Source organism: Lathyrus oleraceus, chromosome 4 (assembly GCF_024323335.1).
Source record: "Lathyrus oleraceus cultivar Zhongwan6 chromosome 4, CAAS_Psat_ZW6_1.0, whole genome shotgun sequence".
NCBI classification, from domain to species: domain Eukaryota; kingdom Viridiplantae; phylum Streptophyta; class Magnoliopsida; order Fabales; family Fabaceae; genus Lathyrus; species Lathyrus oleraceus.
In genome coordinates this window covers 182541445-182592806 of record NC_066582.1, presented here as the reverse complement: position 1 = coordinate 182592806, position 51362 = coordinate 182541445, and the positions used below count along the sequence as shown (strand labels likewise).

General features: G+C 35.2%; 1 protein-coding gene across 1 annotated transcript; it reads left to right on the top strand.

The window, feature by feature from the left end:
• Positions 1 to 36428: 36428 nt before the first annotated feature.
• Positions 36429 to 37963, top strand: LOC127074424 (protein IRX15-LIKE). Its single transcript, XM_051015740.1, has one exon. It carries the CDS (start codon positions 36717 to 36719, stop codon positions 37650 to 37652), a length of 936 nt encoding a protein of 311 aa, XP_050871697.1. The 5' UTR covers positions 36429 to 36716; the 3' UTR covers positions 37653 to 37963.
• Positions 37964 to 51362: the final 13399 nt, after the last annotated feature.

The window sequence follows — 51362 nt, the reverse complement described above, 5'->3', positions numbered from 1 at the left end:
TCTACTTTTTTCTCACCTGAACCCTCCTCATTATCACTATCCTTAGGATTTTCGGTAAATCTTTCACTGGTAGTTGTTACCATATCTGTATGTTTCTCAGGGAAAGGTCCTAGAGGTGTCTGCGCAAGTAGGGAGATTTGAGTCTCCAATGCCTCGTTGTGAGTGACGAGGGACTCAACCATAATGTTCAGTTGCGTAAGGGTTTCATTGGTATATAGACTTTGTTTTCTAAATTCTTCATTCTGAAGAGTTTGTGTAGCCACAAAGCGTTCCATCATAGATTCTATCCTTGAGTGAGTTTGTGTCTCAATGAAATCCTCCATTAATATTTCCAGGTTGGATTTATAGGAATCTTGCGATTCCTCAAAATACTGGGAGTGATAATCGTAGAGAAAGTTTGGGTGATACATAGTAATAGAGAGAAAGAAAAAAAAATTTAAAAAAATAGCCTTAGTCTCTACAGCGTAACAGAAGAGTTACGATATCGACTAAATAAAGTCCCCGGCAACGGCGCCAAAAACTTGATCGCGACTTTATGAGTCGAATTTGGGGTACAAACTGCAAGTGCACAGTTTTATCGCGTAGTTTTAAAAGATATCGATCCCACAGGGACTTATGAATCGATATACCGTTATCTAAGGTTACTTCGTAAAGCTAAGGCAGGTAATACTTTGATTGTTTGGGGAAAAGCTAAAACTAAAAAAAAAAAAATCTAAATTAAATATCAAATAAACGGATATCGGTATGTAGTTCGTCGTAATTAGGGAATCAATTCTTTTTTGGTTTCTTGGTTTTAAAATAAATCTTTTCAGTTGACGCTATTGATTAAAAGTCTTATCTCAAACTCTCGCTCTGTTGAATAAACTATGATTTTATATTAACGTAGCTGTCACTTATAGTTAAGTCAAAAACCACTTTTTGAAAACAATAGGATCCGTAGAAACTCTTTTTAAGAAAACGCTAATCGTTTAAACACCCTTGTCTCAAACTCTCGCTCTGTTGACTTAGGTTATATAATTAAATTCAAATGCTTAACTTTCGTCCTCACATTCAATCTTTAAAAATACTTTTTGGAAAAGATTAGAATTTAATTAACTCTAAAAATTGCTCTCGCCCTGATTTAGAATTAATGCTCAATTTACTATGTCCAGTTAAAAACTCAAACTCTCGTTCTATTGAATTTAACTTCTTTATGTCTTTTACTCTCGTACAAAAACTTTGTTATTAAACCTGTAAATTGGGACCATAAAAAGAATGACTTTATTTTTAAACGTAATTTAACCAACTTAGTTTTGATTCCTTTATTCCGCTTACTTTACATACCGATATCTAAATTAATTAGCCGGACATGTTAAACAGGCTTAAACAATTATTACGCTTAATTAAAGCCATATCAGGCAAACAATATAGATAAACAACAGTGCAGAGCATATATAAATTAAAACAATAAATTAAAGAACCTTTAAAATTAATAGAAATCTTGATTGTTCTCTAACTTCGATGCTTGAACACTCCACCACAGACCGGTTGGATTTGTTCTTCACAATCTTCTATCAGACAGTAAAATAAAGGCGAAGGAATAAAATACTATGATCTAACGTAAGGTTAGATCTAGTTAAAGTTACACAATAGTTTCCGGTGTAGAAACTATTGTGAGAAAATTAATTGAATGCCTAAAAAATTAAACTAACAAAGGAAATAAATTGCTGAAGAAAAATATGGAATGCTGAAAAAAATATAATGCTGTAAAAATAATGGCAACAGAAACAAGGTTACTGAAAAAGAAAAAAAATGCTAAAAGCTAGAAAGCTGAAAACTAAATTGCAGAGCGTAAAAAATGTAAAAGTAGGCCGTCCCAATTTCTCCCATTTGGGTCCTTTACATAGTGTCCATTTGGTCTTGGTGGTTGAGAAAATCAAGGAAGACTTGGTTTTGAATGAGGGATCTATGGAGAAAAGTTTGTTGGAGCAAAATTTGGCACGTTTGGCTAACTGCTTCAAAGCGTACTTCGTGGATGCGTCAAAGCCAAAAATATAGGAGCGGGGTGTGACGTCCGTCACACCATGTGTTACGCTCGTAACACAAAGTAGCAAGGCGTGACGGTCATCACACCTTGTGTGGCGCTCGTCACACTTCAGCGCCCCTGGCTTGTGATTTGGGCTGGGCTTTTGTGGACTTTGCTTTTCGTTATCTTTTTGCAACCCTTTTCTTCCTTTTTCACTTATGCTTCAAATAAATTACCTGAAACAAATAAAGGAAAAATACCAAGTAATATCGAATAATATATAATAAATCGAAACAAATAATAATATAATTTAATTAAATCGAGTCCAAAAATGTGATATAATTTCATGTCATCAAACTCCCCCATACTTAGACCTTTGCTTGTCCTCAAGCAAGATACAGTATAGAAATCGTTTTTAAAAATTTGGCCAGATGAAATTTCAAAACACACATCAATTCGTACTAGGTTGCATGTAAACCTTGTTTAGAAGTAACTTGAGTTTAATCTTGACATCAATAACCACCGTCACAACCTCAGATAACCCCACCTTATGCAAACCTGTTCGAGTAATGTCATTATAGCTATCCTAGTTCCTTTACCCTTATTTCACCCGTTTTCATTCTAGCGAAATCACATTAAGCCCTTTATCTTTTCGCGCACATAGTGGAGTAACCGGTTAGTGATTCTGATCCCCTTTTAGCTAGAAGTTCTGGTACATAAGTCGGATAACTTCGTTATTCAGTCCATTGCAAATTGCGGGGGATCGGACCGTAGTCCGCCCTACCAAGTTCAGCACCAGATACCTGCTGATCCAACTCATAATGGATCTTTCATATTATGCTTTTGTATGATCTGCAACCTTTGGATTAAATGATCTGGTAAGGATCACCTAACTTAATTAGTGCATTTCTTGATATATATATATATATATATATTTTATGTTACTTTGGGAATCATTCACTTATATTCATCGGCTCTCCACGTAGTTTGCTATTAAGATGGTGTTGACTTCTCGTAAAAACTACTCGGGATTACTATAAAACTAAAAGTTCAAGGGATTGGTATAATAGGTACTTATCCTGATCTAACATGTTGAGGTTCTTAGAGCGTTGTTATGGTAATAATTTTTGTCTTGATTTCACTCAAGTTTTATAAAATAAGCGACCTTTATACTTATTGGGTGTGTTAAATTTTTGTTATGGCTCAAGAAAATTGAGGGGAATAGATAATAAGAATTTTTCACACTAGGGACTTGACTTAAAATAAATATATATTATAATAATTTTTTTTTATTTTTTTTTTCATAATAAGAAAGGGAAATAACAATGAAAGGGAAAATAACATACTTGAAAAGGGAAGGTTGAAAGAACAAGGTTTTCCCCCACACACTTAAATGAAACATTGTCCCCAATGTTTCAAAGAAAATGAATAGAAAAATGAAAGAAAAAGTCAATGCTGCCTTCCGCCTCGTGTTTTGAGACTTGGTGATCGTTGACGTACTCCTAAGTCGTCAAACCTGCTAAACAACTCAGTGAACCGCTGGTCGGTTATTGCATTCCTTGCTTCTTGTTGTTGTTGCATCTGGCGCATCAGTTGCATCACTTCGACATTCTGCGCCTGCATGGTATCAATGGCGTCCATGATATCCTCATTAGTTGCTGGCCTCCTTCTGCGACGACGTCCGGAGGATGGAGGTGGATCAATAGGGTGTTCATCTAAGTCATAAAGTCAGCTATTGTGGTTGTGAACACTCGTTCTCTCATGGTTAGGCAAGGTAAATAGTCGGGCCACTAAGGTGTTATTCTCTTCCTTACCAAATAAGGTGTGGGCTAGTATTTTATGAAAATATCGGATAGCAGGGTTATGGATCTTTTGTGAGTGCATCTCATTCGGGTTTGGGTTGGGTTCTCCGGATATGCAACCCCAGAAGTCATCGAGATCAATGTCATCAATAAGGTCCTCCTGGCGGGTATTAAAGACGAAAGGGCCGCTAGGGAATCCTAAGAGGTCAGGAAGGTCTCGACGGGTGTAGGTGAAGTCCATGCTAAATAACCTAAAGGATATTAACCCTTTGTTAAGTCCGTAACCATGTTCAGGGATGTATACAAGGGAAATCAGGAATTCTAAGGTTAGCTCACGGTACGTGACAAATCGTCTCTTAATGGATGCGTTCTCCTACCCAAGCTGGTTAAACATAAACAGGAATGATATCTCAGATGCCTAATTTATCCATGGTCGGTCCATAATATATGGTCAGTGCCATATCCTTCTAGGCTAGATAATCATACCGCCTTCTCTGAACACTGCCTCTGAAAATGGTATCTACTGGTTGCATGATGAAAGTCAGTAGCTCGATGAATTCAAGTAGATACTGGCATTAAGTCAGTAATGGTTATTAAAGAAAAAAAATACGGATTGACTTTATGAAAGGGAAGAAAGAAAAAAAAATGGATAGAGAGAAAAATTGACATTAATAGAACTGGAAATATTCGCTATGTTTTACGTCGATAGCGCGGCGACTTAGGAGTGTAAGTACTCATGGTGGTTCTTTCGAGGATGAATCCTCGGTCAAACTTTTAATTATCCTTGATTTCCATGGCCACTTATCAATCCATCTCTCATAACCGTCACTTTTTCTTCTTTTTCTTCTGCGAGGTAGTTTATCCTTCTGAACTTGTGGTGGTGGTTCTGGCTCTATTCTGAAAGCTAGCTTTTCAGGTTTAGGCTCAATTTTTGAAAACACCACCTCAAAGTCTGGTTTGCCCCTTTTTATACTAATTAGTTCCCTAATTTCATGGGCTTCAAATTCTCTCTTCTTGTTCAGGGTGGCAAATAAAGGTGCATTGGTGTGGATATTTTCTGATAGATCCTTATTTCTTTCGGATTTAGGGTCTACCTTAACTTCCACAAACCTTCGCGGGAAAGGAATTGGTGATATATAGGGAGGAGGGACAACACATAGCTCTTCCTTATCTACCTTTTTGACAACCTCCCTTTCGGGTGGTGTTTGTGGAACTTTCTCAATCTCTATTTTTTTCTCACCTGAACCCTCCTCATTATCACTATCCTTAGGATTTTCGGTAAATCTTTCACTGGTAGTTGTTACCATATCTGTATGTTTCTCAGGGAAAGGTCCTAGAGGTGTCTGCGCAAGTAGGGAGATTTGAGTCTCCAATGCCTCGTTGTGAGTGACGAGGGACTCAACCATAATGTTCAGTTGCGTAAGGGTTTCATTGGTATATAGACTTTGTTTTCTAAATTCTTCATTCTGAAGAGTTTGTGTAGCCACAAAGCGTTCCATCATAGATTCTATCCTTGAGTGAGTTTGTGTCTCAATGAAATCCTCCATTAATATTTCCAGGTTGGATTTATAGGAATCTTGCGATTCCTCAAAATACTGGGAGTGATAATCGTAGAGAAAGTTTGGGTGATACATAGTAATAGAGAGAAAGAAAAAAAAAATAAAAAAAAATTGCCTTAGTCTCTACAGCGTAACAGAAGAGTTACGATATCGACTAAATAAAGTCCCCGGCAACAGCGCCAAAAACTTGATCGCGACTTTATGAGTCGAATTTGGGGTACAAACTGCAAGTGCACAGTTTTATCGCGTAGTTTTAAAAGATATCGATCCCACAGGGACTTATGAATCGATATACCGTTATCTAAGGTTACTTCGTAAAGCTAAGGCAGGTAATACTTTGATTGTTTGGGGAAAAGCTAAAACTAAAAAAAAATCTAAATTAAATATCAAATAAACGGATATCGGTATGTAGTTCGTCGTAATTAGGGAATCAATTCTTTGTTGGTTTCTTGGTTTTAAAATAAATCTTTTCAGTTGACGCTATTGATTAAAAGTCTTATCTCAAACTCTCGCTCTGTTGAATAAACTATGATTTTATATTAACGTAGCTGTCACTTATAGTTAAGTCAAAAACCACTTTTTGAAAACAATAGGATCCGTAGAAACTCTTTTTAAGAAAACGCTAATCGTTTAAACACCCTTGTCTCAAACTCTCGCTCTGTTGACTTAGGTTATATAATTAAATTCAAATGCTTAACTCTCGTCCTCACATTCAATCTTTAAAAATACTTTTTGGAAAAGATTAGAATTTAATTAACTCTAAAAATTGCTCTCGCCCTGATTTAGAATTAATGCTCAATTTACTATGTCCAGTTAAAAACTCAAACTCTCGTTCTATTGAATTTAACTTCTTTATGTCTTTTACTCTCGTACAAAAACTTTGTTATTAAACCTGTAAATTGGGACCATAAAAAGAGTGACTTTATTTTTAAACGTAATTTAACCAACTTAGTTTTGATTCCTTTATTCCGCTTACTTTACATACCGATATCTAAATTAATTAGCCGGACATGTTAAACAGGCTTAAACAATTATTACGCTTAATTAAAGCCATATCAGGCAAACAATATAGATAAACAACAGTGCAGAGCATATATAAATTAAAACAATAAATTAAAGAACCTGTAAAATTAATAGAAATCTTGATTGTTCTCTAACTTCGATGCTTGAACACTCCACCACAGACCGGTTGGATTTGTTCTTCACAATCTTTGATCAGACAGTAAAATAAAGGCGAAGGAATAAAATACTATGATCTAACGTAAGGTTAGATCTAGTTAAAGTTACACAATAGTTTCCGGTGTAGAAACTATTGTGAGAAAATTAATTGAATGCCTAAAAAATTAAACTAACAAAGGAAATAAATTGCTGAAGAAAAATATGGAATGCTGAAAAAAATATAATGCTGTAAAAATAATGGCAACAGAAACAAGGTTGCTGAAAAAGAAAAAAAATGCTAAAAGCTAGAAAGCTGAAAACTAAATTGCAGAGCGTAAAGAATGTAAAAGTAGGCCGTCCCAATTTCTCCCATTTGGGTCCTTTATATAGTATCCATTTGGTCTTGGTGGTTGAGAAAATCAAGGAAGACTTGGTTTTGAATGAGGGATCTGTGGAGAAAAGTTTGTTGGAGCAAAATTTGGCACGTTTGGCTAACTGCTTCAAAGCGTACTTCGTGGATGCGTCAAAGCCAAAAATATAGGAGCGGGGTGTGACGTCCGTCACACCATGTGTTACGCTCGTAACACAAAGTAGCAAGGCGTGACGGTCGTCACACCTTGTGTGGCGCTCGTCACACTTCAGCGCCCCTGGCTTGTGATTTGGGCTGGGCTTTTGTGGACTTTGCTTTTCGTTATCTTTTTGCACCCCTTTTCTTCCTTTTTCACTTATGCTTCAAATAAATTACCTGAAACAAATAAAGGAAAAATACCAAGTAATATCGAATAATATAAAATAAATCGAAACAAATAATAATTTAATTTAATTAAATCGAGTCCAAAAATGTGATATAATTTCATGTCATCAATTAGCTGCCAAATCCAAGTGGAATTGGGCCCTCCATGCGCCTGTACAGGCCCATGCATGGAGGCCCTTTCCATTCATGCAACACTTTGATCATGCATTTCAGCCATGCTTTTGCTATAAATACAATGCTCATGCCTCTCATTTCAGCAACCTAAAGGCGCCCTAAATGCTGCACGACTGATCCCTCAACCACACTGAAAAGGAACTCACCAATTTTCTCTCAATTTTTCAGATCTAGAATTCAATTTCATTGATTGTTTTTTAGATCTAAAGTTCCTTAGCCTTTCTCACTTTGATCCCTAGGGTATACTGCAAGTATACATAGCAAGAAATTATGCTCTCAAACTCTGCAAATCAGAGGTTTACTTCAAAGTTTATTTTCTTCGAATCTGCTCATATACTGATTGTTTCTTGTCATTGTTGTGTGATCTGAAGTCCTCTTCATAGAGGCAGTTGATTTGAGCTTTGAATTTTCAAATTCTAGCAAGTTCAGTTGAACACCATAGAAATTCCATCTCTTATTTCTCTCAATGTAGAAACCTAGAGTGGATTTGGTTGGTACAGGGGTGATGTACATCACCCCAGCTTTCGATTGGTACCTATATCGTGGCATTTGGTACACATTTATTTCTCTGCAAATTTGAGCTTCACCGGAAGCTGGCCGGAGAAGACGGTGGCGCAGGTCACCGTCCAATCTCTAGATTGAATCTGAACCATCCATTTGCTTTTCCAGATTTAATCTCGTCCACTCAATGTTATGACTTATTTATTGGCCATGTGTGATTCAGTTGACTCGTGTGTATGGTGAGCGCGCGCTTCCTGGCCACGTGATGATCCATGTCAGTTAATGAGATCACATCAGACGCTCCACGCTTTTTCACATTTTTTTAAATTCTGATTTTATTTTCTTTTATTCCTTTTAATTCCATTTCATTTTAAAAATTCATATCTCCTTCAATATTGGTCCAAAAAATGTGAGACCAATTGCATTTTTCTTCTTTTAATTTCTAGTTTCTAAAAATGATTTTTAATATTTTTTATTTTATCATTTGATATATTTTAGAAATTTTCTCCTTTCTGGTTATTTTTAATTCATTTAAAATAGTTTTTGATATTCAAAAAATACAAAAATATTTTTCCAACCTCTTTGAATGATGATAGATCTATGAAAAATATTCTCATCAATTTATTAATTGATTTGAGATTTATTTGAGATTTTAATTCAATTAGGTTATTTTTTATGCATTTTAATTGATTAAAAATAGTTTCTGACTTCTAAAAATGCTGAAATTTTTTGTCAAACTTTGTTTGACCTTGTTGAACTTAGGATAATTCACTTGGACTTTTCAAAGTTGATTTGCAGTGAGTTTGAAGTTTGACCTTTCTTTTATTATTTTAATTCAAGTATTATTTTAATTTTGAAAAATCCCAAAAATATTTTATTTGTTTCTTGACATCTAATCTTCATCTTACTTTTGTTTACTATTGTTTGACCTTGATCTTCTCTATCTTTGGTCAATGCTTGTTGATTATCTCATTCCATTTCCATTAATGTACTTTAATATTCATCTTCTTCTTCTTCTTCTTCTTCTTCTTTTTCTTTTTTTGATCAATGAGTTAAAGATTGGTGGTTAGCCTTGATGCATGGGAGGTTTAACCTTCCTTGATTCAAATCTAATTCATCTTGATCATGGATTAAGTGAATGGCTTTGCATTAAGGATAGGTTGCTTCCTAATAAAGCAAAGAACCTAAATCAATACAAGATAATTTCTCATCTTCTTTTTGGCATGGCAAGTTGTAGGAGTTTGATTCACTAATCAAAATCTCTAACTTGTGTTGTTGCCTACATTATTATTGACCGACCTCAGATAGTTGTGACTTCTACATATGTCCAATTATGATTGCTTAACATAGCGCTAAATTGCCTTATGGCACACTAATTCTAACACTAACCATTAACCATTAACATTTAATTCTTGCACTTTACATTTATGCAATTTATTATTCTTGTACATATTATTCATTTGCTTTTGCCCTTTGCTCATTTTAGCACATGTTTATGTTAATGCAATTTTCCCTTTGCTCACTTGAGCACATAATTGTGTATATATTATTGTGCTTGTGTTTTTGTTTTGATTGTTGTGGACCAAATGCAAAAGTGGATAAAATGGACTTAGATTCTAGGACATACCCTATGCAAAATGGAGTAAAAAAGGCCTTAATGTTGAAGATGGATTAGAAGGACCAAACCTCTAAACTCACTCTTGTCCATTCTTGATTTACTTCATGGAACTTTTTGATGTGTGTGCTTTTGTGCTAGGGAATCCTATTTGAGCCAAATTGAAGAACCATTGTCATGTGCTTCAAAAGAAGAGAGATACAAGAGCCATTGGGGATCTTCTAAGAGCTTTGCTTGAATTGATTAATTGCTTGAGTATACATATATTTGCTTGTATATTCCAAAGGATGGGAGCTACTTGGATCATCAATATGATCTCAAGAGAGGAACTCCATTTGTGGTCTTGTTTCTTATCCGTCATCTCTTGTATGATTAGGACTTTAGCCATTCTTCTTCTTCCCTCCATTCTAACCCAAGCCAAAACTTTTGTGCAAACATTTAACACTTGCTTTCAAACATTAGAAACCTAAGCATTATGCTTTTGATTTTCAAACTATCTTTTCATAACACTTATTTTGAATTGAATCTTTAAGTTAACTTTGACCACATTTTGTAAATAATTTTCATTGGTAAATATAACTCATTCAAATACTTCTTGTGGTTTCAATGGCCACTTCTTACAAAAAATTTTCATAACCTTTAGCTATTAGGTTTGAGTTATCCTTGAGGTAGATATAATACTCACCTATATCCTTAGTGATGGACAATGAGTCTTCCATGCTTATTATAGGGTTAACCCCTCACTAGCATGTTGAAGTTATCCTCATATGGTGGATTTGTGGTTTTTGGGTTGAGTTTTCTCCCTTGGATAACAAAAGACCTTAAGGCTTTTGGACCAATCAATTCACCAATTTTGTTCTGAGATTTTTACCCCGAACTACGAGGTTTTGATCCTAATCTTTTTTAAGATGGTACGTAGGCAATGGGTTTATCCATCCAAACACAAAATTGTAAGTAACTTGTATATTCTTTTTTCATCTCCCCAATCATTTATGCACAAACAAAAATTTTCACAAAAATGCCAACCTTACAACAAGTGTGAAAAGGGCTCCCTGGGAGTACCTAGGATGTTTTGGGTGCTTAAAACCTTCCCATTGCATAATCAATCCCCTTACCCCGATCTCTGACATTTTTACTAGTTTTTGATTCGACAAAACTATTAGGTTTTTTTTCGCTTTCTAACCATTCCTTTGGATAAATAGAAGTGCGGTGGCGACTCGACTTGTATGGTTTACTTTTGATTTAGTCCATAAATCTAAAGGTAATGAATACCCCGTTACACTAGTGTTGTTATTGTTGCGAGGCTAGTAAGCCTGTTGTTGTTGACGATGTTGTTGTTGTGGTTGTTGTTGAACTTCTCTGAAAGCAGGTGCTATATGAGCCACCTGGTGTTGGTTGACAGTTGGACGGACTTCTCTCCTCTTCACAGAGGGCCTTCTTTTGACTTGGGAAGAAACAGCATGATTCTCCCCTTCTTTCTTCCTGGCAAATCCTCCATATTTCTTTGTTGAGAAACAATCATCACGAGATAAACGTCCTTCACGGACCCCTTCTTCTAGCCCCATCCCCATATTCACCATTCCGGTGAAGTCCGAGGGAGCACTACCGATCATGTGCTCGTAGTAGAAAGATCTCAAAGTCTTCAAGAAGATCTTGGTCATCTCCTTCTCCTCCAAGGGTGGCACTATCTGAGCTGCCAACTCTCGCCACCTCTGGGCGTATTCCTTGAAGGTCTCCTTAGCCTTTTGGGAAATTGTCCTCAACTGGTCCCTATTTGGAGCCATGTCCACATTATATTTGTACTTCTTCACAAAGGCCTCGCCTAGATCGTTGAAAGTGCGGATGCTTGCATTCTCCAACCCCATATACCACCAGGACGCAGCACCTATCAGGCTATCCTAAAAGTAGTGAATCAGCAGTTGATCGTTGTCTGTCTGGGTCGACATCTTGCGAGCATACATCATAAGATGGCTGAGTGGACATGTATTTCCCTTGTACTTCTCAAAGTTAGGCACTTTGAATTTAACAGGGATTTTAACGTTGGGCACCAAGCACAACTCAACATCACTCTTCCCAGAGAGGTCCTTACCCCTTAAAGTCTTTAGTTCCTTGCGCAACTCAAGGAATTGATCTTTCATCTCATCCATTTTCTCATATACGTCTGGGCCCTCAGATGGCTCAGAATGATAAATGGTGTCTTCTACTTGAGGTAAGGTGTGCACAATGGGAGGTGGCACAGACAGGACCGGGCTAGATGACGGCATAGAAGCAAGAGTAGGGGCAAAACCCTCTGGCATGAAGTTAGATGGCATTCCCCAAGGGAATCCAGCTAGCATAGTAGGAGCGAGGTGGGCTGTGGCAGCAGGCACTGTTGAAGTAGCCACTTCAGAAATAACCGTCCTCGCGGGAGGATTTGCAGGAGTTGGTGAAGCTTGACTTTGCGCGGCAAGGATTGACTCCATCATGGCAGTTAGCCTAGCAATCTCTTCCTTCAGGTCCCTGCTCTCTTGTTCGAGGTGTTGCATGATCTTCTGATGATTTGCTTGGGTGTTATACCGGTGCGTCAGCTTGTCTTCAAAATAAATGAAGAGCAAAGAGTTAGACCACTGATCAAGAGCTCGGAACAAAACCTGCTTATGCATATGATGCATGCAACGCTTGTGCATATGATTTGTTTTTTTTATCAGAGGAACTTTATAGAGATTTATTTGTAAATATTTTAAAATATTGAACATATATGGAATACTTATAGCAATATTATTTGGAAACTTTTTACACCAAAGAAGTAGTACAGTCTCGGTAACCAAATACAATACAAGAGAAAAGGAGAATAAACATCCTATGGAGCCCTAGAAGCAATCGTCCAAAGCCTTCGAGATCGGAAGATAAGTTGCACGAAGCCTCTTCACCTCTCTCTCATAAGTTGCTTCCATGTTGGCCTTCTCCTTGGCAAGCTGATCATACTTCCTCTTCCAAAACCTAGATGAGTGAGGAAGAAGAGAAGTAACCACATCATCAGGCTCATCAATAACCTGATGCTCTAGAAACTCTATCATTGCATCCTTATCTTTGAGCTGCAGAATGAGCTCCTCACGTTCACGAACCCAAGCACGCGAACGGTCTTTGTGTCTCAACTCCTCTACTCCTTGATTAGGGAGGGTTGAAGGCCCAACCATAACCATAGGGGTAGGTCTCGGATACTCGTAAGGCATGTGGTACTCAAGAGCTCTCCTCCTTACCCAAGAGGTGTAAGGTTCCAAAGCAATGCATTTCTTCAGACCAAGCTCATTCCTCCATTTCCTATGAACCTTGCGCCAGGCGCGGACCATCCTATCCTTAAATTTTTGTGGGATCTTTACCCTCTTGAAAGAATAATCCTTCCAACGAAATATTGTTAGGTTTATCCTTTAAGGGGAACCCAAGCTGACGGCGAGCCAAAGCAGGGTTGTAGTTAATTCCACCACATGTACCAAGAAGAGGTACATTGGAGAACTCACCACAAGAATCAATAATCTGAACTCCATCATGAACAAGATTATACCAAGAGATATCATCATTAGTGAGAGACATAAGTCTCATGGACCACCGTAGACATCCCTTGTTCTCCTTGAAGGAAAGAGTCTGAGGTAAGTGCGAAATAAACCACTTGTACAACAGAGGCAAACAACACATAATGGAACCACCACCCTTTCCATTCCTCATATGCAAAGAGAAATAAGTGTCACCCAACAGAGTCGGAACAGGATTAAGAGAAAAGAAAATCCTAATAGCGTTCATATCCACGAAGTTGTCGATGTTGGGAAATAACACTAGCCCATAGATGAGGAGTACAAATATGGCTTCAAAAGCTTCCTTAATCATGGCCTTCCCAAAGAAAGTGGCTTTGATAATCAGAAAATCAGATGGGAGACCTTGAATTCCATCTTTGGTAGTCATATTGGCAACAATGTCAGATACATCCACATGAAGCATATCAGCAATCTCTTGAGAAGACGATATCTTCTCCAAGCCACTGAACGACAACTGGTCCAAGATAGGTATACCCATATGATAGGCATACTCCTTTAATGTAGGCAAAAGCTGGAAATCCGGAAAAGTGAAGCACCGATACAAAGGATCGTAGAACTGCACCAACACACTCATCAGGCCTTCATCCACCTTGGTAGAAAGAATAGCTAGGAGCTTCCCATGGCGAGCTTTGAACTCCAAAGGCTCTAATACATAAGATGCCAAACTCCTTAACTCTTTCAAGTCGGGTTGTCTGAAACTGTACTTCTTCGTATTCCTTCTTTGCTTATCCATGTCTGAAAATTTGCAAATAGACCTCTTAAGTTCCTTGAAAAATCTTTATTGTTGATGACATGGATGCGAATGAATGCATGGATGAAACAAACACACTCAAGGATCAAGCAAGTCACACCACACAAAGGTCACGAGATGGCTCAAGTCATCATCAATATCAATCATCCATTTTGGTGGATTATGGTTTACACCTTATCAACACCCAAGTTCCATTGATATTAAGGATATACGAGAACGGATCAACCGCGAATCAAGGGTTTGTTGTAAGTCACGAGCATGGAGTCTCGGTTAAGAACCATCCAATGGGAGTGTACTATGGTTAAACCTGACAATCATGTTCTAAAAAGGTTCCCATAGTCATCATCCCATCTTTCGGATATTATCGGATAAAACAACTACTCGTCCTCCAAAAATATTCTCAAGAGAGACTCTTATGAGTGTAGTATCGCGTAACAATCGCCTCAAGTCTTACACTTGAACGACTTTTGCACTACATCCTAAAATAGGCCAAGATGGGCTAGGTATCTAAGGTCCTTGGCTTCTATGGTTTATATTGGAAAGAGTAATGCCTAACCACGACTACTCGTGTGACATTATTGATCCCAATAAGACCCCCACCAAGTGAATGGGCTTGCAAGTTAACTTGTTAAGGAATAACTCCACACAAGTCAACAAGACTATGCCATTCTCATATCATAAGTGCACTCGAGTTTGGGTATAGAACTCATCTCACAAGAGACCACCAAGCATACAAGCAATTAATATATCAAGCAATTCATACATTACAAACAATACATTCATCCCAAATTTGCACAAAAAATATGTCACAAATAAATATAAACATACAACACACATAAGCAAAAAGTAGGTTAAACCCACTAGGAAATACTATTATGTCCCTAGCAGAGTCGCCACTTTTCTGTAGCGGGGTTTTCCTTACCTTTAGGTTTATTGACTAAACCAAAAGTCAACATACAATTCGAGTCGCCACCGCACTTTTATTTGTCCAAAGGAAAGGCTAAAAAGCGAACAAAAGCCAAGTAAGAAGTTTTTCAAATAAAAAACTAATAAAAATGTCAGAGATCTAGGTAAGGGGGTTGGTTATGAAATGAGAAGGTTTTACGCACCCAAAACATCCTTAGTACTCTAAGGGAACCCTTTTTGCAAATATGTGTTGTAGGTTGGTATTTGTGAAAAGATTTGTACAGAAGATTGGGGGGATGAGAAAAGAATAGATTATATTTACAAATTTTGTTGTTTGAATGGATGAACCCATTATCTACGTACCATCACAAAGGAGGATCAAAACCTCGCAGTTCGGGGTAAAAATCTCAAAGAATGGTGAATTGATTTGATCAAAATCCTTAAGGTCTTTTGTTATCAAAGGGAGAAAACTCAACCTAAACCAACAATCCACCATGTGAGGAAGGCTTCAACATGCTAGTGAGGGATTAACCCTATAATAAGCATGGAAGGCTTATAATCCAACCACTAAGGATGAGGTGAGATTTACATCAACCACTATGATAACTCAAACCTATGACTAATGTTTTTAAAAAGTTTTAATAATGTGGTCATTGGAACCACAAAACAACTTGAAATGAGTTATATTTACAAGTTAGATTTATTTACAAAAATGAAGTCAAAGTTGGATTAAGATTTATTCACAATGAGTATTTATGGAAAGAGTTTTGAAAAGTCAAAGGCTTAAGGCCTAGGTTTCTAATTTGAAACAAAGTCAAAGTTTGAAGAAAAAGATTTTTGGCTTGGTTAGAGTGAGGAGAAGAAGAAAAGGGCTAGTCCTAAAGCATACAAAGATAAGAGGGGAAAATATAAACCCTTGGAGTTCCTTTTCTTGAAGTCATAGAGATGACTCAAGATGCTCCTTTCCTTTGGACTTAGCACACAAACAAGAAATCAAACAATTTGAATTCAAGCTCCCGAGATCTCCATTTGGCTTGTCTCTTAACTTGGCTACTCATGACAATGGTCCTCTTTTCACAACCTCAAGGTGGGATCCCTATCACACAAAAGCAAACATCAAAAAGTTCACAACACAATAAGGGGAATGGACAAAGAATAAGTTTGGGTGAGAAGTCCTTTGAGATCAACTTTGAATTTTAGCATTCTAAAGGCATGAGGCCTAGTTGCTCTACAACAAATTTAGCATTCTAAAGGCACGAGGCCTAGTTTCTCTTTAACTCCTTTAAGTATAGGTAAGTCCTAATTCTAAGTCCTTTCTCCTTTTGTATTTGGTTCACACAAAACAAACACAAAGCAAACACAAGATATCAATATATTTATATACAATAATGGGCTCAAATGAGCAAAAGAAAAATGACATAAACATAAAATATGTGCTCAAGTGAGCAAAGGGAAAATCAATATGAATAATGAGCAAGAAATAAATGGCATTAAAAGTAAATGGCAAGAAATTAAATGCTCAAATTAAAGTTAGTAATTAGTGGAGTTATGTTAGCTTGTCATAAGACAATGTAGCGCTATGTTAAGCAATCGTAAGTGGACTAATGTAGTAGTCACACCTATCTGAGGCTGGTCAATAAAAATATAGGCAAAGAAACACAAGTTAGAGATCATGACTAGTAAGTCAAGCTCCATAAACTTTCCATGCCAAACAAAAGGGGAAGGGCCTTGTATGGACTTTAGGTTATATGCTTGACCAAGAAGCAACCTATCTTGGACACAAAGCAACTCACTTGATCATGGATCAAGTTGAGTTTGGTTTGGATCAAAGAAGGTTAAACCTCTCATTTGTCAAGACCAACCATAAGAGATTAACTCATTGGCCATTGATGGAAAGAAAGGGATGAAGATGAGAGGGAGGGGAAAATAAGACCACAATCAAATCCAATTGATCAAATGTGAATCAAATCAACATCAACCAATACCAAACAGAAAAGGAATGAAGACAACAAGTCAACAAGTCAACAATAATTTTTTGGTGTTTTTTTGAATTAAAATAAAATGCAAATAAAAAATAAATGAATAAGGTCAAACCTCATATTCAATTCAAATCAACTTCAACAAGTCCAATTAAATTCTCATAGGTTCAACATGGTCAAACAAGCTTTGACTAATTTTCTCACCAATTTTGAAATCATAAAGTATTTAAAAACAATTAAAAACTCTAAAAAATAACACAATATGAACTAAAATCTCAAATAAATCTCAAATCAAATAAGAAATCGATGAGATTATTTTTCATTGACTTATCATGATCCATAGATGCTATGAAAATATTTTTGGATTTTTCAAAAGTCAGAAAGTATTTTAAAATGAATTAAAACTATTAAAAACCAAATAATTCACAAAAAATATTAAATGAAGTCACAAAAATAATTAAAAATCAAAATATGAAACTAGATTTTTCAAGAAAATTTTTGGAATTGGTCTCATATTTTTATGACTTCAAATAATTTTTTTATGAATTTTTGAAAATCAAATGAATTAACTGAAAATAAAAGAAAATGAATTAAATGGAAAAAACCATAGTCGCGTGATGCACCTCATTAGTTGACGTGGCATGGATTAATGGCTCAGATATGAGGGCGCATGGTGTGACCAATTCAACGCGCTGCATATGGCATTAAATGAAGTATACATAATGGATGCACACGATTAAAACGTTCAACCCAGATCCAAGGGTAGTGAAGGTGCACACGTGGTGATGGTGGTGGAAACCACCATCTTCTCCGGTGGACCAACCAATTTCGGCCACTAGTTGTAGAGATTTGTTTTAACAAAAATAGAAAATAAGGACATGGAAATGAAGCTTGTGTGATGGAGATCATCACTATATCCATGGATCTTCCTCACTCTTCCTATATTGAGATAAATGTGAAGTGGAAGATCATGGTGTACCAACTGTAAGTGCACGAAATGGAAAATTGAAACCACCATCTGCTTGCCTCAAGTATGAGGACTTCAGAAAAACCACACAAACAAGAGAATGCTACATTGAATTGCAAGTTCTAGATCCAAAAAGTTTGAATGTATACCTCTGAATTGAAGCACTTCAGGCCACGAAACCTTCAAGATCTTGGCTCCTCTTTGCTCTAGGGATGTAGTGGAAGTGAAAGGCTAAGGAATTAAGCTTTGAAGATTAGCTAATGATGTTGAACTTCAAGCTCGAAAGTGAGAAAAAATTCTAGAAAATTCCTTTGGTATGGCTGTGGTTTCAATGCTGCAGCAATTCAGATCTCCAAACGGTTGATGAATGAACAAGAGGGAAGCTCTATTTATAGCTGAAAGTCTCAAATGATCACACTTCTCATGTGTGCATGGCAAACTGAAATTGGATGCATGGGACTGTACAGGCGCGTGTGAGGCCCAATGATGGCTGCCAAAATCATGTTGAGTTCATATGGAATGGATTTGGACGTGTACATGAAATGGAATCAACTTGCATACCAAGTTATAACATGAAATGCCAAAATGCACATAAATGAAGAGGTCTTCGAAACTCCCAAATGGTAAGTCCAAAAAAGTAATGTGAGTAATGGTTGGAAAGCCCTTGAAATAAGGAAAAAAAGTCATGTTGGGCAAAAATTCATTTGGCATTTGGAAATTGATGAAAACTGGCTATTAAAATTCAGGTACAAAACACATTCAAAGTACTTTGAAAACATTTACCAAAAGCAAGCTCAATCAAGCCCTTATGTTTTCATGATGCAAGATTCAAATGGAAAACCCTCCAACATCAAAGATGTAGATATTTTCAAGTTTATCAATTTAGACTCAGAGTTTGCATCATTTGGATTTTCTATGACAAAGTTATGGTCATTTGAAGTTGGGTACTTTTTCAAATTCAATGAATTAAGTCCAAGATGACCTATAATGTTTTGCATTGTCACATGTATTTATTTTAGGATTATGAAATTTTGTCCAACATAAAATTTGAATTAGACATCTCAATATTTCCAATTCATTTAGTATCACCTCAAAATCATAAAAATTAAGGAAGTTATGCCCTTGGTAAGTTGACCCAAAATTAGGGCTTCAGTCAAAATGACCTATAATGTTTTGAAATGAATGATGACCTTAAAAGTTTCAAATGGATTATAGATGAACATGAAAGTTGTTCATATGGTTCTTAAGAACATGTTTTCTCTTGGGTTAATCTTCATTTGACAAACACATCAAAGTTTATATCACAATGGTGCTTAGCTTAGTCAGATGACTTGACTGGTCAACTTTTCAAGGCCAAACTTCCAATCTTGATGAATAAATGATTGAGGATTCTCAAATAGGCTCATATATACATAAAATGATGAATGAAAGAACTTCCCTTGATTAAATTTGATCATAGGTTGAGGTTGCTTCATGAGCAAGGCATAGTCAAAGCACAGTGATTTAAGGGTTTCCTTGGGAAACAATCCTCAAGCCCTTTGGGTTATCTTGATAAAATTGGAAAATTGAGATACTTGGGAGACATATATGATGATTAGTAGATTTGTGGACCATTTTCATGTTTTTCCTCATCTTCATCTAGCCATTTCATTGAGCTTAGGAGCCTCCTAGGAGCATTGGAGCACATGATCTCTTGAGCTTCAAAACAAAAAGAGTTAGTGACATATTTTTGTGCTTTTGGTTAGTAAGCAATAAGAAAAGCAATAATATAAAATACAAGCATGCTTGGTGGTCTCTGTAAGACCCCAATTTTGTCCCTAAGATCCCTCATGGCATCATAACATTGCATTTGGCATTGCCTCAAGGATCATAAGCATCTTGGTTCCCCTTGCCTTTGGGAGGGACCTCTTGTGAGTGGTTTGAGATCACCAGGCATGCTTGAATTGTATATCATTGCTTTTCTTATTTTGTTTACTAACCAAAAGCACAAAAATATGTCACTAACATCTTTTGTTTGTAGCTTGAGCAATCACAAGGTCTAAAGCTTCAAGGAGATCATTGGTACAAAGACATGGTCAAGAAGAGATGATAGAAAGCATGGTAATGGTTCCCAAAGCTCTCATCCATCAAATATGCCTCCCTAGCACCTCAATTCATCATTTTGGTCATATCAAGTCAAAAGGTTTGAGGTCTTGTTCTTCAAGGAAACCCTAATTCATCTGTGCACCACAATGCCTTGCTCTTGAAGCAACCTCAGCCCATGATCAAACACAATCAAGGGAAGTTCTTTAATTCATCATTTCATGCATATTTGAACTTATTTGAGTATCCTCAATCATCAATTCATCAAGATATGAGGCATGGACTTGAGAAGTTGATCAGTCAATTCATCTGACTATTTTGAAATGCACTAAGACCTAACGTTTTATGCGTTGGTCAAATTGAGATAGTTCCAATAGCAAAAATGTTCTTAAAGACAATATGAACAACTTTCATGTTCATCAAAAATTGATTTGAAGCTTGGAAGGCCATCTGTCATTCCTATACATTATAGGTCATTTTGACTAAAACCCTAATTTTGGGTCAACTTCCCAAGGACATAACTCATTCATTTTTTTATGATTTTGAGGTGGGATCAAATGCATTGGAAATCTTAAGATGTCTACTTCAAATGTTATGTTGGACAAAATTTCAAAATCTCTAAGGAAATACATGTGATAATGCAAGACATTATAGGTCCTTTTTGACCAAAGGCATTAAAAGTCAAAAAAGTCCAACTTCAAGTGCCCATAACTCTTTCATCAAAAATCTAAATGATGCAAAATGTAAGTCCATTTTGATTGTCTTGAAAAGATCAACAACTTTGATGTTGGAGGTTTTTTCATTTGAGGCTTGCATCATCAAAACAGAAGGGCTTGAACATTGGCCAAATTTGGAAACCTTGCATTGACATTTTTTGCACATCACACTTTAAACTCAAATTTCATAAATTTCCACACTTCAAATGAGTTTTTGTCCAACATAACATTTGTTCCTTACACAAAGACCTTTCCAACCATTACCCACATGCCTATGTGTGGATGTTCTAAATAGTATTTTCGAAGAGGTGAACGTTTAGGTTCAATTGTGGAATTCATGTTGAAATCTTGTTGCACAAGCCAATTCAGAGCAAATTACACGTCCAAACATTTGGCATTTGAGTTCAGCTTGCAATTGGCATTGTTTTTGGGCCTTGAGCATGATCATGCAAGCCCATGCAAGTGGTATCCAAACTCATGCACACGGATCATTTCATCATTCCCTTGCCTTTCCCTCTATAAATAGAGACCCTATGTCATTCAAATTTCACACCTGATTCAACTTGAATTGCTGCAAAAATCAAAACTCAACCTCTCACCAAAGAAGCAATTTCATTTTCTTCAAATTTTTCAGATCCAAAATTCAACTTCATCTGGTTGAATTCTTGGATCTCAAGCTTCTAAACCTTCATCATTCATCTCATTGATCTTCTGTTTTGGCAATGCAAGCAAAGAATCGAGCTCAAGTTCCCAGAATTCAAGCTTACTCTTCAACTGGTATTTTCTTCGAATCTCATCATCCATTGACATATTTGCTTGGATCTAGTGTTTTCTGAAGTCCTCATTTGAGAGGCAAGCTAGTGGTAGCTTCAATTCGTTTTTCCTTGATCTGCATTTTCCATACCTGAATCTTCCACCTCAGATTTCTCAACCTATAGGAATCTTGAGTGTGATTCAAGGTTATATGGGTGATGTACATCACCCCAGCTTCATTTTGGTATAAGGATCGTGTACTTTGGTTGCCTTTTGAATCTCTGCAATTTTGGCCGGAAAATCCAAGCTCACCGGAGAAGACGGTGGCTCCGGTGGCTTCATCATTGCCAGATCGATCCCTGGCCGTGTGATCTCTTTTCCAGATCTAATCCGGATCCTTCATTGTTATGACTTTTTATTGGTTTCCATGTGATTGCATTGACCGTGGACTACAATAGGCGCGCGCCTCTGGATGCTTGGATCTTCCAGCTCAATTAATGAGCTCAGATCCAAGGGCTCTCGTTTTTTGCCATTTTCTATTTTCTGATTTTATTTTCTTTAATTCCAATTATTTTCAAAAATTCATAACTCTCTCATTTTTAATCCAAAAATTATGGGACCAATTGCATTAGTCTCCAAATAAATTCTAGTTTCTATTTCTGATTTTTAATATTTTTTACTTTGTCATTTGGTATTTTTTGTGAATTTTCTCTTTTCTGGTTATTTTTAATTCATTTTAAATAGTTTTTGATATTCAAAAAATACAAAAATATTTTCCTAACCTATTTGAATGATGATGGATCTATGAAAAATATTCTCATCAATTTTCAAATTGATTTGAGATTTATTTGAGATTTTAGTTCAATTAGGTTATTTTTATTCATTTTTAATTGATTAAAAATAGTTTCTGACTTTTAAAAATGCTGAAATTTTTTGTCAAACTTTGTTTGACCTTGTTGAACTTAGGATAAATTACTTGGACCTTTCAAGGTTGATTTGAAGTGATTTTGAAGTTTGACCTTTCTTTTATTTTTAATTCAAGTTTAATATTAAATATTAAAAAATGCCAAAAATATTTTATTCATTTCTTGACTTCCAATCTCCATCTCACTTCTGTTTTTGATTGTTTGACCTTGACTTTCAATGTTATTGGTCAACATATGATGATTGGTACATGGTATTTCATTTAATGCATTTGTATCATTTTGCCTTCTTTTTGTCTCCATTTATTCATCTCCTTCTTCTTCTTCTTCTTTTTTCCTTTTGATCAATGAGTTGAAGGTTGATAAGTTAGCATTGATTAGGGAGACTTAATCTTCCTTGATTCAAATCTAATTCATCTTGATCAAGTGATCAAGTGAATGGCTTTGCATTAAGGATATGTTGTTTTCTAAATCATGCAAAAGGCTTAAACCAATACAAGATCAATTCTCTTTTCTTTTTGGCATGGCAAGTTGTTGGGACTTGGTTCACTAATCAAGACTCCTAACTTGTGTTTGTTGCCTACATTATTATTGACCGGCCTCAGATAGTTGTGACTTCTACATAAGTCCAATTACGATTGCTTCACATAGCGCTAAATTTGCCTTATGGCACACTAACTACTAACACTAACCATTAACCATTAACATTTACTTTATGCACTTTATTTTTATGCAATTTACTATTCGTATACATATTATCTATTTGCTTTTCTCTTTGCTCACTTGAGCCCATGTTTATGTTAATGCCATTTACCTTTTGCTCACTTGAGCACATAATTGTGTATATATTATTATGCTTGTGTTTTGTTTTGATTGTTGTGAACCAAATGCAAAGAAATGGAGAATTGGACTTAGATTCTAGGACCTTCCTTGTGCAAAGTTGGAGTAAAAGGATCTTAATGATGAAGATGGATTAAAAGGACCAAATCTCTAAACTCACTCTTGTTCGTTCTTGTTTTACTTCATGGAACTTTTGATGTGTGTGCTTTTGTGCTAGGGGATGCTTTGAGCTTAATTGAAGGATCATTGCCATGTTCATCCAAAGTGAAAGATACAAGACACATTGAAAATCTCCTAGGAGACTTGTTTGATTCCTTATGCATTGTGATTGCTTATTCCAAAGGATGGGAGCTACTTGGATCACCAATATGATCTCAAGAGAGGAACTCCTTGTGTGGTTTTGTTCTCTTTCCCCTCACCTCTTGTGTGTTTAGGATTTAGCCCTTCTTCTTCTTCTCTCCACTCTAACCCAAGCCAAAACTCTTTGTGCAAACATTTAACCAGTGTTTTAAACATTAGAAACCTAAGCCTTATGCTTTTGATTTTCAAACTTTCTTTTCATAACACTTATTTTGAATTGAACTTTTAAGTCAACTTTGACCATTTTTGTATATACTTCTAATTGGTAAATATAACCCATTCAAATGTCTTTTGTGGTTCCAATGGCCACTTTCTTAATCCAAATCTTTCATAACCTTTAGCTATTAGGTTTGAGTTATCCTTGTGGTAGATGTAATACTCACCTATATCCTTAGTGATGGACAATGAGTCTTCCATGCTTATTATAGGGTTAACCCCTCACTAGCATGTTGAAGCTATCCTCACATGGTGGATTTGTGGTTTGGTTGAGTTTTCTCCCTTTGATAACAAAAGACCTTAAGGCTTTTGGACCAATCAATTCACCAACTTGTTTTGAGATTTTTACCCCGAACTACGAGGTTTTGATCCTAATCTTTTTATAAGATGGTACGTAGGCAATGGGTTCATCCATCCAAACACAAAAAATGTAAATAACTTGTATATTCTCTTCTCATCTCTTCAATCATGTTTGCACAAACAAATTCTTTACAAAATAACAACCTTACAACAAATGTGAAAAGGGCTTTATAGGAGTACCTAGGATGTTTTGGGTGCCTAACAACTTCCCATTGCATAACCAACACCCCTACCCAGATCTCTGACTCTCTTTTACTAGTTTTTGATTCGATAAAAGTTTTAGGTTTTTGTTCGCTTTCTAACCATTCCTTTGGATAAATAGAAGTGCGGTGGCGACTCGACTTGTATGATTTACCTTGGATTTAGTCAATATCTCTAATGGTAACGAATACCCCGCTACAGTCTCAAAACACCCAAACAAGTCCCAACCCTAGGGTTAAGGAGCCAAACATGCTATGATCCTTGAGGCAACGCACTTGTGTAATATCATGATGCCATGAGGGATCTTAGGGTCAAAATTAGGGTCTTACAGCATGGAACCGCTCTTCCCACATATCTTTCTCTTGCTTCATCTTAGGGAGCGCGTCTTCCAACTCCTCTACATCTTGGTTGGGGAGAGTAAATGGCTCAGCAATAATAAAACACATAGGTATTTCAAAAGCATAAGACATCTTCAATTCCAAAGCTCTTTTCTTCACCCAAATAGTGTAAGCTACGAAAGATACACAATTGCATGGACCAAGATTGGATCTTCCCTTCCTATGCACATTATGCCAAGCATGTATTATCCCCTGCTTCAAGTGTTGGGGATCTTTACCCTCTTAATAGAAAAGACCTTCTAACTGAGAGTTATTAGGTTTATCTCTCAAGGGGAACCCAAGTTGACGACAAGCCAAAGCAAGGATGGAGTTGATTCCTCCTTGTGTACTAATGAGAGGCACATTAGAGAACTCACCACAACTGTCAATAATATCCACACTGCTCAATGCAGAATCATACCAAACAATATCATCATTAGTGAGAGACATAAGTCTTTGAGACCATCGTAGACATTGCTTGTTCTCCAAGAAAACAGGCGACTGAGGCAAGTGCGAAATAAACCACTTGTATAGAAGAGGAACACAACACACAATAGTCCCGCCACCTTTAGAATTCCTCAAATGCAAAGAGAAATACATATCACCCAACAGAGTAGGAACAGGATTCCCAATCAAAAAGATTCTAATGGCATTAACATCAACAAATCCGTCAATGTTGGGGAACAAGGCTAAGCCATAGATGAGCAACACAAAAATGGCTTCAATAGCATCCACACTACCGGCTCGAGCAAAGACAGTAGCTTTACCAATAAGGAACTCAGAAGTCAACCCAAAAATACCTCCTTTTTGACCCAATGAGCCTCAATCTCAGATTTCTTCAGATGAAGAGCTTCAGCTATAATATGAGATATGGGAATCTCCTCCAATCCACTAAACGGTACATTGTCAGAAACGGGTATTCCCAAGAGATGGGCATACTCCTCTAAAATAGGCATAAGCTGATAATCGGGAAAAGTGAAGCACCGGTAAATAAGGTCATAAAACTGAACCAAAACGCTCAAGAGTCCTTCACCCACGTGAGCAGATAACACAGATAAAAGCTTTCCATGATGTTGCTTGAATTCCAATGGATCTAATACAAAATATGATAACTTCCTTAGCTCTTTCAAATTAGGACATCTAAAACTGTACTTCTTAGTTTTCATTCGTCCATAATCCATGGTCTGAAAATATTTGCAAATATGACCTTAGTTCCTTGAAATTTATTTTTCTGCGATGAATGTTATGATGCGCATGTGTGCATGAATGCAACAATCACAAGCAAGGGATCACACACAAGGAAAACACAAATAAAGGTCAAGGGATGGATCAAGTCATCATCAAGATTAATCATCCATTCTGGTGGATTATGGTTTTCATCTTATCAACACCCAAGTTCCATTGATATTGACAAGACTTGACCGGATCAACCGAGAATCAAAGGGTTTGTTGTGAGTCACGAGCATAGAGTCAGGTTAAGAACCATCCCAGAGGAGTGTACTAAGGATAAAAACATGTAGATCATGTTCTAAAAAGTTTCTAGAGTCTTAATTCCATTTATCAAATATTACAGGTTAGGATGACTGACTCATCAACCCATAATATTCTCAAGAGAAACTCGTCTGAGTGTAGTATCGCGTAATAACTGTTATCAAGTATACACCTGAACAGTCTCCGCAATACGTCCTAAATAGGCAAAGTTGGGCTAAATGTTCTACGGTCCTCAGCTTCTCGGACCCCAAATCAGAGAAAGTAATGCCTAACCACAAATAACTTGGTTGACATTAGTAACTCCAAAAGGGTCTCCACTGAGTAGATGGGTCTCAATCCAACTTGTTAAGGACTACTCCACACAAGTTGAACATGACTATACCATCCTCCTATCTTAATTGCAATTAAGTTAGGGTTAGAACTTATCTCACCACTCAAAGATCACCAACCACAACAGACAAATTATCTCATAAAAACAAATATATACAAACATCAAATATACAAATATATACACATAAAAAGTAGGCTAAAACCACTGAGGACTACTCCCCAACAGAGTCACCACTTAATTTCTGTAGAGGTAAATTCATCACCATTATGTTATGGATAAGCTTAACATCAATAAAACCAGAGTCACCACCGCGTTTTTATTGTTTCCAAAGGAAAACGGAAAAGTACGAACAAAACCCGAAGGTAAGAAGTTTTCAAATCAAAACTAATAAAATGCCATAGATTACAGGCAAGGGAGTTGGTTACACAGAGGGAAGGTGTTAGAACCCAAAGTGTCCTAAGTACTCCTAGGGAGCCCTTTTTATATGTTCATATGTATTTAGTATAAAAGATGTTTGATAAAAATAGAGTGTGTGGGGTGAGAAAAGAATTCATTGATTATATTTTTGTGTTTGACATGTCCTTTGTACTTGTGCCTAGGTACCATCATAAAAACGAGGGATCAAAACCTCGTAGTTCGTGGTAAAAATTTCAAAGTTGGTGAATTGTTTTTAATAAAAGTTAAGTGAAAAGAGGTACAAAGGGCCCAAAAGTTTGAATGAGTGTTAATTCTTTTTGTATTTTGAAATTTTAAGTCAATATGGTTAGATTTATTTACAAGTTTGGTTTATGAAAAGGTTTGGAAATTCATTGGCATAAGGCCAAATTTCTATTTAAAATAAGGACTAAGTTTGAAATCACAAGCAAAGAAAGTTTTTGAAAGGGGGGAGAGATTTTTAAATTTAAGAAGTGGGAGAAGATGAAGAGACTAATCCTAAGCATAAAATTAAAAGTTAAAAGTTGAAAAGATCTGACCAATGGGATGCAATCCAACAGACAAGAATGTCATATAGAAAACCCACTTTCTCTTTGGACTTTGAATCAAGCAATAATCAATCAGGCAATTAGAAATATCAGACATCATGAAGATCAAGGCATCAAATAAAGATAGCCACATCCAAGAAAGCAAATCCCATAGCTAGCAGTCTTCTTTGTCTTCTCATGTATTAGATGAAATACTCCTTGATCAACTTAGAATAAAGCATTAGGCACAAGATCAAAATATCAGTTGGCATCAAGACAATGTAGCGGATGAGTTCAAATGAATCCCAATACTTGCATCAGATGAAAGCTCAATTCAGAATAACTTGGTCTCAAAATGTTGGCATTGGTCAAGTCCTTTTTGCACAGGGAATGTTGCCTAGTTCTAATTCCAAAAGTTCATATCAAGATCAACAGTCCACCAAACATTTTTTTAGGATTTTTGTTATTTATTAGGTGTTTTAAGGTCCTAAGACCACAAACAAATATATATAATCACAAGATATGGCTCAAATGAGCAAAGTGAAAATGGCATAAACATAAACAAGTTTAATGAAATGTAAATGGCAATGAATGATAAATGACTGAAAATTAAATTGCATAAAGTAAATTACTTGAAAGTAAAGCAATATTAATAAGAGTTAGTCAAATGTTAGTCAAAGTTAATTGAATGTTAGTAGGGTTTTTCTTTTTAATTGATTAAGTCATTCTTTGGAGAAGACTCAACCATCTATTCACAATCATGGATCCTTGAACCAAGACATCCTCCATAGGGAGGAAAAAAGGCCAAGTTTCCATACAATACCATTAAAGATGGTAGACTTTCAATCTCACTTACTAGAATGACATGCCTTTAGGGTCAAAATTTAGTTATATGTTAAGCCATTGTAATTGGACTTATGTAGAAGTCACAACTATATGAGGTCAGGAAATAAAAATTTAGGTGTTAATGCATGTTAGAGATTTGCTATAATGAACTAAACTCCTAAAACATACCACACACTAAAAGAAAAGATCAAAAGGGACGGACCTATCTCATCCATACTTGTATTGGTTCATCTGACACAAAGTCATTGATGACCCAATTACCCTTAGGATATTGAGACTTCATTGGTCAGTGAAAGGAATGGGAAAGAATAGGGATGACGATGAAGAGGGAGGGGAAGTGAGAGAAATACAAATCCGTCATGGGAGGAATTTTATCAAATTAAAATTATTCATTCATTTTGGAAGATGAAATGTACTTTTCATCAATCCCCTAAATCCAATTATTTTAATCTAACAAAAGTCAAATCAACCTTGACCAATGCCCAAACAAATAGTCAAACATCATAAGACCATAAAAATGATTCAACATAATTTTTACACAATTAATCAATTAAATATGAAATTAAAAATACATTAAAATTCAATTTAATTTGGGTAAAACCTAAAATCTCTTCAAAACACCAAATAAATGGCCAAGAGATTTATCCTAAGTCAAACAAGGTTAAAGGACCTTAGACAAAAAATTTCATCATTTTTGAAAAGTCATAAGTATTTTTAGACAATTAAAAATATTCTCATAAACATTTAATTCTTGAAAATATCAAAATTAATCCAAAATATAATTTTAATTCATAAAATAAAATAGAAAAATATTTAAAGATTTTTAGTGAAAGTCCCATATTTTTTTAATTAAAAGTGAAATTAATATGAATTCAACAAAATAAAGCAATTAAATGAAAACTCAGAAAATACAAAAAAACAAGGGCCATCAGATCTCCCTTATTAATTGAGGTGGCAGATTTGATGGCCACGCGCGCGCTATCCATGGTGGACTTGAGTCAAAGCGTCACACGCGTGGTAATCAAAATCAATGGCCAAGATTAAAACGTTGGACCAAGATCAGATGGTTAGAACCTTGCCAACACACCACCGAAGCCCTAGCTTCGGTCATCATCTCCGGTGAGGACCACCAGACTGGTCCTACCTAAACTTCATAAAAAAAATGGAAGATAAGGACACTAATTTGAAGAGAAAGTGCTCAGGATCACGAATCTGGCCTCAATTTTCTCCAATTCCAAGTATATAAAAAGATACATTGATTTGCATTTTGAGGATCATGAACTGAGTTGCTTCAATTTAACCTCAAAGCAACTCAATATTGTTTCTATATTGATAGGACTTCAGCCAACCAAAAATCACAAAGAATAGTGAAGAATTGAGAGAGAGTCGAAGAGATGAAGTTTCTGAAATTTAACCTTCGAGTAGCTTCAATTCAGCTTGATCTTGATCTGGATTTGCTTGATTCTTCCTCCTCTTGCTTGCAGTGATCAATTGAGTTGGAAAGGGCAATGAATTCTTAGAGTTTGAACTTCAAAACAGAAGGTGAAATTCAAACTTGATTTCAATGAAATCCTCAAGAAATTCTATGGAGTGAGGGGTTTGAGTTGTCTTGGCAAAGCTTGGGCAAGGTGTTGATGCATTTATAAGCTCATGGCACTTGTATTTATAGGCTTTTCAAATGCTTTTTGCACACTTCCATTCAAACTCCAAAAATAGTAATGAACTCATGCAAGCTTGCATGGGCGTGTACAAAGCCCAAAGAATGATGTCAAAAGGCCCAAAGTCGTGTACATGTGATGCTAAAAGCAATTCATGAAGCCATGCAATATGGAATGGAAATGGTCATGAAAATCTTCCAAATGGGGCCATGCATTGCACCCATGCGCAAGTCCTTCAATTTTGATCCAAATGAGATGACATTAGACTTTTTAGAAAGGTGAGATCAAGGGGAACAACTTTCATGTTGAACACGTTTCCATTTGAAGCTTGGATCATGATGAATTTTGAGGTGGAATTTTGAGGTGGAATTTTGATGAATTTCGATTTTTCATGAAGGAGTTATGCATTTTAGAAGTTAAGGAAAATCACTTGTTCAATGTTAATAGTCCAAAATGACCTATAATGTTTCCTCTTGGAACATGCATTTGTTAGTTGAATTTGAACTTTCTTAAAACATAAAAGTTGAAGAGGATATCTTTAATTTGATCATGGAACTTGAATGGATTTCATATCATAAAAATTTAGCAAGTTGTGGTCTTGGTAAGTTGACCTCTTAACTAGGGTTCAGACATAATGACCTATAATCTTTCACCATACAAAATGACTTTCCAAGAAAATATAGCTCTTGACTTCAACATGAAAGTTATTTGGAATGTTATTATGAGTACATTTGTATCTTGGAATAATTTTCATATGACAAAAATTGAAGGAGATAGGGTCTAGGGAACCCCACTTTTGACTAGTTGACTTTCTCTGGTCAACCACCATGAACCATCTTGTTAGCTTGATATTCTCTTGATTTTTGGAACTCATGGATGATCATATATGCATAAGGTGATGTAATATTAAATATCCCTTGAAATATTTGATCAATTGATGAGGAAACTTATTGGAGAAGTCACACAAGATATATAGATAAATTAGGGCTTCCAAGGCAAACAAGCTTCAAACTCTTGATATATTATTGATCAAAATGATATTTGAAGATCATGGGGATACACATATCATGTCTAGAGTCAATCTGAACCATCTCTTGATTAGTCTCCTTGCACTGAGGATCTTAAACCCTAGATATCAGCTTGATGGAGCATGGGTGAACATACACACTACCTACAAAAGCAACAAACTATACATTGACATATTTTTAGGTATTTTGGTTAGTAAAAAATGAAAAACAAAGTATGATACAATCAAATGTGCTTGGTGATCTCTCCCAATGCAAACCCAATGAATGAGGGGTAAGGAGGATGCCAAGGTGTGATCCCAAAACCAATGCATATGATGAGATAGAATGAGGGGTCTTAGGGTTAAAATTGGGGTCTTACAGGACTCACCTCCATAGTCAATGTACACCGCCAATCCGATCATCATGCATCAAACACATGTTATACAACTCAACAACATGTGTTGGCATGAATATTAATATTAATAATAATAATAATAATAATCCACTCAAATTAAATGATTAAATTAATATTCATATAATATTAATTAATTAAATAAATAATAACTAAAATGATTAATTAGTTTTACTCATCACATCACCCTTTCTACACTTTTTCTCACACGCTCCCCAACACATTAATTTCTAAGGCAACTACCTCACACCAACGATACATAACTCATCAAAACATCAATCAACACAACACAACCACATATATCACATAATTAAATTACACAAAATAATTTTAATAAAATCAGGGTGTTACACTATGCATGTAGTACCAACTCAACAATGGTTCACGCAGGAACCAGGTCGCCTCTCTGAACCAATGAGCCCCCTCTCTGAACTCCAAGCCCTCTCTCTTAGCTTAGGACAAGCCACTACTCCTCTCTTTGAACTAGCAACTTCCTCTTGACATAACTCAACAAGAATGCATGAACATGTTAACAAATTTCAATGCGTTAAGACCCATCTTCTGATCCTAACATACATGCATTGACAAACTAACGTAATATAATAACTCAACTCAATAAAATTGTTAACTAACATATGTGCATCTCTCCTTTAATTCAATAATACACATCTCAACATGTATAATTTATCAATTCATACTCATAGCTCATAAGCAAATTCGTCATATCATTTATCATCAACATAACATCAATAATACATATAATCCTAATCAGATATTCTTATTAATATAACATATTCAATCTCTAATTACATTATCCCTTTATAGGAAATCACGTTAGCTTTCCAACTCTTCAAACATCCAGCGGACCAATCAACTACTACCGCAAACCAATCAATTGCTGTGAACATTCTGTTTACTGATTTTTCATACCCAGACATGGACCAATCAATTACACCCCTAGACCAATCGATTGGTCTAGGTGATTTTTCCCAGAAACTTATTTTTTTTCATATTCAATACCTTTCCTTACTTCTAATCTTCACCCAAACATGTCCTAACACCCAAAAAACTTATTTCCAGAATTCAACAACGAATTATATTAACATAATCATCAACATATGCAACATCTATTCTATCACAATCTACCACAATTCTTTATCAAATTCAGCAACCAATAAACATTTTAACAAGCATAATCATCGATTCCTATATTTTCACAACTCGGTAAATCCTTCAAACATTATCAATGGCGAAAAATACATGAAAACACCGAAACTGAATTTTATTCATATATCGACATATGAAATTCAACACTCATAACAACATAAAATAACATAGGATCGTCAAATTCATGATTCTCAACAAATCAATTAATCTTATTAGATGTTAAGGACTCCTCTGCCCTACCCCTCACGCATAAGCCTTTTTTATCAAAAGTTATTCTCCCCATTTACCTTAGATTTTTTCGGCAAAATTCTTCCAAGCTCTATCACTGGAAGCTCTCCCCATGCCTTCTATTGCTCTAGCCTCCTTTTCCTCATCTGATATATCCTTCCAATCATCTAACAAAATGTTGTTTGAAGATGGTGTTGAACATTTTGTTAGGGTTGAAACTGAGTTTGTATCATTGGGGTTAAAATGGTGATGTATGTTTCGTTAGGGTTGAAAATCATGTTGTTTCGTCAGGGGTTGTTTCTTGATGAAAATAAAAATATGCAACTGAAGAGACAAGTTAGCTAGCTAGCTCTGGGTAATTTGAGTAAAAGATATCACCAGGTTATTTAGGAAAACCGTTGTGATATATGATGAAAGTTTTAAAAAAACGCCATTGTTTAAGTAAATATAAATTTTAAAAAATAATAAAAAATATATCACAACGGGTATTTTAGAAAATCGTGGTGATATAATATTGACATTATTGATATTTAAACAAAAAAGCGTCAGGTTTAAAGTATTTAATTTAAAAAAAAATCTTTCACAACGGTTAGTAAAAATAACCATAGTGATATATCTTTCTTTAATTAAATAAAAGTGAAAGACGATGGTAAAAACTATGAAGAAATCATGAAATAGCAGGCGTTGAAAGTTGAACTCATGAAACGTCAAACTATATCGCCATAGTTGTTTAAGAAAACTATGGTAATAAATTAAAAAAGGTTAATTAAAAAATAAAAAATAATCTAGGCACATGAATTTAGAGATATCACCACGGTCCTTCGAAGGACCGTGGTAAATGTGGCATCGTTATATCTACTTTTTGTAGTAGTGCAACTACCTTTGGTACCAGTCTTGGTATCGTAAAAGGAAAAAAACATCCTTATGATGGGCTAACTTCCAACCACCGAAATTTAATTTTAAATTCCGTAATCAAGCTCCAACTGTTGGGAAAACTTTAGGAGGGACCAACATTGAAAAATGTCTAGAACCTCCGCTTCAAATAGGATGAATTGGATCATAACCCTTAAATCATGAATGATAAAGAGTTAAAGGTAAAAGTAAGGATTGGGTGAGTTTGTTAGAGCATCCATGTTAACTCTTTCTTCCTTAACACACACTTTCAAAATAACATTCTCCTCATGGCTAGAGCTAGAAAGCCTATTATATCGCCGAAAGGAAGCTACCATTTCCTCACGGGTGTATAGGGTAACAAAAATCTTCAACGTTTGAGTATTTAAAATCCGTAGCCATCGTCAGTTACAAGGATTTTCCTAGAAAATAACAAGGAAAAATAAAGTCACTTTCAGAACTACTAGTGCTCTCATAACTCCTGAATACGCATAAATCTAAGAGCTTGTAGTTACTAGAACTGTTTGCTTGTTCGACATTCGTTGCGGAACGCACATGCATTTCAGACTATTCTCTAATGTTTGAAGGCTCTATCACCCTACCACTTTCATCTAAATCCCTAATAATCGCCATTAAATGGGAAATGGATAAGGAAGAGTAGAAGAAATATACATAAAAGTAGAATATTGAAAGTTGTACTCGATAAAATGGAAAAGCAATATGATTTACTATTAAGGGACTCTCATGGAATTTTACAAAAGCTTTGGATAAAAATATATGTTACAAGGTATACAGTGAAAGTTGAACCCCTTTCATAAGGAATTCGAAAGCTAGCCTTAGGGGTAATCAATATCCTCTCACTAGGTATGCCAATAATTGCAAAAGATTTCCCACGTCTCTGATTTGAATTTCCTAGTCAAATTCATCATTAGTCACATTTAATGTTGCATGCGTATTCACCTCAACTGACGTTTGAGGTTTCACCTCGATTTCGATTTGGATATTTACCCCAACTTATGCTTGAGGGACTCGCTTGAAGCTATGCTTGAGGAATTCACCATGAGCCATACTTTAGGGACTCTTCCCATCCCATTACTTAGGTACTCATCCTAATGTGAAAGTAGGAGGCGATCAAACTAAATATCTTTGTCCTTTGCAAGCCCTCGTGCTTGAGAGATTGTGTACCTAAATAATAATAAAAGGCCCCCACGAGGCAATATGAAGTTCAAAGAGGGTAGGGAAATACCACACATCATCCAAAATGGTGTCCTAGTTACCCATTTAGTGCATCACTCACGCATTGGAGCTAACACTCGCCCATTGGTCGCGTCGCTCGCCATTTGTTGGGCTTAGGTAGAACCAACTATTGCCCGCTCATGAAACATGGAGAAAGACATGTTTTAACGGCACTAACAATATAAAATTTCAATCAAGGGAAGTAGCTACATTCCTCATTAAAGCAAGGGTAATAACGGTTTCACGCTCTTAAGAGAATGGAGAATAACACCTTCTAGATCCAAGAATCCAGGTACGATAAACCTCTATAAATACCCCAGCTAAGGAAGTTGAAAGAACAATGTATTCACTTAGAAACTACATAAATACAAAGGTTATCACCTTCCTTGCTAGTGTTTTCTCTAACACCAACACCAACAATAACCCCTAAAATTATCAGACATATTCTACTTGATATTGTTTGTCACTCATTGTACTTTTAGCAAGTACACAATAATACATGTAATTTGAAGGAGTTTAAACTCCTTTTAAGTAAATTCTATTGTTCGGATGAAAATATTTGGAGAATATTAAAAATATTGAAAATTTATAAAAGATTTTGTTAAGTTAAATTTAAAATTTTCCAAATAGCACCTAACAATTAGAAGTTTGAAATTTCTCTATACTCTATATTAATGTGAATTATACTGCGAATGTCAAATTAATTTTTATTTTTCTTTTAAATTTTGCATGTTGGTCCTATTTTCTTAAAAATTTTAAATTAACTCCTAAATTTTTTCAAAAAATTACAAATTTGTCATTATTTTGTAAAATAAAAATTTTAACCCAAACATTTTAAAATTTATAAAAACACCCCAATTTTTTTATAATGATGAATTTTATAATTTAAAAGAAAAAGAGAGCTTAGAAATAAAGAGAATTGAACTTTAACATTTGAGTTTTAGATAATTTTAAATTCCTCAAAATTTCTAATTACATTATTCAAATCCACCATAACACTTTTATAGGTCTTTGTAAATCAATTATATTAAAGTAGTAGAATCATAGAAGACAATATCATTAAGTTTTCTAAATATTCTTCTACTTCTCTCATGCTAATTGTATTATTAGCAATTTATTCTTTGATGAGCTTCTTTTTCTTTATAAGAACATCTCAAAGTCCTTTATAGCCAAGAAATATAAAATTCTTTGTGAGTACTCTTCTTTCTCCAAAGACATTAGATGTCTTGAGCCGATCCTTGCAGCTCATGAAAAACTATGTACTAGTATGTGAGATTAATTTCTAGAAATAATCTTATTACGTATCCATATTATCCACTACAAAACTAAATACCACACGATAATAACATGTGTTACAATAGATTAATTACTAATTGCAGGTACTTTGTCTCCTTCATAGGTAGCTATTTGTTCAAGTATATTACCAATATTCTAGAGTTTGGTTACGTAGGAACAAAATCTTAAATTCAACAAGTAAAAGCGACTTCTTGCTTGTAATTAGTTACTAGGTCACTACTACACCTATTCTCTAATTTATCTCTTTTCCAACCACCCTAACCCTACTACTATTCCCACCCCCTTAACATTATTTTAGTTCAACATTAATCATTCTTCATAAACAAAACTATCCACATTAGGAATTATTTATTTCATTCCTAGACAAAATACCGACCACATTAAGAATAATCATATTCAACTCTAACACAAATTAATCAAACGTTATTTTCATGCCTTCAAGAAATGTCACATTCAATATAAAATATTTTATTTTTTTGTTTCTCTTTTACTTCACATTGCTTCAATTCTTGCTTATACAGCTTCTTTAAAATCAAACCTTCTTTTCAAATTCTCTCAAATTTCAGAATCTCTTCTTACACTTCACCCTCAAAGGAAGAGAGAGATTCTAAACTCTATACAAAATGAAGAACACAAACACCAACACAAAACTCATTCTTCTTCATCCATATATCCAAAAACAAGGAAACTCAAATCGGTTATGGCTTCTAGCATTCATATCAATTCTCACTTTAGCTTTCCTTGCAACACTCATTTACACGAGAGACCGAGAATCATCCTTAAACAACACAAACACTTCCATAATTTCATCTGTTATTAGTACCAACGCTGTTTCTGCACCATTACCAGCAACAGTTATCAACACTCTTCTTCACTATGCTTCGAAATCCAACGACACATACCACATGACATACTCGGATATCAAACCAATCTCCGACGTGCTTCGAAAATGTTCGTCCCCGTGTAACTTGCTCGTTTTCGGTCTCACGCCGGAGACGCTTCTATGGAAAGCACTTAACCACAATGGAAAAACAGTGTTCATAGACGAAAATCGATATTACGCAGCATATATAGAAGAAAAACACCCTGAGATTGATGCTTATGATGTTCAATATACAACGAAAAGGAGCGAGATGAAAGAGTTAATAGCTTCTGCTAAAGAGCATGTAGCAAATGAATGTAAACCAGTGCAGAATCTTTTATTCTCGGATTGTAAACTCGGAATTAACGATCTTCCAAACCATGTTTACGAGGTTGATTGGGATGTTATATTGGTTGACGGACCGCGCGGGGATTGGCCGGAAGCACCCGGAAGAATGTCCGCGATTTTTACCTCCGGCGTGTTGGCTAGAAGTAAGAAAGGTGGAAATCCTAAAACTCATATTTTCTTGCATGATTTTTCTGGTGAAGTGGAACAGGTTTGTGGGAATGAGTTTTTGTGTAAAGAGAATTTGTTGGAAGCAAGTGGAAGTATGGGGCATTATGTTTTGGAAAGGATGAATGAGAGCAGTGTTCAGTATTGTAAAGGGTCTTCATCATCAACAGCATTATCCACTTAATGCATGTCTGAAATCACGGTGAATTTGACAAAATCACACTGAGAACGCGATTTTATAAAAAGATTCGACGACTAAGTGTGATTCTGAAAAATTTATCGTTAGTCGGGTTCTTGTAATAATCATGTTAGTTACACAATTGGTTCATTTTCCATTGGTTATTTTACCCTAATGGTGTTTTGGGTATTTATCATCCATTTTATTCTCCATTTGTGTTTGTATGTTACTTGGTTTGATGCTTGTAAAAATTAATAATTCTTTTTGTTTTTCATTAAATTTTCCCTTGATGACAATGAAAATTATAATTTGTTCAATGCTTTCATTTGAGTGGAGTTAGTTGGAAGTTCACATTTGGTGTTTAAAAAAATAGCATTAGGTTGATTAAATGATTAATTAGTTTTATGATGAGTCCACGACCACGACTATTACAACTAACCTGTTGAGTGTAAAGTTGCTTTGTTGTCTCTTTATAAAACAAAAACAAAAAAGAATAAAGGTTGCTTCAAAGTTCAACTACTACGAGTTTGTTAAGTAAACTTGCATCATAGATAAATGAAATTGAACCAATCCAATTTCTTTGGTTGCTAAGGAATCAACATCATTTATTCCTATGGCTGTTCAGACTCTCTCTCCTCTCTTATTAGTTCAGCCCCACAAAGTTTGCATGTAAGGTGATGCAGTACTTGTCTAGTCTTTAAAAACTTAAATTAAGATTTATCTATAGTCAATAAGGAACTTGAATTTTCTTAATACACCTCTCACATCAAAGGACATTTGAATTTGGTATGGAAATAACATTGATGGTACATCTACAATTGAGGATTTGTACTAATCATATCTGACACCCTTAATTACTGTGCTTTTATTTATCTTTGTTTATTAAAAAATTATTTCATTAATCATTTGTAATATTTGGAATATTTTCAAAAACTCATTTTTATTAGATTTTTCGAGGTAATTATCGAATTTTTTATAAGTATACAATTTTATCGGTATCTTAAATTTTATATTGAATTTTTCCGTAAAAAAAACATGTATTTTTATAAGTAATTTTGAAATGTCTAGGAAAACTTCATATTTTTCATGCATTATTACTAGTATTTTTGAAAAGTCCGGTAAAAAATCATATATCTTATGAATTTTATCGGATATTTTAAAAAATCAAATTAAAATGCAAGCATTTATACCGGTTATTTTGAAAATTTTGGTAAAATTGCATCCATGTATATTGAATTTTTCAATGGTATTGGTAGAAGAAAATGTTGAGATTATTGGATATTTCAAAAAATCTGGGAATTCTACATTGATTCCGAATTATTTTAAAATCAAGGAGTTTATATTTCATTTTTTTGCAATGAAGACCAAAGGAAAGGACATGATGGTTGATTTTAGGTAGCTTGGTAGAGATGTAGAGATGGCTCGTGTGATGGAAGATGACGTCGATGATTCGCATACTCGGGCGGGGAGAGTAGCCACGACCGATTCTCACATGAGGCGAATGTCTGAGCAGGCTCAAGCACCTCATAGTATTTGAAGTAAAGGAGATGGAGCTCATGGACGAGTCATAGATCCTACTGATGAGCCCGATGTTGCGGTTTTTGAGGATGTCAAGACAACAGCTAGGGAGATGCAGGGTCAGTATGACAATATGGCATATAGGTGTTGGCTAACACAAAGGTGACTCGTTATACTGAGACAAAGACCTTAGCTAATATGAAGATGACTCCTTAGGCTGATACAAAGGTGACTTCTCATGTTGATACAGAGCATATTGCTTCCGCGAATATGAATGCGGTTGTTGCGACTGTTGATATGGAGGTTACTCCTCCGGTTGATACAAAGGTGACTGCTTCGGTTTCGATGGAGCCGTTTGTACATATTAATAAAGGGTTCCCCGGAGTGTTCAATGATTATTCTGTGCTCACCGAATTTATCAATCATGCGGCATTTAGATTATGGAAAGGAGATGTATATATATATATATATATATATATATATATATATATATATATATATATATATATATATATATATATATATATATATATATATATATATATATATATATATATATATATATATATATATATATATATATATATATATATTGAACTTGTTTTTATTTATTATTGATACGTAGAAAATAATTGATTCTCTTTACTTTCTTTGTTACAGGACCACCTGTCGCTGAAGGTGCCCACCCACAGGACGAAGCTGAAGAACTTCTTAGATGTCTTGGTGCCTATGGAGGTCAAGGAGATTGTCGATTATTGCAGTCTCCTTTCATTGATGGATTGTTTGCAGACCATGCACGATGTTGCATTATTTTCAACTTTTTTTAGCGTTATCATAAGTAGACATCTTTCTTTCATCTTCCATTTAGTGAAGTAACAATTACTTTGGATGATATTTTCTCGTTGTTCCATTTCCCCCTGCTATGTAGTTTCTTCATTGTTGCTCTCATTAACTAGGATCTTGCATGTGTTACTGTTATACAAACATGGGGGTTACTTAGGCACAGGTGAGAGATGAGTTTAAAGCTAACATGGGTGCTCACTTTCACATATCTTGTCTCCGGGATAGGTATGCGAAGTTGGTGCAGCAGTCTATATATGAGGCATCCACTAGGGTATACATGATACATCTTGTAGGATGTACTATCTTAGTGAATAAGTCTCATGTATATATTGATGTGAGGTACATGTCTTTACTTAGTAACCTTGACCATGCCAGTTGGGCATTAGGGGTGTATTGCATTGGTTGTGTATTATGCACTTGGAGATGCGACTGTCTTTAAGTGGGCCAGCTTACTAATTATAGGAGAATATTTTAGGTATTAAAATCTTCATTAGTTCTTATAATTTAGTTATTATTTATGGCATGTGTTGATTTGCCTATGTTCTTTTACAATGTTGGATATATGAGTATTTCCCTTCCATTTATGACAGACGGGTTACTCCGACCACTGATGGCTCCACAAGGGCTAAGAGATGGAAGGTCAGACATGCATATTCAGACAGTCTTCTGAAGTACATGAAGAAGATTGGCGCGCTGACTATATATGATGTCATTTGGACACCCTATGTAAAGCCCCAGTTTTTTTATTCTAGTATTTTTTTATTTTGTTTGAGTTTTTGGAGTGTATTTTATTTAATTAATTATTATTATTTAAGTTAACGAGCATTTGGAGAATTTAACCATAGTTTAATATTCAAATTATTTGAGAATGTGAGAAATTGTGGTTTGGGGCCAAGAAACTATAATTTAATTAAATATAAGGATGTGAGTAGAATTAGTCATAATTGAGGGATTTTGTAGAGATTATTAAAATAGAATTAATTAGGTTTTTATTTAAATATAAAGGAAGAGTAATACTACGTAAGATTTGGTGGAAAAGAGGCTAAGAGGAGGAAGTAGTAATCCATATGATAGAAAGAGAAGTAGAAGAGCTTCAATAGCCAAAGTCGATAAAGCATCAAACTTTTCTGAATAATTAAGGTAAGGGGGAATTGTCTAATATATTGGTATCTAAGCATAAGGAATAATAGGGATTCCTTAATCCCTCTCCTTTTCCTTTTTCTTCCATTGATGTGGAACTTGAATCTTGAGATAGTTTGTGCAAAACCTCTATGAATTGTTGCTATATAATTAGGAGTTATGATCTAATGATGTTGCTGACTTTTCCGCTGTTATGTGAAACTTATATGGGTTTATGCTATGAAAATTCTATGCTTGTGTTCATATGAGATGCTGAAATTTTGTTCCTCAGGGGACAAATGTTAAACTCGAGGCTTCGACAACAAGTTCGACAAGTTACACCATACCTGCTTATGCTAACAAGTAATAGATGATGGAGCAGAAAAGCAATAAATAACATAATCAATTGTTTACTGTTAGATACCCAAAAGTGCTAATTTGAGCTATCAAATATGGGTATCTTTCACTCCATTTCCTTGCTAAAATGTTCAAAACCACCCTTGTTTTAGATGAAATGCAATTCAATGATAAACGATCTTGGTACCTTTGATTTGTGTGTTATTGTGCAGGAAGTAGGCATGAAATAATAGAAAGTGAAGACACAAGAAATTTGGCAAAGGGATCAAATCAAACAAGCATTCATCAGCTTGCTCGCTAGGCGAGGGCTGTGGCGAAACACTCGCTAGGCGAGCGTCCAGCGAGAGTCCAGCGAAATGCTCCAGTAATTTACAGTGGCAAACATGACCAAACTCGCTAGGCGAGCTGCTAGCAAGGTGGGTAGCGAACACTTCCAGACTTGGTGAAAAGCGCAGCCAGCACTCACTCGCTAGGCGAGGCTCTAGCGAGTTCCCAGCGAGCATTCCAGTAGCAAAATCTCTCAACCTCGCTGGGGCGAAGGTTGAAGCGTGTCCTTCGCTAGGCGAAGGTTTTGTTCGCTAGGCGAACATGACAGTCTGGAAAAGGCTGTTTCTCTGGGCGCAGATGCCTCAGGTGCCTTATTTTGGGGCTCGCTAGGCGAAGCAGTCTGCTCGCCTAGCGAGCATGACAGCCCAGAAACAGCACTATAAGTAGCAAGTGCCACTTTTGAGAGCCATACTTCATCTTTCCATACTTTTGTACTTTTTCTAGATATTTTCCAGCTTTTGCTCTAGAGATCTTTTGACCTAGATTTCATTTCTCTTCATCTCTTAACCATCTTTTACAAAAAGAAGGTGGATTCCCATCCAATCTTGATTATTCGACTTGGATGTTGATCAACCTTCTTCCGAAACTTGCCAACCAAGCTACCATGAAAATGAGTAGCTAAGTCCTCCATTTGTCAAGGTTAGATGTAGATGATCATTAGCTTTGTGTGTAAATGTAAGGATCTTCATATTGTAAACTCTTTAATGGTGAATATATGATGAAAACTTTATTCTTATTCAAAACTCTTTGTGTTGGTTTATGATCGAGAGATGTTTATCAACTCTTAACCTAGGTTTTCATCCAATCTTGTTTGTTAGCTAGAGATAGTAATGAATGATTTTGTTCACCATAAGGTTGAACCAAAAAGTTGTCATTTTGATAGATTGTGTTAGAGATAAACAATGGATCAAAATGGGAAAACTCACAATGTGTGTTCGAGAGAAACACATTGCGAGGACTTTGTGAAATAATTTATCATCTAAAGGAGTTTATAAGATTGTTGACCGAACAAATACATGCAAAGTGATCGTTGAACCCTAACTTTGGCAATATTTCTCAAATATTCAAACCATAACTTTTACCGCATTTTATTACATTTTTATGCAAGATAACGTGACAACAACCAAAACCCTATTGTTACCTAAAGCTAGAATTAATACAACCATCGAACGGCGGTGATATCTTACAATCCCTGTGGATACGATAACAAAAACCCGACACTTAAAATTACATTCAACATTTACCCAGTTTGATGAAACTACACCTTCGTCTAGGGGGATGAGTCCATAACCCAAGAAAGGAAATTCACTATTAGAAGTTTAGTACATTTAGACTTACAAATAACAACAAACCATATGTTGTTCAATGCCTCTTTGTAACCCTACACAATGACTTTCTATTTAGAGCCTCCCCCTAAATATGAGAACCTACTCATCTTCTTCTCTGCCACGATCCCAGTGACAGGGGAAAACAACCACTAAACCATAATGATAAACTTCAATCTTCACAAGATAAAGAATTTTTAATATTACAACTCCACTAAACAAACCTTATATGCCAAGTTACTAAAACATAAAGGTGTACATAAACAATGTTGATTACAACTCAACTAGACAAATCATTTATGCCAAGTTATTGAAACATAGGGGTGTGCATAAAGATCTTACACTAATCCTATTAGGGCATTAGGGTGGATACACGATACAAAACCTAACACTCTAAGATCTTCAATGAAAGTGATTGCTTTCCAATGTAGGTTTGAGCTCCTTATATAGTAATGTAACTCTGGGCTTTTGTTCTTTGATAGTATCTTTGAATTCGTCTAGAATTAATGCATAATCTATTGGATATTTGATTTTCTCCTTGAATATCTCAAACAAGATATGATTTGTTTTAATTTAAATTCAAGTTTAAATCTTCATTTAAATCTGAATTAAGCTTCATCCAGCTGTCAAATAAATCACCTAAATATTTTGTTAAATCAATAACAACAAAATCTTTAATAAATCTTCTGCATACACTAAAAAATGTAGAATTTGGGCGCCTGTTGCACAAGGCCCATATGTCGTACCAACATGTTGGAGCATCGTGTCCATCATGTGTCCTTTCTGCCGCTGCATACAGCTTTAGCAAGCTAGACCAATCTTGAACACTTGGACATTTCTCGAAGTTATTGTTTTGCTAAAATGCAGTCAACCCAAAGGGCCAATCTAGTAGGAACAACAATCTCCCCCTTTGGAAAATTGTGGAAAAACAACGATTCAAGATAAATAGAACTTCTTCCAAGTGCGAGTAGATGTATTGGATCTTCAGAGCATATCAGCAGCAACGACTTCCATGTATCAGAGTTAAGCACCAGGAGCATTAGAAGTCAGAAACATCAATATTCAGATGCTTACACATAGTCCATTCAGTTTACTCCAAACCAAACAGACAATCATGCAATCATTCACACACTTAATCATGCATGAATCTTGTATCTCATAGTTAGTAGAATACAATCCTACTAATTAACATATATCAGTATGAAATCATTCACATACTTAGTCATACACAAAAAAATTAGTTAGTAGTTGATATCAATTAATACTACTAGCACAGATAGATCTGTTTTCACAAATACAAGGACCATGACCAGATGTAACACCTTGTTTTTCATATTTAATTAATTATGCTATTTTAATTAAATTTGTGATGTGTTGGTGAATTGTTTTATTTTACGTGTTTAAAGGTAGATGGCCTAAGAGGAGAGAGCACATCCTTTAGGAATAAAATGAGAGTTTTATTCAATTTTAATTGATTTAATTATTTAAATTGAGAAAAATAGAGTTTGGGGTAGAAATTAGAAGTTAGTGGAAATTTGGGGTGTGGGAGTAATTAACAAGAGATAACGGCATCATGAGAAATATTAGAAATAAATAATTAGGTTTTATTTGTTTTGTTTAAATAGAAAATGGGACAAAATAGGTTTAGTTTACAGTACGTGAAATAAGAGCAATTTGAGAGAAAAGGCAAGCAATGGTTTAGAAGGAGGGGAGCTAGGAGGAGACACCATTTACAAATCGTAAAGATTCTATAATTATAAAATAAGGGGGAGAATTGTTCATGTGTGGGTGCTTAGACAAAGAGAATAAACAGGGTTCCTTATCCTCCTCCTTTGTGGGTGCTTGAGATGAGTTTTCATAGAACTCTTTCAAAATCTTTGTGTTTTGATATCAAATTTTGTGTAATGATTTCATGTCAATTTCATGTGATCTATCTGATTGAATTCTGGAATTTGGTGTTCTTATGAATTGTGTTGTAATTGTTGAAGGTGTTGATAATTTTGAATCAAATCAATATAATATATGTTAATATGTTCTTATTTGAGTGTTTTAATATGGTCATGTATGATTGAATTTTGTGCGTTTGGGATCGATTGACATCGAAATCGGAGGCTTGATATGGTTTAAAGGGTGGAAAATTATGTTTTTCTATGTTCTGGTATGAGCGATCTCGTCTAACAACGATAAACTTCTTCAAACGAGCGATGTCTCACCCAGTGAGATATGCAGAGTGAGGAATTTTGGTTTACGAGATGCGCGCCCAGCGAGAGGAGATCTCGTCTAGTGAACGCTCGCCCAACGAGTTGTAGGTCGTCCGACGAGGGTGACAATGCAGAGTTGAGTTGTTTTCAGGTTAGTTTTGTGATAGTGTGAAGTTTTGACGTTTAACCGGTATTGTCATGTATTGTTTGAGATTATGTTTTTCTATTTAATGTGAATCAATGCAGTTTATTAAATTGATAATGATTATGCATGAAATGGTTAAGTTTATGTTGAGTTGTGATCAATTGATTGATAATGAGAATTTTTTAGTTTCATTGTGAGTGGCCATAAAAGAGTAATGGTTGAGGTGTGATGATTCGAATTCATAAAGGGGGTCGTGATGAACATTGATAGAGTTGAGATGCATTGCATGTATTTACGAGTTGTAGAGTTGTCTGATTTAGAGAAAGAGTAGTTGCATGTCCCTATTATCTTGTTATTTTGTTTCTTGTCTTATCGCTTTCATCTTTTTTTTATTTCAATTTGTTGAGTCTCCTTCATGATTATATTTCTTGGAATCGAGTTTGTTTTGATTCATTGTTTAGCATGCATAAAACATTGGTTAGATTTGATTTTTATGTAAACGTTCTTTGATCAATAGAATATGTTAGTGGAATGAAATCACTTTTTGCTTTTGGTCAAAAGTGATTCAAAGGTAAAATCTCAAAAAGCTTTTGAAAAATTGAAATTTTAAGATTTTACAAGATTGATTCGAATCATTAAGTTTTACACTGAATTTTTGATCTTGATCAAATTCGAAAGTAGATAAACTCAGAAATTTGATCCTGATCAAAGTTTACACTTGATCCTGATCATTTTCTTGGGAACAGATTTTGTCAAATTTGATTTCAATCAAAATTTGTGCATGATTTGAATCAATTTCAATTTTCAAAATTCATGTTTGATTCTGTTTGATTTGATCTGAATCAAACTTTGAACATGATCTGAATCAAATTCTTTGGCCTAAAATCCTTGTCACTTATGTGTCATTTGATCCGAAATAAATTTTAGGCTTGATTCGAATCACAAGGCATTTGATTCGAATCACGTTTTCTCTGATCCGAATCAACGGGCATAATTTTCAAATGTTAGTTATTACTTTCATTCCACCCCATTTTTCTCATTTGATTCAAATCATATTTTTCTTGATTCGAATCTAACCACATTTTTCAACCATTTTGTGTGCTTTATCTCAAGAAAATATAAATCATATTTGTCATCATTCTACACATAACATCAATTATTGTATTAAGATTTTTCAGTGTGATTTTGTGTGAAAATAAATTTCGTCTGATTTGAGTGTTCAAAGTCTTGCTACAAATTTCTCACATCTTCAATTTCAATTGAGTTTAGACCTTGATAGCGAGACTTCTAAAATTGATTGAAGGAGACGCGTGCTTGAAACTAACCGTTATTGGAGATCTTGTTAAGTTTTCAGGTTGTTAGCAAGATAGAAGGATTGTCAATGATGGTGATAAATTTCATTAAAAAGAAGTAGGTTCTTCTCTCCAGCATTGCCTTAGTAGTAAATGTATGGAAGGCTACAGATAAGGCGAAGTTGTTCTCAGATATTCAGGAAATTTCATCGCTAAAGGAATCGGTAGTATCAAGGGGTTGAGAGCTACACACGAAGGCTTAGAGAATAATTGATGTTATTGAAAGATTCAAGAAACGTATTCGAGTAAAGATTACGTAGAAGAGTTTGGCAAGTTTGTCGTATACAAGTCAAGAACCAAATTAGGAGATTTATTTTCTCAGTTGTAATTATGGATTGGTGATTATATTTACTCTTGGAAATATTTTTCAAACGACAAAGAACTATGCAGGTTCCAATGGGAAACCATTGAAGAGTGCACGTAGGCCAAGTGAGGATGAACGTCGAACCACTATAAATCTCGGTGTCATTGTCATACCCCAAAATTTACCCTCCATTTTCCTACTTGTTACTTAGTTTCATTTGCATACATGGAATCATATCATGCATCACTATAACTTTAGCATGATCTTCTGCATTTGGTCATTGGCTCACAAGCATGGCCACATTCTTTGTTTGTTTTTAACAATAGGGTTTTTTTCACTTAGATTTACTCATCAACTAATCAAAGCATCAATAAGAGATGGTATTTGTTTGTTACTTCATTCACATAGGTGATCATACCTCGAATCAAGACAAAACAAAGGTCATTTTGGTCAAGAAAGATGCAAGTGTGGCTCATTGGTTCAAGGGTGATTCATATGTTTATTCCACATCACTTAATTTTCAAGCCATCCTCAAGATAATTCAAACTTTAATTAGGTTCTCTTCAAGTTATGCTCATTCCATCATAATTTTAGCTTAGGATGCAAGAGAACTTCAAGGTTGCACAAGTTTGCACAAGTTTGGTTGACCTAATTTGCAAGTATGGTTTACTTTTGGTCCAAACCCCATAACTTCCAAAAATTTCAACCAATTGACAAGTTTATTTAGCCAAATATTCTTAGTGAGTTCCTCTATAACTTTGCTTCAAGTCTCAAGCATCAATTCAACCCCTAAAGACCTAAATTTTGGAAAGGGCTAAGTTGCCAAATTGGGCCAAAACCTTGTCATGACCCCCACTTGGCAGCCATGCCATTTTCAGCTCAAGCATCCTTTTGATCTCATTCCTTTTACCTTTTAGTAAGTTTATGAAAACTTCATTTGGTACGAGTTTGGCTCAAAAATGCACGAGGGAATCAAAAGTTATCCAAGCATCAACATGAGGTCCCAAATTGCCCAAATATACAAGAAGTTGCTTAACCTAATGTTTGACCAAAGAACCTTGCCATGACCTCAACTTTACCACCATTCCATTTTTAGATCAATGCTCTTTTTGATGTGATTCCTTTTGCATTCAATTCCTTGCAATGAAGTGAACAAAATGCACGACTAGATTTCATTTGGCAGATTGCAGGTCACCAAAATCATGCCAATCTCCAATCTAGGATCACCTGCACATGTGAAAACTCCTTTTATGCCTAAAACACGTGCTACCAAGTGCAAAACGACTTTGCAAACTCATTGAATCACACTTTTCACCCTTGTCTTCACATAGATGGCAAATCACGAAATTGAAACCTAGCTCACACGATTTCAGATCCAATTAAGACATACCATGATCTCATTCCATTTCCTATAAATAGAGGATCATTTTTACTTCATTTGCAAGCTTGAAAAGCTAGAAAAACCCTGCCTCACTTGAACCCGATATCACTACAAAACCAGTTTGTGGTTTCTTCGATTCAAGCTCTTTCAACCTCAAATATTTGCCCAGAAAGTTTCACCGGCATCACCTGAAGCTAACTGCATCATCACTTTACCTTAGAACCTCTTGTATCATACTTCCCATTTATTCCATTGTTGAACTTTGAAGCTTCAACTGGAAAGATAGCTACGAGTTAAATCCTTGAGCAAACAAGTTACCGGTCTCTTCGTATTGTTCCATTGATCAAAAGCTCTATATCACCTTGAATTTATATTATGAATTCATCATTTAATTTTACTTTGAAGAACTAGGGTTCTTGGTGTTCTTGAGAAAATTCTCTTTGCTCAGAGCCAATCAATGGCTCTGAAGCAAAGAGACATGAATGATGATGGATGTTGTTGCTGAAACATGTGAGGTTTTGGCCTAAGAAACTGAGTTCACGATGTTGTAGAAGTCAAAGGGAGATTGAAGATGAAGTTTCTTTGTGCGTGATTCAAATCTCCCAGCCAATGGGATACCGCTAACACATTTTTTCAGACCACATAGTCGTTGGTACCCTTTTTCTTTTTCTTTTTTTATTTTTTATTTCTTTTTTTAAAAATTTTCTTTTCCCAATTAATTTTTAATTATTTTAAATTCATTTTTGATCCAATGTTTTATAGAAAATCTCTACAAATATTTTTCATCTCATATATTTTTTTTATAATTTTTAAAATCATTTTTGCATTTATTAATATTTTTATTTCATTTTCCTTTTTAATTTTTATTTCTAATTTATTTTTTAATCATGTTCAAACCTTTTTGCATCCAACTTTTGAAATCCATTCATGAGTAATATTTGGACTTTGTATTTTTTTAGCCATTTATTCATTGTTTTGCTTATGGTTTGAAATTTTCTCTTTAATTTCCCTTTTAATCAATTTTAAATCCTTTTTTTATTCATTTTTTTGCAACTTGATGTTTGAGCTTGAGTTGTTGACTTGGTTGATCAATGCTTCTACATTTCAAGTCATCCATATATGGTCTCTTAGGTTGATTTAATCTTCTCTAATTCAATATATTGATACGTGATCATTTGACCATATTTTTGAAACTTTGAGTTAGTGATAGGTTATCCCTAGATTGTGCCATATGTTTGGGTCCCTTGACTAGTTTGATAGTGGATCCTAAGTCAAACACTTGAGTTTTCTTTCATTTTTCCTTTTGTTCTCTTCTTTCTTCTTTTAGTTTTGAACAATTATGCTTCATGCCTTGAGAGTTTGATTTTTGTATCAACACTCTAACATGATTGCCACATACATTGCTTGCCTCATGATCACTAACTTGTTACATCTAACCTTCTACATTTACTTTATGCAATTTACTTTTGTGCACCTTACATTCTTGCAATTTATATTCTTGCAATTTACTTTTATGTCTCTGTTGCGGCAGGAAAATTTTGAGATTAAGTTATTGATTAACTTAACACAGAAAAGTAAGAGTCGCCATCGAACATTATTGTTTCCAAAGGGAATGGAAAAAAGGTCGAACAAAATCCATAAAAGGTCAAACAAAAGAGAAATTTGGATACAGGGGTTGGTTATGTAACGGGAAGGTATTAGCACCCCTCACATCTTTGGTACTCCATAGGAACCACTTGCAAATATATGTTTATAAAAAAGATGGGTTGTTTGTTGATTGATTATAATTTGAAAAGACATTTTTTTGTATTGGAGTGTAAAACTCAACTTACTACCCACAAGTATAAAGAAACGAGCATTTGCATCATCTTGATATGGAGGAATTTTACTTGAACTTTCTCACAAGCACGTCTCAACATTCAAGTGGGAAATGTCAATCATTTCTCAGAATATTGTAGAAGTATAGTGGTCTGTATCACTACAAGAATAGACTAATTGTAAGACCCCAATTTTGACCCTAAGATCCCTCATGTTGTATCATCATTTGCATTAACTTGAGGATCACACCTTGGCATCCTCCTTACCCCTCATTCATTGGGTTTGCAATGGGAGAGATCACCAAGCACATTTGATTGTATCATATTTTGTTTTTCATTGTTCACTAACCAAAATACCAAAAATATGTCTATGTATAACTTTGTTTCTTTTGTAGGTAGTGTGTGCATTCACCAATGCCTCATCAATCTCATTGTAGTCGGAAATTCATGATCATCAAGCTATTGACAAGCTAGAGATCAATTAACAAGAGTCGCCACCGCACTTTTATTATTTCCAAGGGAAAAGGGAAAAAAGTACGAACAAAACCTAATAAGTAAGAAGTTTTCAAATAAAAACTAATAAAAGTCAGAGATCACAGGTAAGGGGTTGGTTACACAGAGGGAAGGTGTTAGCACCCAAAGTGTCCTAGGTACTCCTAGGGAGCCCTTTTTGTGTGCATATGTATTTTGTACAAAGTGATGTTTACAAACAAATAGAATGGGGGGATGAGAAAAGAATTCATTAATTATATTTTTGTGTTTGACAAGACCTTTGGTCTCGTGTCTACGTACCAACATAAAAATGAGGGATCAAAACCTCGTAGTCCGTGATACAAATTTTAAAATGGATGCATTGGTTTTAATAAAATTTAAGTTTGAAAGGCACAAAGGGCTGAAAATGGTTTGAATGAGTTATTTCTTTTTGGCTTTTTGAAAGTTTAAGTCAAGTATAGTTAAGTTTATTTACAAGTTTGATTTAATAAAAGAAGTTTTGAAAATGCAATGGCATAAGGTCAAAGTTTCTATC

Bases quoted from the DNA above. Each gene is read 5' to 3' on its own strand.
- LOC127074424 (XM_051015740.1), top strand. From the start codon at position 36,717: ATGAAGAACACAAACACCAACACAAAACTCATTCTTCTTCATCCATAT.